The sequence below is a fragment of the Benincasa hispida genome, chromosome 4 (genome assembly GCF_009727055.1).
Source record: "Benincasa hispida cultivar B227 chromosome 4, ASM972705v1, whole genome shotgun sequence".
Classification (NCBI taxonomy): domain Eukaryota; kingdom Viridiplantae; phylum Streptophyta; class Magnoliopsida; order Cucurbitales; family Cucurbitaceae; genus Benincasa; species Benincasa hispida.
Genome location: NC_052352.1, coordinates 21627729 through 21699817, shown reverse-complemented (window position 1 = coordinate 21699817; position 72089 = coordinate 21627729). Strand labels below are relative to the sequence as shown.

The 72089-nt window shown below is 33.9% G+C and overlaps 6 protein-coding genes across 11 annotated transcripts; 4 read left to right on the top strand and 2 right to left on the bottom strand.

The window, feature by feature from the left end:
* The first annotated feature begins 1009 nt into the window (after positions 1-1009).
* LOC120076832 (monoacylglycerol lipase) lies at positions 1010-3874 on the top strand. Its single transcript, XM_039030774.1, has 7 exons — positions 1010-1491; positions 1710-1748; positions 1895-1965; positions 2479-2543; positions 2936-3025; positions 3109-3201; positions 3301-3874. Exons 1-7 carry the CDS (start codon positions 1115-1117, stop codon positions 3706-3708), a joined length of 1143 nt encoding a protein of 380 aa, XP_038886702.1. The 5' UTR covers positions 1010-1114; the 3' UTR covers positions 3709-3874.
* A 4603-nt stretch (positions 3875-8477) lies between these two features.
* On the bottom strand, positions 8478-10360 carry LOC120076329 (lachrymatory-factor synthase-like). Its single transcript, XM_039030124.1, has 2 exons — positions 9718-10360; positions 8478-8689 (listed from the first exon to the last, which is right to left on the bottom strand). The coding sequence occupies exon 1, from the start codon at positions 10257-10259 to the stop codon at positions 9759-9761; it is 501 nt and encodes a 166-aa protein (XP_038886052.1). The 5' UTR covers positions 10260-10360; the 3' UTR covers positions 8478-8689; positions 9718-9758.
* Positions 10361-14517: 4157 nt separating this feature from the next.
* Positions 14518-15203, bottom strand: LOC120076597 (lachrymatory-factor synthase). The gene has a single exon (XM_039030472.1). It carries the CDS (start codon positions 15186-15188, stop codon positions 14625-14627), a length of 564 nt encoding a protein of 187 aa, XP_038886400.1. The 5' UTR covers positions 15189-15203; the 3' UTR covers positions 14518-14624.
* A 23641-nt stretch (positions 15204-38844) lies between these two features.
* On the top strand, positions 38845-46181 carry LOC120075725 (casein kinase 1-like protein HD16). Of its 4 annotated transcripts, none has more exons than XR_005481413.1 (18): positions 38845-39507; positions 40311-40442; positions 40524-40597; positions 40704-40773; positions 41007-41062; positions 41279-41350; positions 41794-41888; positions 41983-42049; positions 42139-42268; positions 42355-42573; positions 42694-42824; positions 42895-43069; positions 43208-43298; positions 43397-43554; positions 43688-43876; positions 43962-44214; positions 44823-45209; positions 45742-46181. XR_005481413.1 is itself a non-coding variant. In XM_039029358.1 (16 exons), the coding sequence occupies exons 1-16, from the start codon at positions 39142-39144 to the stop codon at positions 44019-44021; spliced, it is 2097 nt and encodes a 698-aa protein (XP_038885286.1). In that variant the 5' UTR covers positions 38848-39141; the 3' UTR covers positions 44022-44555. The 4 variants fall into 4 exon arrangements, 1 of the variants encoding a protein (XP_038885286.1); XR_005481412.1 differs by having other exon boundaries at positions 38848-39507; positions 42682-42824; positions 44826-45209; XR_005481411.1 differs by having other exon boundaries at positions 38848-39507; positions 42682-42824.
* A 293-nt stretch (positions 46182-46474) lies between these two features.
* On the top strand, positions 46475-47504 carry LOC120075728. The gene has a single exon (XM_039029363.1). It carries the CDS (start codon positions 46678-46680, stop codon positions 47440-47442), a length of 765 nt encoding a protein of 254 aa, XP_038885291.1. The 5' UTR covers positions 46475-46677; the 3' UTR covers positions 47443-47504.
* Positions 47505-48215: 711 nt separating this feature from the next.
* On the top strand, positions 48216-51344 carry LOC120075727 (ultraviolet-B receptor UVR8). 3 transcript variants are annotated; one of them, XM_039029359.1, is made up of 5 exons: positions 48216-48588; positions 48712-48876; positions 49429-49464; positions 49600-49724; positions 49820-51344. In XM_039029359.1, exons 1-5 carry the CDS (start codon positions 48495-48497, stop codon positions 51113-51115), a joined length of 1716 nt encoding a protein of 571 aa, XP_038885287.1. In that variant the 5' UTR covers positions 48216-48494; the 3' UTR covers positions 51116-51344. The 3 variants fall into 3 exon arrangements, with proteins under 3 accessions (XP_038885287.1, XP_038885288.1, XP_038885289.1); XM_039029360.1 differs by having other exon boundaries at positions 48216-48607; XM_039029361.1 differs by lacking the exon at positions 48216-48588 and adding an exon at positions 49117-49224 and having other exon boundaries at positions 48760-48876; positions 49429-49724.
* The last annotated feature ends 20745 nt before the right edge of the window (positions 51345-72089 follow it).

Here is a 72089-nt window from a genome sequence, read left to right as displayed (position 1 = left end):
AAGAGTTCAACCATTGTACTTAAACAAAAATGCAAATCATAGTAAGAAATGAAGAGAAAATAGGCTTAATTTTTAAAAGATAAAACAAAAAATGAAATGGTTACCAAACGGGACCTACATTATTAGTTTTTAAGTTTTGAGTTTTATTTCATTTTAATTTTTTTTTCTTGCCGTTGGAGTTTTATTGTAGTTTTAACATCAATTTTTCACTAAATACTCACTCTTTGTCTCTAATGTAAATGTCTTTTGATTGAATGTAAACGAATTAAAAGAATTATTGTTTTCAAATTTTAAAAAAAATGATCAAATTATTTATTAATATAACAAAATTTCACTATCTATTAGTGATAAACCGCAATAGACTTCTATCACTATAATGACATTTTGTTATATTTGAAAATATTTTCAATAATTTTACCACTTAAAACAATTACCCATAAAATAATTATAATTAATTTAAATTTAATTATTTTAAATTATTTAAAAGATATCAAAGGCTAAATGTGAGTATCTAATTAAAAAAAAATAAATTAAAAATATAAATCTTGAAACTTACCCATTAAATTGAAACATGACTCAAATTTGAGATAAATTAAATTAAAATCAAATTCAAAATTAAAAATATTAAAAATATAACATTTTCAAATCTATAGCCAAATAAAAAATAGCCGAAAATCAAAAGAAAAAATGTATATATTTCCTAAATTTATTAAATTTCTAAAAGAATAATTTAATTAAAAAGAAAAAAACTGGAAAACATAGACAACACCGCCACAATTCTCTACGCTACGGTTGATGAACGCCTCGTAATCAACGTCAAATCCTCTACACGCGGTCCGTTATTCATATTATCCTCTGCAGTCGAGTACAGAGTTATAATATCAAGAATCAATCCCTACCATTAAAATATTTCCCTAAAACTAACGGTCTAGATTTTAGTCTTTGTATAAGCGTTGACTCTCTTTGAATAGATTATTTATACCCATCGGTGGAAGGCTCGTTTTCTTCTCCTCTCTCAATTTTCCGAAATTCTCATTCCGAGTCGATTGTCCGAAATTCATTTGATCGTCTCCATTCCTCCGATTTCCCGTCTGTAAAATTTTCCATCTCCGCCATGTCAAGGGCCGAGATGGACCAGCTAACCTCCGGAGCGAGCAATCGGATTATTCCAATTTTCAAAACTCTGTGGACTTCTCTCATTTTCATTCACACCTTCTTCCTCTCTCTGCTTCTCCTCCTATGGCCACGCCGCCGCCGCTCGCAGGCTACCTCTACGCCTCCGGTCCAGTCCTCCGTGAAGAAGAGGCGATTGGTGTGGAGAAAGGAGGAGGAAGATACCCAGCGGCGGAGGGCGTTGGCTGAGGTCATCGAAATGGGCGTTAACGTTGGGGACGGGGGAAGTCGTGGCCGTTGGAGTACCTCGTTGTTCTACGGGGTTAAGAGAAACGCCTTGTTTTGCCGCTCCTGGTTGCCGGAATCGGGTGAATTGAAGTAAGGGTTTTAGCTTTCTTTCGTATTCTAATTCGGTTGAAATTTGGTATATTGCAACTGTTTGATGAAATTTTACCTTAATGATATCTCATGGGAGATACAGAAGGAAAGGGCTTGATTAGATTTCAGGATTAATTTACTTTAATTCCTGATAATTTTGTAGTATGAACTGGAAGGTTCCCTGTTTCTCACGGCAAGTTTTGTTGATGTTCTTTTAGGGGTATTTTGATCATCATTCATGGGCTTAACGAGCACAGGTGATCTTGAAGTTGTTTCATATGAATATGGAGATTTATTTATTTATTTATTTATTTATTTATTTACTGTGGATGGATTTTTGCTGTCAGATTTTTTTATTTTTAAATTCCTATGGTTTTGTTTGGTGTTTGGTGTTTGTTTGCAGTGGAAGATATGCTCATTTTGCCACCCAGCTAACTTCTTGCAACTTTGGCGTTTATGCAATAGATTGGATTGGTATAACTAAGTTACACATTTCATCTCTCTCATGTGGTGTTTTCTGAACTGCTACAGTTTCTGTTTAGATTTCTTCAGTGTTTTCCTCCATTACATTTTAATTGCAATCTAATTTAAACCTCCATATTGAATACCAATAAACCCAAAAGATTACGGTAACTGAAGAGGAATGACATTATAGGAGTTCAAACACAAAACCTCATATCATGTTAAATCACCGGGAACCTAAAAGCTTAAACTGATGGGTTATAGTTATATGAGACATTAATTGCTTTTGTTTATATATTCATGAGTACATTGACAAATAGTTTGTGCATATCTCATTACCACGACATTGTTATTCAGTTATTCTTTGGTTTCTATGACATTTTAACGAAAATTTTCAATACCCTGTTCTTGTCCACCTGAACAACGGTGCTTTTTGTTTTAGCTTGGTTGATAATGGGAATTAGTCGTTTTGGTGAAAGATTTTAATTGTGTTGTTATGGCTATTCTCTTGTGTTCATGTTGTAGGCCATGGTGGAAGTGATGGATTACATGGATTTGTTCCCTCTCTTGACCATGTTGTTGCTGATACTGTAAGTTTGTCGACATCTATTTACTTCAGTTTTAGACTTTTTATTTTTTCGTGTTTGATCAACTTGATTTTCATTGATCTGCATGCAATATCGTCATCCAATGTGAAGATTTGTTTGATCTTCATTTCTCGAACCCCAATACATTCCTTTGATTTCTAATGCTAATTTGTCATCTTGTTATAGTGCAACCATGTTTCCATCTTTTGTTTTCCTGCACATTAGAATAGACATTTACTAACAGATGATGACAGTTTCTTGATGTGATTGAGTCATTTGTTTAAGGAAGTAGTTTAGATTATGCATTCTGTTTTGAGTTTCAGACTGCTGATCGTGTCGTTTGAATGTATTTTGAGATTTGGAAGGGGATATTTATTGTTGTTTCTGTTCTGCAGGGGTCTTTCTTAGAAAAAATTAAGTCTGAGAACCCTGAAACACCATGTTTCCTCTTCGGACACTCCACAGGAGGGGCCGTTGTTCTGAAGGTCAGTTAATTTAAAGAACACTTCCTTACCCATCTTGCAAAATGACGTCAGTTTTCAGTCTCCTTAACTAAAATTTTATACAGGCTGCATCAAACCCTCACATAGAGAATATGGTGAAGGGAATTATACTGACTTCACCGGCCCTGCGAGTTAAGCCCGCTCATCCTATTGTCGGTGTAAGTAATCACACATTCTGTCTTGATTGGCCGAGAAGAAATACAGTGCAATTCTTGCTTATAAACACACTGATGTTGAACTTACTTCCCATAATGTAGGCTCTAGCTCCAATCTTTTCCATGGTTATTCCAAAGTTTCAGTTCAAGGGTGCAAACAAGAGAGGCATTCCAGTTTCAAGGGACCCTGCAGCACTCTTGGCAAAATACTCTGATCCATTAGTCTACACTGGACCAATCAGAGTCCGAACAGGTCACGAGATCTTGCGGATTTCATCATACCTAATGCGAAACATCAAGACAATCACCGTCCCGTTCTTTGTCCTCCACGGGACAGCTGACAAGGTCACGGATCCGCTAGCATCCCAGGATCTGTACAATGAGGCAGCTTCTGAATTCAAAGACATAAAGCTGTATGAAGGGTTCTTACACGACCTGCTGTTCGAGCCTGAGCGAGAGGAGATTGCTCGGGACATAATCAATTGGTTGGAGAAAAGGTTGAAATTCTGAGGTTGAGAATGCCAATAAACCTCTTTAGAATGAGGAGCATCTTCAGGGGATTGAACAGAAAAAAAAAATATATATATAGTTTATTGTGTTTGTTCCAGTGGTTAATGGGAATGTATGTATGAAATTTGTATATCTAATAGATTAACTTTTCTTTTCTTGATCATTAGCCCATTTTTTAAAACATTCATTCATGATATTTTGAGAGTTATTTGGATGTGTTATTTGCAAGTTGTTTCAAAATGGTTTTGTTCGTCTGTTATTTGAATTCCAAAATTCTATTTTTCCACTATATGTTTTACTTATATATTTGTTATTTCTTTGCATGTATAATCTGAATATGTTGAAAGAGTATTTTTTTTTCTTTTTTCTTTTGCTATTTCAATAAATAGTTTGACACTATTTTACCTCCAGTTAAATGTTTCTTTAAATCAAATCCATTTAATTTCATATTTTTATAAAAACCATCATACCATTGAGATAAAAATAAATAAATGAATAGTCATATTATATGGAATTTATATATGTCACACGTATATAGATACATTTTAGTTTTATGATCTCTGATTATCATATAAAACATTTTGATGATCATAACTTGATGGGTATGAACAAAAGTTTGTAGATCATATTGCATGAACTAAAATTTGTACATATACTTAACTGAGTGGAATAATTAGTGAGAAGAACAACAATAAATACTTCACAAAATGAAATCAAAACAATCAATCAATTCTATCTTTTCAACCTCCCTTTTTTCAGGTAAGTTTGACTTGAAAACGACTTGCTCAAATGTCACTATAAATTATTTGAAAAGTAGCTCTCATCAATTGGGTATTTTCCAATTTTTTCTTTTATCTGTCATAATGTTTTGAATTTGAATATTAAATATCTTAAATTTTAAATGTTTAGAATAATTCATTTTCATATTTGGTACGCATGATAATAGATAAATATGGGTTTGATTTATCAATTTTATATATAAAAGTCAAAATTAAATAACTATGTAATATATTTAATGTTAATTAATTATTCAATCATTTAAAATAAAAATATATTTATATTAAATAATGATTGAAGTACTTGATTTAATTAATAAAAAATAATTAGATAAATATAAAGTACAATATTAATGCTAATAGTAAAATTTGATATTAAGCAGTTAAGATAGCGTAAAATAATAATCAACTAAAATTAATATAATGAATAATTTATATTAATTTTTTAATTAATTGTGTTGAACGGAAAATTTTGGACCAATCACAAATTGACAGTCATTTACCAAATTAATGACAAAATTACAAATAATTGAATTTTGGACTAATTAAAAGTTGATATGTATCCCAAATTGAAATTGAAATTGAAATTAAAGCATAAATTGACAAATTTCGATGACGCCACATGTTTTCATCATATCCATTGGATTGAATAAAACTAGTTTTGTCCAATTTGATATTATAATTTAGGCTAAAGTCTAATTGAGCCCAAAATAGGCTTAACTTGGCCTAGATTAGACTCAAATCCAACTAATTGGGTCTAGGAGTCTAGGTCCGTGGACCAACCGAGTCCAAGCCCACAAAGTTTACCTAAAAACTCTATAAATAGAGTTCTCTTCATGTGTGAGTCAATAATTTTGCATTCTAAAGAAGAATCCCTAACTTTTGAAGTTGAACACTTGACGCATTCAAAGAGAGAATCGGAGAATCAAGAACCCGATATCGAATCACATCCATATCAAATCTACATCAACACAAGTTTAACTCTACGAAATAAGTTTCTCCGAAAATCTCATGCGAACAAGTTAGATTATACTTTTACTATTCATCTATAAGTACAAAAATCACACTTGTATGGAGGATGTTATAAACTTCATGTTACATGGATTCTTTTAAGTTTCTTGGAAAAAATCATAGATTTTTAAAAGTGAAATGATGTGAAACAAATAACGATATTAAATATCTATTTAAAATATACAAAATCTATAAAACAAATAGACGATTTATAATTGACCAATATGATCAATATTTGTATTAAATAATTTAATTTAAATCATACTATAAATATATAATATAATATAATATAATATAAAAAATATAGGCACCAACAAAATCTTAAATGATTTTAAACCAATAACGATATTAAATATCTATTAAAAATATACAAAATCTATAAAACAAATAGATGATTTATAATTGACCAATATGATCAATATTTGTATCAAATAATTTAATTTAAATCATACTATATATATAATATAAAAAATATAATTCACATAGACATCAGACATAAAAACAAAATCTTAAATGATTTTTAAAAGTGAAATGATGTGAAATCAATAACGATATTAAATATCTATTTAAAATATACAAAATCTATAAAATCATGGACCAATATGATGTATATTTGTATTAAATAATTTAATTTAAATTATACTATATATATAAATATAAAAAAATATAGTTCAGGCACAAGACAGAGAAACAAAATCTTAAATTTGTGGTCTTCAATCTCACACCAGTCTTGTCTTCATCCTCGTTAACATCACGTCGACTAATTTTCTGAATATTCCTCCCAAATAATTGAGTTTTTTTAAAAAAATAATAATAATAATAAAGAACAATCCAAATTCGAAGATCAATTATCGGATGTATACCAATAGAAAAAGAAGGGAAAAAAGAAAAAGCATCTGACTTTTAAAAGTGCAAACGTGGAATTTTCTTCAACATTTTGGTTCTGACAATATTAATTATCCATTGGAAAAATATATTTTTCTCTAAATTGCACGTATCTTTTTATAGCTTATCTAATTATCTAATCATAATTTATTACACGACAAATTTTCTATATATTTTTTTAATCTAAACAAGTTTAATACTTCTCATTACACTACAAAAATTTAGGACTATGTCGTTGACAACCGACATTTAAGATAGTGTTATTAAAACCTTTAAAAGCAACCGACATTAAAGATAGGGTTTTAAATCGACATTAAAGGGCTTTAATAACACTGTCTTTTATGTCGATTGTCAACTAAAGTCCAGAATCTATTGAAGGCCTTTAAACCGACATTGAAGCTCATAATCTATGTCCGTTTTTTCAATTATTGTCCTTTTTTTTTAATTTCGTCGTCAAATCCATTTTTAATATCAGTAGAAAAGTTAAAAACGACATTATATGTCTCGTGTTGGGTCAGGAAATGTCCGACATTGTTTTTTATTAAAAAATATTAAACAATGCATGGCAAACCATCAATATTTGTCTTCCACCTATGAATTTATCCACAAACAAAAATTAATATTTCCAATCCATTACATATACTCATCAAATATGAAATAAACACACTAATCACCAATATTTGAATAACAATAACACACTATCATAGAATAATTACACCAAGCTATCATTTCTCTCATTTACAAATATCAATTAGTACTTCCATGAATACTTAACACCAAATAGGATAAACACAAAAATATTATACATAAATCTTCCAATAAACAGATCATGATTAGATAAATTTACATTCATTCTAAGCTAGCATTTACATTCTATTGAGACAAAAAACAAGAAGTACATCCTTACATAAATCGGCCAACAAAACTTGCCCATTGGGTTCAAATTACGTCAATCTCTACTTGGGTAATGATTGGCCAACATCAACTTTGTCTCTTTCACTAGTAGACACATTTTCATTGTTTCTCTTAATCGGTAATGGTTCACCGTGAAAAATCCATGTTTGATAACTTTGATCTATACCATTAAAAAATAAGTGATCTCTTATTTTGTTCACATTTAGAGTCTTTGCATTCACACACTTCAAACATGGACAACTCATGACATTCGGTATATTTGAATGTTGTAGACCATTTTTAATAAACATCTCACCCCTAAACATCAGCTGAAATTCTATTCATTTTCATCCATGACTTATCTATGATCGTAAAATATGCAACTTAATCTACAAAAAAGAAAAACAATAACAAGGAAAAATTAGTAACCGTAAGCTTGTAAATTTAACCATAATCAACAATAAGACCTAAAACATTAACAAATTGGTTCTGATATATACTTGAACCACACCAAGCAAGACTATCAACCAAGTACATGTTTTTTAACTAATTTTATTCAAACATTAACAAATTTCAAGAAGCTTAATTATTGAAACAAAACATAAAATTAATGAAATAACACTTGAACCACACCAATCAAACTTAATTATCCAAATAAGACCAAATTAGTTTATATATATTTGAAAGAAAAGGATTTTGATATATACTTGAACCACACCAAGCAAGATTATCAACCAAGTACATATTTTTCAACTAATTTCATTCCAACATCAATAAATTTAAAGAAGCTTAATCATTGGAACAAAACATAAAATTAATGAAATAACACTTGAACCACACCAATCAATAATCAATAAATTTCAAGACTACCAACCAAGTATATATTCTTCAGCTAATTTAATTCCAACATTTCAAAATTTCAATAAGCTTAATCATTAAAATAAATATAGAATGAATTAAATAACTTTAAATTACTAAATTGAAAATTCATATGAAAATAAAATTATACCTTTCCAAGCAAACAACTTAAACAACCCACAAACTTAAAGAGATCCGAACTGGAGCTCGAAGATTGGAACGCTGGCGAGCACGAACGGCGAGCTGACCACGATGCCAGCGACCCACCTCTATGACCGGAACCAATTGGACTGAAACCCCACTTAAAGAACACGCCAGNAGAACACCCACGACGATGACCCACCACCGGAAGAAGCCTACGATGACAGAGATCTAAGCAAAACTGGTGACAACAACTCACGGGAACACCTCAAGAACACCGACGCACCGACGAAAACCAACCGAAAATCAACCGAAAAACACCCACGACGGTGACCCACCAACGGAAGAAGCCCACGATGACAGAGATCCAACCAATACCGGTGACGACAACCCACGAACTGATGTGCACGACCAAGCTGAGAGAGGTGAGGGTTTGGTAAGAGAGAAGTGAAATGAGAGAGAAAATCCTTTAATTTGAAATGGGTTTTTAATAAAGTTGAAAAAAAATAAGAGGCCTTTAATGTCGGTTTTAAATCGACATTGTAGCCCATCTTCAATATCGGTTTAAAACCGACATTAAAGATCCGTTTAAAAAAAATCGAAGAGCACTTTTTTCAACCGACATTGAAGTCCAAAATTATTGTAGTGTTATATGATGGAGTGAGCCACAAAAAGGTAGGTGTACCTAAGGATGAAAGTTGATTTGATTCCTACAAATAATGAATCCAACCCAATGTCCAAAAAAAACAAAATTAACATATTAGTTTTTATTCAATTTGGTTTATATTGGTTCTAGGTCGTTTTTTGTCCTTTTTTTGTCATCCAAATTTTTATCTTTGTTTTCACTTTTATTTTAAATGGGTCATTTTTGTTGTTTTTAATTAAAATTGGGCATATTCTTTTATTATACATCGAAATTGAGATTTTTTTTATCTAAAAAAACATGTAATTTAAAAAAATAATGATAATAATAGAGTGAAAGTCAAACTATTTTTAAAAAATAGGATAGGTGAATCGTGGATCTGGTTCACGGTTTCCCTAAATCATGTACCATATCTACTAGTTAATAAATGAAGGTGCACCCATAACAATTTATAATTAAATCAAATTAGTGAATCGATTCGGGTTGATTTGCACTGTAGGTATAGTTTGTAACGTACTTAGTGTTGGTCAAAAAGTAAAAGTTTTTATATGAAATCAACCACTGAATCCACCTCCAAAGTGTTACTTTTTTAATTTAAAATTTTTAAAATTCAAATTAATTATCGTTCTTATAGAACTCTGTCAAAACTTCACTTTAGACATACATCTTGGTCTTATATACAATCATCAAACAAACACAAATGATCATTTTTAAAAATTAAAATTTTAGATACAAGCAAACAATCTTATTCAAATTTAAGGTCCAGATAGTTTTAATATAAATATGGATGATATTTCATACCAAATTATTTCACACACAATTGGATGAATTCCAGAAAGTTCTCAGGGACTTTTCTGCAAATACTCAGCCATTTTGTTCACCATGTGATGCAAAGAAAAATCGAGATACTTCACAAACTCCTCCAGCGGCCACCCTTCGATCGGATCCGCCACGAACGACCACACGATCTTGCACCCTCCGCCTCCGTCGCCGCCGCCGTCCGGCAGCAGCTTCATGGTGGCCACATACGACTTGAATCCGATGTTGTTCTCACGGATCTCGTAGGTGAGAGTATATTTGGTTGGATCAATCTGAGTCAGCCTCTCGTGGGCCCACTTGATCGACGGCTCCGGCGACGATATCATGTCGGTGGAGGCGCAGTACCGGATCAGGCCCGGCTGCCCCGGGACGCCTTCCACGTAGTGACATGTGTCGATGGGAAGCCATTTGTGGAGGCTGCAGAAGTCGTCGGCCAACAGCGGCCAGATTTCGTGGGGCTTTCCGGCGGTTGTCTCGGCGGAGACTTCTCCTTCCCATTTCGGCGGCGGCGATTGTCCTTCCATGAGAGAGAGAAAGAGACAGAGAAGTTTGTTCTGTGAAATGTAAGGCAAATTCTGTTATCTTCTGAACTTCAATAAATGGGAAATAAATGGAAAGGCGGAGGTTACAACATCTTTGACTTTCATTCAATAAAGTAACACAATCAAATATTTATGAGATTAAATTACAAGTTTAGTTACCGTTAATATCTTTATCTTGATTCTAAATTTTTAAAACATATTAAAAAAAATTATTTAGTCCTTAGAACTTATATAAAATTAACAACTTAATTCTTGAACTTTAGTCGATAATTATTTAGATTTAGTTTAATAACTATTTTTATTTTTATTTTTATTTTTAAAAATTAGTTCAATTCACACTACTTCCATCCCAAATTTCTTCTCCCTTTGTTATCTACTTTTTATCAAATTTAAAAACCGAATAAATTTTTTTAAACCAAAAAAAAATTCAAAAAGTTATTTTTGTTTTTAAAATTAGTTAGAATTCAACCATTGTATTTAAAAAAGATACAAATCATTATAAGAAATATAGATGAAACATGTTTCATTTTAAAAAAACAAAAACCAAAAACCAAATGATTACCAAACGGGGTCTTAGTTTTTGTACTTTTAAATTTGTAACGATTTGGTTTCTTAACTTTAATAAGTAATGATTTAGTCTCTATTTTAAAAATTTTCAAGTCAATTTTTTGATATGCAACGACCTATGATTTAGAAATAAATTTGATTTCCGGTCAATTTATCAATATACATGTGTGATAAATTTCATTAAATCATACTACACTATTACAAATTTGAAAGTGAAAGAATTACATTATTACTATCTAAAGTCTAAGAACTAAATTATTACTCTTGTGAAAGTTTAGACATCAAAAATATTTTTTAACAAAAAGAAAAAAGAAAAAACTAATATACCCATTTTATTTTAACCTTTAAAAAAATCTAATACACATTAAGTTTAATTTTAACCTTAAAAGAAAGTCTAACATACACATTATCATGATTACATAAAGTTTTAATTTTGAGTGATGAAATAGGTACTTAAACATTAGCAAAAAGTATAGGATTAATTTTTAAAAACTAAAAATTAAATGATTTCCAAATAACTGGATCTCAATTAGATGCTCTAATATTGGGGCATATAAAGAAAATTTAAATTTAAAATAATCTGAAGTAGTCTAGCTTCATTCATAATTGGGTGCTAATTAGCTAAACTAACCAAATGATATTAACCCATTTGAACATAACTTCATTCATAATTATAATAAATTAAGTTTCACTATTTCTCAACATTTTTAAAAGTTTAATTTAAAGTTTAATTTTACAATTATTTTAAATTAGTTAAGAGATATTGACGTTAATAGTTGAAAATTAGTATTTAATGAAAAATAAATATTAGAAATGTAAAATCTTGAAACCTATATATCAAATTGAAACAAAAATCAAATTTCATAGGTAAAATTGTAATATTTTAAAATTTATTAACTAAATTAAAATCGAACTCAAAACATGATGACTATATACGTAACATTTTGAAATTTATGAATTATACAGAAACTAATTCCAAAACCTACGATGAAAAGGTATTTTTCCTAATTATTTTTTAACCAATTTACTTTTACTTATATTTTCTTTTTTTTTTTTCACTCCTTTTAAGAATATGATTTTATTGTTGGACGAAAAAGAAAAGAAAAATAATCATAGAAATATTGGCCTTTGAAGTTTGAACCTTATCGAGTGGGAATCGATAAAGGAAGTATCGCATGCTTGACACGTACTGGGCGTGTGAATTAAGCTAAGTTTCTATTGTTACAAATTAAAATATTAATATTACCATGAAATCTGTCGTCCATTATGTTTTTATAATTATTTTAGTTCTAACAATTGCAAAGTTGGAAGAAACTCATTTTAAATATATGTGTATGTATGCTTTTTAACTAGTTATTTTTTAACATATGTCGTAAAAAAATTTACTATAAAAAAAAACCACACACAACTATCTTTTCGATCACAATTACGAAAATACTCTCTTAAATTTTTTTTACCATTTTTCTAACTCTCAAATTAGTAAAGGTGTTCAAATGATCCGACAACTCAACAATCCAAACTATTCAATCCAAATTGTAAAGGTTGAGTTGAATTAGTTTTGTTTTTTAGTTTGATTTTGTTGAATTTTTTCTATTTTGTGTTAGGTTGGATAGGGTCTCAGGTTGATATATATATATATTCCAAATTGATTCAACCCAATACGAATTCCATATATATTAATAAAAAATATATAAATACTATTAATTTTTAATTTTTACATTTTAGCATTAACTTAAATCTGTAACATTCTTCTTTTAGAATTGTTGCCATGTATGTTTTTATTTAAAATTTATAATAGATATCATGAATATTTTGTATTCTTCCCATTTGAGTTTTATGGGAATTTTAATTATTAATCATGTGTCGTAGATAAATTTAAGTATTTTAAATTAATAGTCAATTCGATCAATTCGAATCTTTCGATTGGTCTAAAAATTCCCAACCCAAACTATCCAATCCAATTCAACCAACTTCTATATGCCAACCTATAAACTAGATAATAATATAAAGAAATTTAACTAAAGTTAATACTCTCAAAGTGTAAAATATTTCTAACCAAGATAATTTAAAAATGATTTGGAACCCATCACTTCCTAATATTTCGTTAAAACCCACAGGAAAAAAAAGTGAGTATTTTATAATATTGACATCCAACATGTGTAATTAGGTATTGAATTTTATCGACATAGCGACATTTTCATTAATATTTTTCACATATTTTTAAGTTTATCGTCAAATATAAAGAGTAAATATATATTTTCATTATATCGTTAACAAATCCATAATTAAAAAAAAAAAAAAAACAAAACAAAATGTCACAATGTAAATACAATAAAAATAATAAATATATTAACTTGTTCAAAACCCATAGAAGATTTATTTATCATTTTAAAATATTATATTTATTTTTTAAATAATTTTTATCATATTCATTTTTAATAATTTTTTAAATATTTTATCAATATTTTCATCCACGTTTCCATAAAATTAAGACTTTAATACTATTATTGACGTCATAATCCTTCTTTTAAGGAAAAAAATTGAAGATACAACATAACATGAAAACAGCAGCATTCATCTATGAAGGGCACTTCAATCCAAACGCGTGAGCTGTGTTTTGTCCTCTAGAATGAAAAGCCAACAAGGAGCAACAGAGTTAATAATGCTCATTCATGGGACTCAAGGTAAAACCATGAACAATTGCCAACAAGAATGTAGCTCAACTGGCATAGTGTTTGTACTATCGACCTCGAGGTTCGAGATTCGATTCTCCCATCCCACACTTTAATTACAATACCTTAAAAAAAAAAAAAAAGAAAAAAGAAACCACGAACAAAATTCTCTTGACAAAAAAGCTCGATTCTTTATCAACAAATACTTGCACCTCGTACTTGTGATCTTGAACCAGATCTGTTGGAATTGATTTAAGAAAAAAAATGTTTTTTCTTTTTTTTTTAAAAAAAAAAAACTTTTCACTCAAATACTATTGATAAAAATGAATTAAAATACATTTGAAAAGTTATTTTGAGTGGTTGTTAAATACTCCAATTTCTTCTAAAATAATTTATTTTTTTAAAAAAAATTAAACACTTGAAAATGTATTTCTAACAATCTTTAACAAATACTTTTTTCACATTTACTTTTATTTTTTATTTTTTATTTTTTTTTAAGAAAAGATAAAATAAACCCAACGCGATCCTAAATTAAACCACCTCGAGGATTTAGGGAACAATGAACGCAGGAAAGACCTCTTTTCAAAACCTAAAAGACCAAAGACCTCTTTCCTTGCTTATGTTTTTTTTAAAGAAAAAAAATATAGTTTTTACCGTTCACAAGAAGCTAGAACAACATTATTATAATAAAATCTACTATGAATTGTGATTTGCCCCAATTCTTAAGATTCCGTTTTGGTAACTACAATCGTTTTTTTTTATTTATTTTTGAAAATTATGCCATTTTTATCTCCATTTGAATTGTTTTTTTTTTTTAAGTATATAAGTTGAATTCTTAACTTAAAATTTTAAAACAAAAGAAAATTTTCTAAATCTACTTTATTTACTTTTTAATATAGGTAGAGTAACAATTAAATATGCAATCATATTTCTAAAAAATTATAAATATAACAAAATTTATTCGGATGAATCATTATATCCAAAAATGCTATATTTGCCACTTCCACAAATGTGACTTTATTTTTAAAAATGTCACGCGTACCCAACAAAGCAGAACAAAGAAATTTAGAGGTTAATTTTCATTTAAAAAAAAAAAAAAAAACCGGCCTTAAATTTTATTTTGTACGGCAGCATCCATTCGCTTGGCCATGGAGCTCAATCCCACTTGGTACTTCTTCACCAAATCATCCACCGTCAAACCTTCCACCGCCTCAACCTCGAACCTCCATTCAATCACGCAACTGCTGCTGCCGCCTCCCTCAGCCACCTCGATCGTCGCCGCGTACGATTTGAATCCGATGTTGCTATCCACGATCTCGTAGCATATGCGGCGGCGCTCGTCGTCAATCTCCACCAGCCGTTCTTTGGACCAGCTAACTACGCGGTCGGAGCCGTCAGTGGAGGGAATCGAGAAGCCGGAGCAGAATCGAACGCAGCCGACCTCGCCGTTAATGCCTGAAAGTCCGTAGCAATTAGCTAGTGTTGGAAACCATTTGTGGAAATTGAAGAAATCCTTAATCATCGGCCATGTCTGGTCCGCTGCCGCCACGGTTAACGCCTCTGCAACTCTGCCTTCCCATTTCGCTGCAGAGTTTTGCGCCATTGGAGACTGGATCGGCTCTGCTGTGAGAATCCCTCCCAATTTTTTTTCTTTTAAATTCTTTTTTGGCATTTGATGTCATTCATAATTTAATATTATCATGGCATTGATGGCAAATGTTGGGTCCAAAATATTAATTTTTTTTCTCTCTTGCCGTAAAAATATGGGAGTTTGGTACCTTGGCTTTTGTGCCCTTTTGATGTGGAGGAATAAAATTTCGAGTAATGCGGTAGTATAAGAAAATTTTCAATACTAATTCCAATTATTGCTCGCCACAATAAGAATATGTTTTTTTGGTGGAATAAAATGAATTTGGAATGAAATATAATTAAAAACTCATATTTAGATTGATCATTCTGGGTTCGATTTGAAACACCAAATTTATTTTGTTTCTATAGTTTTCAATTTAACCCTCTTATCCTCTTTCTCACCATTTTCATACTTCACGATCTTATTTTCGTTCATTTTCTTAATTTGAGGTCGTTACTATGTTTAATGTGTTTATTTACTATTTTTACAGGTTTTGGACAGAGGTAGAATCAACTATTACGAGCTATTCGAGGTTAATTTAGAGTAATTATGAGCTAATTGGGTTAATTTGGAGTAATTATGAGCTAATTGAGCATTTGAAAGAAGAAAAATTACCAAAATACCCCTGCGAACATTGCAATGCTCCATCGAGCATAGCGTTATGCTTGAAGGTAGAATGCACGCATAGGCAGAAGTGTAGCTATGCTCCGGAGTTTTATGGACGAATGCTTGATGTGCACGTGCGAAAGCGTAAAGCTCAGCATAACTACGCTGAAGCCTTACGTTGCGGCAAAGTAAAAAGCATTGTTAGAAAAGTGTTGCGACATTGCACAAAGTAAAAGGCAGTGTTGGAAGAGTGTTGCGACGCTGCGCAACATATTTATATATTGTTCTTCGATTTTTAAGTCGAGAAATGACTCTGATTCGACCCCGACCGAATTTCTTCCCATTTTCTCTCTTCCACATGTATTTTTCTTCCTTTCCCCTCATGTCTCGATAAAGATGAAGTTGAATCTTGTCTTCTCCATTTCCATGGAAAGGTAAGGTTTATGGGTTTCTAATTTAGAGGATTTTGGGATGAACTCATTGTAATTTTGGGAGGTTTGTTGGAATGTAAATTTTTATATCTTTTCTATGAGGTTTTTTCTATTTGCTTTTGCTTTATGATTGTATTTTCTCTTGATTGTCTGACAATTTACTTGAAAATTTAAAATTGATTGCTTGAGATTAACTTGTAATATGTGAGTTTAATTATAAGTTAATTTATAAGAAGGCAAAAGATTAGATAGGCTTATAGTTGGTTGTCTATAACTAAGAGCATTGTTCCTATTGACCTAGGAGAAACTATATTGAATGTTTAATTAGACGATGGAAATTAAATATTCATCTTAGCATAAACCCTAGAATCTAATCCGTTAATACGATGGGTTAATCATGTTTAATATGGATTCATTTGAGCATGTTTAACTAACTAGGTAATTAGGAGCATTGGTTGGATTTCCAATCAATTGAGTTAGACATAGTGAAAAAAACTAAAATTACATTTGAATAATTCGATGAGCAAGGTTACATTGAATCATTTTGATCTTCATCCTCTAAGCTAGAATGTCTCTATTAATTATATTTCTATCCTTTATTTTCTATACTTTATTTTCTATGCATTTTCAATTATCCAATCCACATCAACCCTCCCTCTCCCCTCATTTACCGCTTTAACTAAAAAATGAGCTTCGAAGAGCTAATCTTTCGTACTTCCATGTGGTTCGACCCCGAACTTGCCACTTGTGTTACTAGTTAATATAAATAGTTAGTTCGGTGAGATTGTAAATTTTATTTGATTGGTGGAGAGAGGTTTATGATGCCCACCCTACCGGTTGACCAGTCAAGGCTGATTAGATGGATTTTGCTCTTGCAAGAATTCGACCTAGAAATTATGGACGAAAAAGGAACGAAAAATCAAGTAGTTGATCACTTATTGCGACTGGAAAGAAATGTGGAAGACTCGAATGAAGTTAGAGTGCTTTTATCGATAAGTAGTTGTTGGATATTGACTACGTTCCATGGTATGTTGATTTCACCAACTACTTAGCAACTCGAGTTATGTCACCAGATGCCAATAGTCAGAAATTGAAAAAGCTTTTCCATTATCTCAAACATTATTACTGGAATGACTCTTACTGTAACGACCCTAATTCTTGTATGTTTCTAGGACGCTATTATATGCATGCATAGGCTTGACAATACATTTCTCAAAGAATAATTAAATAAAATAGATAAAAAAATTTATTTCATTAAGATCAAATAAATAAGGAAGAGAATTCCTGGAGAAAAAAAAAACCGTTTGGGGTACCCCTGATCTAACTTTAAAATAAATAACAATTGAATCATTCAATAAATGAAATCAAGGAATATTCATAGGTTTTTAAAACGCCTAACTCCTAAACAAGATACTAGTGCATGAAACCTAAGTGTGGAAGCAATGACTCGTCCAAATGGCCAGGTCACGGATCTCTCTTGTCATTCACTAGTCTATCTCTACCTTTACCTAGAAAACATTAAAGGAAAAGGATGAGTATATAAGTATACTCAGTAAACGACCCACTACTGGGCCCACTCAGTGATCTGTTAGCCTTCCCATCGGGACACAAGTGCACAATGTCATCGTAAGCATAGACATAGGCATAAGCATAAGGGGTGAACCCGAAGACACGCTTTTATAAGTAGTGACTCCGGAGGACACAATCATAAATATAAGTAGTGTTTCCAAGGGAACACCGTACATAGGCATAAGGTGTGGGTCCAAAGGCTCACAATATGTGATGTGCATAACCCAATAGAAGTGCAAACAGTCACTACAATCTCAAATAATCATAAACATACAATCGAGGTCTTAAATCATGCTAAGATCACATAAAAGTTCACAATTTACCCATCCATCAAACGTAAGCTTCCAAAATTTTCAATAGACCAACAGGCATAGCAAGATATCTCATACTAACGTAGGAACCAGTACGTAACGCATGCTTGGGTTCGAGGACGAACCGGTAGTAAATCACCTACCTCAAACAAACCAACGTAAGTAATTTAACTTCTTCTTTTAGTTTTGAGAGACCCTAAATCATTTAACCACTACTACCTGAACCAAAAAAATCAATTAAACCCGTTAGGCTTAAATCCATACTTAAAATTATCTTAAATTTCCTAAAGCCACCTACCCAAAACCTAAAGTGGCCCCTAAAAACCACCAAATGCCAAAATAGACCTATCCTTAAGTGATATTAAATTCCAAGAATTAAAGACCCCAATTCCATCAACCAACACCGTTACCAAGGGGCTTCCAAGGATTACTACTCACCAAAACTCCTCTGAAGCAACCTCCAACCACTGGACAACAATTCGAATCTAACAACCCAACACCAAGAATTAGGCTGAGAATTTAATGAGCAACAACTAAACATCCAGGGACAGACCCAAAATGTTCCAAATCTTACCCTAAACAGCAGAATCTTAGAGATATCCACAGGGCGGGGCGGGGCCGGGGATGCCATTCCCCATCCCCGTCCCCACTCCCCATTTCATTCCTCATCCCATTGAAATTCCCACAGGGATCGGGGCGGGATACCCGCGGGGAATTTTTCCCCGTTATTCTTTTTTTTTTTTTTGTAAAAAGACAATTAATTTAAATCACTAATGTGAGAAAATTTTAATTAAATAATTAACTTTATCACTAAATTGTTTATTATGGTTAGTTTTATATGACAATTTGAATTTAAAAATAAATTACTCAAATTTTGGCCTAAAAAAGCTAACTAATTTTTTAGTAGAAAGAAATAAATATAAATCAAATTATTCACATATATAATCTAAATTTATACATTCAATTTAAACATATTCATTATCTTTCCCAATAAATAATCAAATTTGAGTTTAAATGTAATATAATAATAATAATAATAATAATAATAATAATAATAATAATAATAACATAACATTAGATAACTAGGTCAGGGGCGAGGACGGAGAACATCCCCGTCCTCATTTAGCTCACGAGGATTCCCCCCGCTCCCTCCCCCATTTTCAGTCTAATCGAAAAATCTCCGTCCCCGTACGAAAATTGGACATCTTTATAGAAACTGACGGAAAGTGGCCACAATCCAACGACAAACGGGGTTGTCTGCGTCAGATTGATGAACGGGCGCTTGAGCTAGGCTGGTGGCACGACGAAAATGCAGGGACGAAGGACGACGACGTGGCGACTGGCGAACTCAGAAAAGACGTGTGGCGATTGGACGAGCGAGTGGCTTCGGGTCAACGACACCAAGCACTGGGCGTCGAGCAGCTTTGGGTCAGCGTTGGCAAGGCTGACGCAGCGGTGCAGTTGGGCGCAACATGGACAGAAAAGAAGAAAACAAAGAAAAAAAAAAAACAAAGGGGGGAGTTTCAGGCGGTGCTTTACGAGGAAAAAAAAAGAGTTTTATTTCTTTCTCTTTTTTGCATGCTTATCGAGGTAACCCTATACATAAATAAACCCCTCTTAAAATCTTAACTCCTTCGTATGTATGTATATTTTATTTCTAAACCCCCTGCAAGGTAAAATTAAAAAATTAACTCAAACCCCCAAATCTTATTTTAATAAATCGTCTCCAACAATGACCAATTCAAAAGATAAAATAAATTTAACCAAACAAAACATTCAATTGCCTAAGCTTTAGCCTTAAATTAAAAAGAAAAATCCAATAATTTCATGAACTAATTTAAATTTACCTAGATCCCAAGATGTCACACCTACTTGTTCAAATTGGGATCATACCAAATCTAAAGACGCCACGTTGTAGAAAAAGAAGTAACCACTATTAAATAAGCAATAGAACAATTTAAATATCAATCAACTGATAAAAATTTATTTAATAATGAATACGATATCAAAGTTATATAAAATAATAGTTTTAATTAATTAACTGACATGAAATTATACTATCAACATCAAACTAAAAATTCAATTCTCCCATCCTACAAGTTGTGTAAAAAAAACGTTACATCAGATGAACTAAAATAACAAACATTTATTAATTAATATTAAATAATTAATTAAATTATCAATTATTTTATCCCCTTGGCTCTAAGCATCAAATAATTCATCCAGGAAAAAGAGGAAACAAATCACATCAACCCCACAAGGGGATAACAAAATACATGATTTATGGTGTCTATTTTTTTAAAAAAAAAAAACTATTTAATGAATTTGAAACAGATTCTAGAAAAATGAAACATGTGAGAAATTTAATATATTGTCACACAATACATAGACAACCTTTGAAATAAGTTGACTGTCATGGATTATTCATTCCAATCTCCAAATGCTCTATTGGTCTCTTTTATTGAATGCGTATTTGATAGGGAAATTTGGATCGAGACCTAATATTTCGGCCCATAATACCAAATGACCAAATTTTATAAAAAACTATCAGTTGACCTTCTGCTGACGTCATCACGATATGAGATTACAAAAATGTCCCTCCAATCTATACGATACTTGTGCGCTCAAACGCAATGGCCGTCTTAGTCGCTCAAAATTCTTGTGTAGTGTCGTTTAATCTCACTATGCAAAACCATCATCCATCTACTTTCGTAATCGAAGTTCTTGGGTAATTGAATTTAATTTTTGTCTTGCATGTAGTATTGTGCCTGTTTAGGTTGGTTTCGTTTGCGAAGTTCTTGGTTTCGTCAGTTTAGGATGGTTTTGTTTATTTAGGTGGGTTTCAGGATTTAATCGATCGTAACCGTTTTTTATTTTGGGTTTTAATGTGTTTTCGATGTGTTCAACATTAGTTGAGGACGAAAAAGGTATAGTTAAAGCCAAACAAGGAAGAGAGTGAATTTTGCGAGAGCGAGATGGGCGAAACGAGATTGGCGAGTGCGAAATGAGCGAGATTGGCGAGAGCGAGATGAACGAGACGGGCGAGAGCGAGTTAAGCAAGATTGGTGAGAGTGAGACTTTAACAGTATGTATTGTTAGTGATTTTTTAGTACGAACTTGTTAACTCATAAATTGAATGTTCATGCAATGCAGGAGTAATTCAAGATGTCAAAAGCTTTGAAAATATGTGAAACTGATAGGTTTCTCAGGCAAGTAACGAGCATGGCCCACGTTGCGAATGCCAACAAGAATGTGAAGGATAAGTTGACTAGAAGGCAGTTAAAGATGTTCACGAGAACAGTTTTTGGGCGATTTATAAACATTGCACTTGTATTCAACAACCCACATATCCACCATATGTTATTGAGGGAAGTGAAGAAGCAGGGAGCGAACTCGATTAGTTTCCTTGTCAGAGGAAAGGTCATCACATTTTTTAAGGATGATATTTTATTGACCATTGGTTTGTAGCGGTCCCCTATGCGAGTTGTACAGAGTGAGAAGTCCTCACAAGAATTTGCGACAGGTACTTTGGTAATCGGTTGACCTCAGACACATTCCACATGAATTTACTGGAAGAAAAATACAAGAATTTAGTATTTGAAAACAACGATGATGCTGTTAAAATCACCCTAGTATATTACACAGAGATTGTAGTGATGGGTAAGAACAAGCAAAAAAGTGTTGTCAATCATACTCTTTTTTAAAATGTTGATGACATAGACTATTACAATAGTCTGGATTGGGGTACAATTATTTGGCAGAGGACACTCAATGCCCTCAAGACTGTACTAAATGATAAGGTTGGTTTATACAAGGAAAAGGTGAGGGCAAATAAAAATTATGTTGTGAAGTACTCGCTTCGTGGATTTCCCCAAGCATTCTAGGTAGATGTTACTTAACTTAATTTTATCTTTGGTTTAACATTAACATAGTTATAAATACGAGTTGTTTCATATTTAGGTGTGGACGTACGAGATCCTATCGTCGATAGCAGGGAATGTTGCCACTCGAAAGAGTAAGGTAGTTGTGCCTCGTATATTTCGGTAGTCATGCTTCTACTCGGTGTCATTCAAAGTACTCAAGAGAGATGTTTTTTTAGTCTCAAAATGTAAGTGTAATCTAGCCACAATATGTTTATTTGGTTGTTAAATGTTTATTAACCATCTTACTGGGTTGGATCCTTAATGCAGACAAAAGTCAAAGAGGGTCTTATCACGTCCGATGTTGAGAAGGAGTTTTGGGACACCCCAATTGATAGACGGGCTGTAAGACAAGTACGCTCCAATACCGAGAGTTCAAGGAGCTTTAGTAGTTCAGACAATAGTTCTGAAGGTGGGAAAGGCGATGAGCGGGATAATTTAGAAGCTGAAATGAGAGATGACGAATATGATGAGGTATTGAACATCCACCAGTCTGCTTACACCTCCAGTGATGATATGTTTCATGATGTGCTAGTGGATGACGTATGTCCTGAGCCTGAGGAGGAGCATTCCGTCCTTGAGGAGGATCGTTCTGAGCCTGAGGTTTTGGGTCGCAGGGAGGGAGCCAATTTTGATCCTCTTGTATATTCGTACCTGTGGAGTGTTGATAGCTCAATATCGAGCTTGGATGATTGTGTAGCTGGAAACAGACACGAGGGACATCAAAGCACAATTGTTAACCATTTTGTCTCTATTACAGTCTATGAAAGGTTCCACGATGTTTGAGGTGATGAGGTCCCCACTCTACAGACAGGCCACGATGCCACGATGCCACCCATCTCGCCTCTATCTAGGTTACCCACCCAGCCTGTACCTAGGTCACCTATTTAGACTTTACCTAGGTCACCTACTCCACCTCTACCTACCTCACTTGTACAGCCTGACACTATACATCTCGATTCATCTGTACAGCCTGAGGAGTATGAGGTTCCACCTTCTGAGAAACACTCTAACACCATATATCTCGATTCATAGGTATTATCGTTACGTGATTCGAAAATCTCTTTTTTAATATTTGTTATTTGACATGTTCACCATTTTGTTATATTTCTGTAGGTTATGGTCGAGAGTCGAAAAACGACACGTAAGAGAAAGGTTACTGATAAATACACACCTTCAGTCAAACCAAATAAGAAAATAACAAAACAGAAGGAAATTGAGATTCAACTTCCTTTGAATTTTCCAGATATTAAGTACTCTCTCCCTAGCGTACCTACGACACGATTTAAAGCGACGATCTAGTACTCCTTGGAGCATGAAGTTCCACGTGTTGTATTCACGAAAATGATGAACTTGATTGTCGATAAGAATATGGACAACGAGGTTCGAGAAAATGCATTTTGGCTATTATCCAAGTCATTTTTCCAGGAGTTGATCGAACCAAGTTCATGGGTTGAGTGTGACGTAAGTTTACGATCCTTGTCCTTTTTACCAAGTACATACAGTGAACTCTGCTCTCCTAACGTATATCTTGTTCTAGATGCAGACCCTAAATACCCTTCTTCAGTTCGTAAAAGATAATTTTATAGGCAACCGGAAATGTGTATGAACAAATTCACCATCCTGCTTATTGGAATAATGGTAACCATTTACTGCACTTCTAAATATGACTATGTTGGTTGATGCTCGAGATCGGGTCTATAAACATATTAAGAACAAGTCGACTTTTCATGCTACCATAAAATGGGGGGAAGAGACGTATCAGGATTATGTCATAGGTAAATTCAACGTCAAGTGGTCAGATGTGAACTTCGTGTATACGACAACAAACATCAATCAACATTGGATGTTGATTGTATTCGATCTAAATAGAGGTCGGTTGTTCATATTCGATTCACTACCATCCATGTCATCGAAGAAGAAGCTGGAGTCTTGCCTTGAACCATTGACATACACCCTACCATCGCTTTTTCACTACTGTAACTTCAAACGTTGAAAGTCGAAGATAGAAATGTCTCGTTGGAAAATATCCCAACCTACTGCTACGAACACACAACACGGATCGCTAGATTGAAGAATATTTGTAGCAAAATTCTTAGAGCATTTGGTGACGGGTAATTCTCCTTCTGTATTCACCCAAGAGAAGATAAGTGACTATAGGATGCATTTGGCATGTCAGCTATGGATGAACACTCCATACTATTGATGTACGTGTACATTATGTATATTATTGATGTAATTTTACTAACATATGATTTGAATTGTCAGTGTAAAACTAACATGAATAGATAAATATTTGAGTAACATGAATAGACAAACTTGATTAAATTCTAGAAAGGTAGACAACCAATTAATTAAATTTAGGGAGATTAGTGAAACATTTCCAGAGAGAGCAAGACATTTTCAGAGATTCATGAATAGACAAACTTGAGTAGAGTTATGAAAGTGATAACGAGATTAACAAGAATGAGATCTAGAGAGAGCGAGACATTTCCAGAGGTAGTTAGAAGACAAACTTGAGTGAAGTTGTGTAAGTGAGAGCGAGATCCAGAGAGAGCGAGACATTTTCAGAGATTCATGAATAGACAAACTTGAGTAAAGTTGTGTAAGTGATAGCGAGATTAGCGAGACATTTCCAACGATTTATGAATAGACAAACTTGAGTAAAGTTGTGTAAGTGATAGCGAGATTAGCGAGACATTTCCAAAGAGAGCGAGACATTTCCAGAGATTTTCGAATAAACAAACTTGAGTAAAGTTGTGTGAGTGATAGCGAAATTAACAAGAGCGAGATTTAGAGAGAGCCAAAAATTTCTAGAAAGATTTGTAAATGTCTAAAGAGAAAAAGATATACATTTGAAATTGACAAGTCTGACTATGCACATTGAGGATTACGAGTGGCACATAGAAAATCACACTCGATCGACATTTGAATCATTTGGATTTAATTTAGTAGGTCGCTCAGACATGAGCGGTGCATTGCAATTTTGTCAATTATGCCCATAGTTCCCACACATACCACATTTTATTTGTCTGCGGTGTTCTCCTCTTGATGGTATTCTCCGTACTCTTCGTTGCCCGTCCTGTATCACTCTTCTGGGAGGTGCAATATGCTTTTCCACATATTTTGAAGGTCTCTTCCATTTAGACATGTGACTGAATGAATTTACGGGCTTTACATAAGCAGCCATGACGGAGTCGACGCTATAAAATAAACTGCACAGACCTCGGATGGGGATGTTTCGTTCTCGCGTAGCCACAATTGTATGCGAACATAGGATACCGAGTGAGTCAAATTCCTTGCACGTGCACTCCTTCGTAATAGAGGTTCATAATACCGTCCAATCAATTGTCTCACACATGGATCCTATAACAATCAATTGGCTCAACTCGATATCGTCTACTCTTATCACACTCACTTGCTAATCGATTTTCATAGTAGTTCGAGTGTTACGTCGTTCAAGATGTCCAATAATTTCTCCATTCATAAAACCACGACTGAATGAGGCCTTGAACATGTTCCAATAAGCACATTATGGGTAACTGTCGATATTCTTTGGTCAATGAATTGAAACACTCTACACTATTATACGTCATGTTATCATATCTTCATTTTGTTTGGTAAACACGCGCCCACCTTTCAAGACCAATATCCTCCAAATATTTCGATATAGCACAATTTCGAAAAATACATAATTAGTCCCAGTGTAATTGGAACTCTGACATGCGAAATGTCCTAGTTGCATCCTTGAACATCCCAATAATCATACTGTCTTAAAGTTTGAAAGAATATTATTTTCTATGTGGTATGTGCACAATCCATGAAATGTCGTAAGAAAGATTGCACGAATGACATTGCTAATAGATACAGCTCGATCGGATATAAACACCAAGTTAGGGGGTTCTCCAATGGCACACTTCAAATTCGACATAAACCACTTCCAAGCTCGGTTAGTTTCATTGTCCACTATGACATATGCTAGTGGATATACTTGGTTGTTACTGTCCATGGAAATGCCATCCAACATGGTCCCTTTGTATTTTCCTTTCAAATGCGATCCATCAACAATTATTACAGACCGACAACTTGCAAAACCTCTAATAAAGGCCTTAATGTCATAACATGTACTTGAAATGCACATCATTTTCAAGTTTGATTTCAAACCATGTACCTATATTCTCCATTTTTAATGCTTCATCATATGCATATAAAATAGCGTACAATTCTTCTGAAGTATCCCTAGCGAGAGCATAATCGGTATTCCTTGCACACCACGCCTTATCGTAACTTATGTTTACGTCGTACTCTTTCCTCATATCCTCAACGATGTGATAAGGTTTATAAACATGTCCTATACTTGTAAACGTGTCTTTGATTAGTTCACCAACTACCGCAACCGTTGCTTGTCTATGGTCATTAATTACAATTCTAATAGAACATGTGTGCGACCGCATATATTTTGTGATCTTAAATATGCCACACCCCGGGATTTTCACTACACAAAGGCTCCACTTACGATTATCCTCGATACATTTAACGGTAAACAAAGACTTAGTTGATTTCCTTATTTTATATTCAAAATTATTATTTATGGACAGAGTAGACAATCTCATTTTTAAGTCACTCTTACTCAAAAAAAAAAAAAAAAAAAAAGTTGACCAACTCCAACATCTGTCTTAGATAAAGAGATACCAGGCATAATCAATTCCCTCTACGACATAAGACATGGAATTCAATCGTGTTGATCTCTTATTAACAGCAACTGCAAGTCTATACACCTCTGAAGGACCACAGTCCCTAGAATTCAATCATGTTGATCTCTCATTATTAACCATAAAAGGATTACGCTCTTCCAAAGGACCACAATCCATAAATTCAATCCTGTTGATTTCTTATTACCAACCACGAAAGGATCACGCTCTTTTGAAAGAACACAATCCACTGAAGTAAGTCCTCATGATCTCTCATTACCAAGATTAGATCCGTTACATTGAGTTTTTCTTTCCAAGTCCCATGCATGAATGTTGTCATTGTTTATTGATAGTGTTGATGATTGAGTATTTATAGACAATGGAATATCACCCTCTTCTCGATTAAGCTCATATGATACCTCATATTATCTGTTTACCCTTGTACCATCATAAACTCATATTCACATTTCCGTCATGGTTCGATTTTAACGTTACATATAGCTTAACTCTACAAAGATCTTCCTAGAAAAGAAGGAAGCGAACATCACCATCATTCTGTATGTACTGTGGAGGGGCTTCATAGTCGAGCTTATATTTAACTCTCATGACAACATCAAACTCTGAGCAACTTACATTTGCAATCCTATAAATGTGAACCTTAAGTTCTTCATACTTCAATGTAATAGGCACAATCATTCCTTTAGCTCGCTTCCAACATAAAAATTTTGGTTCTCATCCCAATTATCTCCGTATCGAATTAGTAGACACTATTTTGTCATCCTACAAAGCAAGAGAACATTTTTTATTAAGCAGATGAATATCATCTAATACAAATAGATCTCTCTTGTTGTCGCTCTCGTGACTCTCATTATCGTCTCTTGCTGTCTCTCTCTCACTCTAACTAAATTGTTATTTATAAAATAAATAACATTATGTGAAAAATTAAAAATATAATATGGTTCAAATAAAATCAAACTAGATTCTAAATCTATTTTTTCTCCATGAATGCTAAATTAGACCTCTTAAAAAAAATAAATGATTTGCATTTGTCTTTTTTAAATATATATGTGTATGTGCGCGTGTGTGTTTTGAAATAAATTCTAGAAAATGAAATATGCCAAAAAATTTCGAGTATTTAATACATTTTCCTGAAACATTTGAAATAAATTGGTTGCCATTGATTATTGATTCCAATCTCTTAATGCAATGTTTAAATCACTTCTTACCAAATCTACATAAACCCTTCATTTCTAAACCCTAATAGTTTGAAAATTTGAATTGAAAAAAAAATAGCCGTTAACTTTCAACTCAATCAAAATCACACACGTTCCATTTTCATCGAAAAAATGTACGAAAGAAATATATGAGATATGCTCATGTTAGCCTAGTCATAGACTTTCGAATTTATGATAACTAAGTCGTTGGTGATGGACTTTCTATAATAATATTTCTTCTAGTTTTATTTTACTTTATTAAATCGAAAAAGTGAGATAAATGTACACATTCGTAAAATTATAATGCATATTCAATATATTTTTACTCTAAACAAGATAAAGAAAAAGATGAAAGGACTTCTTATTATAGGTAATTGGTCAATTACAATGTGATGAATTAGAAATGAAACCAATGGGATGGAATGGAAAGCCCAATATTATTTGGGCCTATGATGGGCTCAAATGCAAAATCATTGGGTTGGGCTTCTTGAACATTGGAAGTCAACAAAGCAATCTCAGCTTGAGTTTTCGCCAACTGGGTTTCTGCCACGTGTAATTCATATTGTAATTGATAAATAATTCCAACACATCCATAAATTGGATCTTCAATTCTACATTTTGCCTCAAAATATAAAGTTTCTGCTGCTTCACCTCGTAGATGCATAGGAAGTTGCTGATTAATTTAGCCAAAAAAGAATGAGAGAATTATCGAGGAAATAATGGTAGATGATATAATATACTTACTTGGAGAAATTTAGCAACATTGCTAGCACCATAAATTCGATGAACAATGGCGAATCTTTGAGGATTATTAGAAGGAAAGAAAGGGGAAAAAATGCAGTCGGGAGAGCATTTTCTTCTTAAATATTTACAAGCCGCACAACGACCAGAAATCATAGTAGAATCTTTTGATCTCTCACTCATATGGAGATAAAAGATTTGAAAAGATTCGAAAGGAATAAGTTTGGAAGAAAATAGGAGAAAGAAGATTATGGAGATTTTGCAAATCTTTTGTGTGTGTATATATTTCAGGGTGAATATGAGATGTTCTAATTTTATTGAGTTGAAAGAGCCCAACGGCTAGTTTATTTGAAAGGAATTTATTGGGTGGTGATTATATGGTAATAATAAACCATTTAAGAATTTGAGAATTTAAAATTCTTCCTTCCTAAATTAATTCCTCCTCTCCCATCTTAACACTTGTAATATGAGATTTATGAGCTCACATCTGTTCTCTATGTATTATTCATATAGTAGACCTTTGTGCGATGAAACTTGATAAATTTAGTTTTTATATTCATAAGTAGATTGTGTATTCAAAGTGTTAATGGAAGCTTATTTGCACGATTAAAATGTGATTTTAGTACCATAAAAATTATGAATATCGTCTAATACAAATGGATCTCTCTTGCCATCGCTCTCTATTGTTCTCGCGACTCTCGTTGTCGCCTCTCACTCTCACTCACGTGTCCTATCGCTGTCGTTCTATCTTGCTTTTTCACTGTCGCTCTCTCTCTCTCCACCTTTCTTGTTGTCGTTCTTTCCCACACTCCTTTCGTTAGTATATATATATACCTTTTTTGAGACCACGTTCCTACAAACATTAATTAAATTGTTATTCGAGTCTAAATTTTTATTTTTTGCATTTAATAGATAGATTTTAAAAATTCAAAACGGTATAGATTAAGGCTTTGGGATTGCTAAGAAGCAAACATTAGTAAATTTCAGCTTTTCAGTTGGTTGCAGTGCTTGGTATATAAATATTAGATTCTTGTGTTTTAGATACAATATCTAAATAAACCTATTATTAAAACTATTTTTTAAAATAATTGATAATATAAAAGTATATCTACTTTTAAAATTTGTAATTTTTTTAGTATTTTAAATCTAAATTGATTGTTAAGTATTATAGGAAAAAAGATCTTTTTCTTTTCTTTTTAAAAACCAGTTTGGATTGATTTAAAAATAATAGTTATGTTTGAACCATGATGATGTGAAAAAGATATTAGATATATAATATAAATCTTAATTTTGGATGATAAAATTAAAAATTAAAAATTTAGTAAAAAAAAAATAAAATCTAATGTTACAAAAATCTAAAGCTTCCTGATTTTAAAGGTGGCATGAAATGAATGATGGTTGTAAAATTGATTAATTAATTTAATCTTAATTTGTTTTATCAAACACAAAATACGGCTAAGATTCTTTTTAAATCATTGTTAACCGTCTAAAATCAACCTCAAACACAATCTAAGTTTATAATTTAAAAAGTTTAGAAATGAAATATACATAAATCTTTTGAAATAAATTTGTAATTAAATAAAAAGAGAAATTAAAGAAGAAAAAAAAGAAGAAAATAATGAGTAGAGCATGCTGAATTGTTGACTAAGTTTTTTAATACTCAGTTATGACTAAGTTTCAAAAAGCATATTGGCTCAAGTGTTGTGTTGAAATTATGATTGAATAAAATTAAATGAAAAAGAAAATGAAGTAGCAAATAGGACACTTTGTAAAATTATACTATTAAAATAAGCCTGGGGACATAAATTTTTTATTTCTCTTTCCTCATTTGATTATTAGGAGGATATATTATGAAACTTGATTAATAAATATTAAAATATTTATTTAAAATCACATAGAGATTTAAAATCTAAATACTTTATCTTTAATTTTCTAACTAAATTGTGATTTATAAAATAAATAACGTTACGTGAAAAATTAAAAATATAATATGGTTCAAGTAAAATCAAACTCGATTCTAAATCTATTTTTTCTCTATAAATGCTAAATTAGACCTCTTAAAAAAACAAATGATTTACATTTGTCTTTTTTAAAAAATATATATGTTTCGAAATAAATTCTATAAAATGAAACATGCCAAAAAGCTTCGAGTATTTAATACATTGTCACAAAACATTTGAAATAAATTGATTGCCATTGATTATTGATTCCAATCTCCTAATGCAATGTTTAAATCACTTCTTACCAAATCTACATAAACCCTTCATTTCTAAACCCTAATAATTTGAAATTTTGAATTGAAAAAAAAATAGCCGTTAACTTTCAACTCAATCAAAATCACACACGCTCCATTTTTACCGGAAAAATGTATAAAGAAATATATGAGATATGCTCATGTTAGTCTAGACTTTCGAATTTATAATAGTTAAGTCGTTGGTGATGGACTTTCTATAATAATATTTCTTATAATTTTATTTTACTTTATTAAATCAAAAAAGTGAGATAAATGTATACATTCGTAAAACTATAATGCATATTCAATATATTTTTACTCTAAACGAGATAAAGAAAAAGATGAAAGGACTTCTTATTATAGGTAATAGGTCAATTACAATGTGTGATGAATTAGAAATGAAACCAATGGGATGGGATGGAAAGCCCAATATTATTTGGGCCTATGATGGGCTCAAATGCAAAATCATTGGGTTGGGCTTCTTGAACATTGGAAGTCAACAAAGCAATCTCAGCTTGAGTTTTCGCCAACTGGGTTTCTGCCACGTGTAATTCATATTGTAATTGATAAATAATTCCAACACATCCATAAATTGGATCTTCAATTCTACACTTTGCCTCAAAATATAAAGTTTCTGCTGCTTCACCTCGTAGATGCATAGGAAGTTGCTGATTAAATTAACCAAAAAAGAATGATAGAATTATCGAGGAAATAGTGGTAGATGATATAATATATTTTGAGAAATTTAGCAACATTGCTAGCACCATAAATTCGATAAAAAATGGCGAATCTTTGAGGATTATTAGAAAGAAGGGAAAGGGGAAAAGATGCAGTTGGGAGAGTATCTTCTTCTTAAATATTTAGAAGCTGCACAACTACCAGAAATCATATTAGAATCTTTTGATCTCTCACTCGTATGGAGATAAAAGATTTGAAAAGATTTGGAAGGAATAAATTTGGAAGAAAATAGGAGAAAGAGGATTATGGAGATTTTGTAAATCTTTTGTGTGTATATATATTTTAGGGTGAATATGAAATGTTCTATTTTTATTGAGTTGAAAGAGGCCAACGACTAGTTTATTGATTTATTTGAAAGGAATTTCTTAGGTGGTGATTATATGGTAATAATAAACCATTTAAGAATTTGAAAATTTAATATTCTTCCTTCCTAAATTAATTCATCATCTCCCATCTTTTCTTTTAACACTTGTAATACGAGATTTATGAGCTCACATCCATTCTCTATGTATTATTCATATAGTAGACCTTTGTCTGATGAAACTTGATAAATTTAGTTTTTATATTCACAAGTAGATTGTGTATTCAAAGTGTCAATGGAAGCTTGTTTGTACAATTAAAGTATGATGTCAATACCACTTATTTGATTTAAAGTTTGACTCTAGGATTTTTTTTTTTTTTGTGTAGTTGAAATATAGTCATTTTACGTAAGTGAGTTGTTACTCCCATTGATTATGTGATTAAAGTTTGATTTTCATGATCTAGTTGCCATGTTCATGAGATTAAATCTATTTAAGTTCGTTTTTGATGTTATGTTCATGTTTTGATTAATTTAGTCATTATTTATTTTAATTTGGTGAGTTTGGTTGTTAGTGTACGATAAATTTTGTTGTTTATCGGAATATCTATATGAATTGAGTGATGAATAAGTTATGAAATGATCACGAGCTTGAATTTCAATTTGTATATTTCGGGTGCAAAAATGATGTCTTATTTAATTCATATGACCTATAAAATTGAGGTTCATATTTGCCTAACAAATATCGAAGATCCCCTTTCTCTCTCTTTTTAATGACTTCGATGAATATATTTTACTTGATATTCTAAAAATACATTTGTAACGGAAATTGATAAATAATCTTATATTCTAAATCTAATGAACGTTTGAAAAGGTAATGTTGTAATCTGAATTAAATGAGTGTAAAATAAATAAAGTATAGTTGAAATTTTGAAGAGTAATTACTTTGCATTGTATAATGCGTATTTATACATGTGATAGTACCATATGGGCAATTTATAGAATAATGGACAATTATTATCAACTATTATTGATGTTAGTAATATACCAATTGTTTCTCCCACATGCCTACAAGGCTACAATTGATGAGATTTTTTTCCCCTACTTTTTAACAATTTGTCTTTTTTAAGGCCAATACGATAGTGAGCAAGAACAGAAAAAAAACGAAATAAAGATAAACTAGTTTTTTTAATTTATGAAATCTAGGTCTGATTTTGGAATTTTTTTTTTTTTTTAATTTTGGAAACGTGAAAGAAATAAATTATCAAATAAGTACGTTTCTCAAAAAATGATAATGAGAACCAGAAACAAAAAACAAAAACGTTATCAATATTTAAAAAGTTAAAAATACAAAAAGCTATATCGATATTATTGTGAGAAATAATGGACAATTATATATGCCAACATTTTCATATTTCCATGAGTTCGACATAAACATAAGGGATAAATTGATAAAAATATATAATATAGTATTAAAATCTCAACAATGAAAAAACATAATATAAATAATAAACATGTTAACTTGTTTAACAATTATAAAATATAATTTTTTTTAAAAATATCTATCGATAATTTTTATTGGACTTCCCTATTTTAAACCTTGTGGAACTGAAAGATAAAATTTAAGGATTAGAAAAGTTTTAACAAGAATTTTGGATATTTTGATTCTAAAGATTTTTATTGGATAATGATGTTATTAAAAATTTTACCCCCACAATTCAATACTTTTTGACGGTTGATTATATACTATTATTCTTTCCTTTTAAATAATATATGATATTTATAAAAGAATTGACATAATTACAAACAAATAGAGGTAATGAATTTACCCAAATGAATCTAACTTAACTAGAATAATGTTTGTAATGTCAATCTCGAAATTAAGAGTTTGATTCATCCATCCAACACGTGGTAAAAAAAAAAAAAAAAGAATTAATAAAATTAAGAGAAAACATGTGCTCTACGGTTCAACCAACTCGTGATGCATCTATGTAAAGGTCAAAAGGGCACCAAGTACTTTATACTTGGGATTTTGCCCATAGTTGAAATCTTGTAGGTGGCACAAACCCTATAACCTATTAAAAACCTTAAACTGCAGTAACTAATTAGACATCAAATATAAATCTACAAGTTTATAGATTAAACTCTTAATTTAAGCTAACATGAACAAGCTTCCTAATATAAAGTTCTAAATTTGTCATTGCTGCTATACATAGCCAAAACGAACTAAGTTCGATGGTAATTGACTTAGAATCTCTCTCTTTAAATTAAAAGGTTCAATACTTGATTTTGTTGCGATTGTTATTCTATAATTCAAATCGTTATAGAAAATGAAATGTATCTAATAACTCTCTTTTCTATAATAAAATGTATTATAAGTATGATGACAAACCTGTTTTCGATATTGAACTATGTATTCTTTAATCGATATCTTGAATTTGACATGACTTAACATTTTTTTTTTTTGGAAATGAGCTTGAATTGTTGGAAAAAAAAATTCTACCAATACGGTATGAATAAATACAAAATTATAATAGTAATTGATAATTTTAAAAATATATAATAAATACATGAATCGTGGCAAACTCGAACCTGAAAAAATCACAACCATAAAGTATAAATCCATTACGTGAGAAACTATTACAATCACAATAAATAGTTATTCTCTCAAAACTTTTGACAACTCACACCCTATTTTTGCATTATCAAACTAGATAATGCAAAAAGTAAATTAACATAAGTTTCAAGTGTTTTTAATGGGTGGATTTGAATTTAAAGCCATAAAATCTTTTTATATTGCTTTGACCCAATCACTTTCTTAAACGTGGGATTACTACTATTATAATATTTTGTCAAAAGTTCTAAGAGTATTTGTACTTTTGGAACTTTCTACTATAAAGTGTAAATAGTTTTATTTTTTTTATTTATTTATAAGAACACTTTTATAACTTTTTGCTATAAAGTGTAAATATTTTTAAATATATTTTTTATATTTAAAAACACCTCAATAAAATAATAGTTTTAATTAATTAAGACCGAACAATATATTGATGTATTATAAGACAAAATAAATATAGTTCAATTGATATAAAATTCGTACTATCAACATCGAACTCAAACGTTCAATTCTCCTATCCTACCATCGACGTAAAATAATGAATACAAAAAATGAACTAAAATAACAAACATGGGTTAACTAATATTAAATAAACAATTAAATTATTAATTGTTTTATCCCCTTGGCTCTAAGCATCAAATAATTCATCCAGGAAAAAAAGGAAACAAAAAACATCAACCCCACCAGGGGATAACAAAAATACATGATTTATGGTGGTTTTTTTTTATAAAAAAATATTTAATAAATTTAGAAATAGATTATAGAAAAATGAAACATGTGAGAAATTTAATATATTGTCACAAAATACATAGACAAACTTTTGAAATAAGTTGGCTGTCATGGATTATTGATTCCAGTCTCCAAATGCAATGTTATGTTGAATGTTCTTTCACAAAATAAATAAATAAATAAATAATAAAATAAAATAAAATTTAATCCTAGAAATTTTAATGTCTGTGTCTATTTAATTTCAAAGTTTTAGATCTCTTTTTTTAATTGATATTCAATAGACCTCTCAATTTGTGACTGTGTCTAATTAATCTATGACAATTTCAGAATTTTAAAATTGGATTGATGTATTAGATAAAAAATTTTTTAATTTTATTCTAGTAAAATCTTGACACTTATTCGATACTCATTTGATTTTTTTAAATTAAGTCTATGAATATTATTATATTTATTGGCTTCCGTGCATTGTTATATATATTTTAGTTTTTTAAAAGAAAAAAAAAATCAAAACCAATTTTTGAAAACTAAAAAGGTAGAATCTTTTAGGTAACAATTGTAGACACACACATATTTTAATTATTCTTAGCCAATTTTCAAAAAATGAAAACAAATTTTTTAATGTTATTTGTTTTAGTATTTAAAATTTAACTTTGATTTTGAAAACGATAACAAAACATAGGAAACAATATATAGAGGTAACGCTTACGTGTTTAATTTTAAAAAAACAAAAATCTAAAACACGAGACCCCGATTGATAATTTTTTTGTTTTTTGTTTTTATTTTTGAAAACAAACAACCAGTCAAATTCTTAGCATTATCTACATACCTGTCAAATAAATAAAATTGAATTCTTAGTCAAATTCTAAAGACAAAAACAAGTTTATAAAAACTACATTTTTTGTTTAGTATTAGAAAAACTAGTTTGATTTTTAAAAATATTGGTAAAAAGTATCTAACAAAAAAAAATTAGAGGTGAAAAAAGTGTTTATGGACTTAATTTTCAGATATCAAATAATCTTCGAATGAGACCTAATAGTTATCAAATTGACTTTTGATTTTCAAAGATTTTCTTTTTTTTAAAAAAAAAATAGTTGAAAAATCAAATATTTACGCAACAAACACGAAAGCCATGAGAATTAAGCACAATTTTTTTTTTTAAAAAAAGCAAAAATTAAATTGTTATCGAAGTCTTAAGTTTTCAATTTTTCCATTTAATAGATCCCTAAAATTTTAAATTCAAAAGTGTATAGATTTAAGGGTTAGTTCGGGATTGCTAATAACTAAATTAATGTTTTGTAAATTTTAGCTTTAAATCTGAAAAAGTTGGTTAGTTGGTTAGTGTTTGGTATAAATAATATATTATTTTGTTTTAGATATAATAACTAAATAAACATACTAATAAAATTAATTGTTTTTAATAATTAATATCTAAATAAACCTACTATCACAATTTGTAGTTTTTTTTATTATTTTAAATTATTTAAATAAGTATTTAAAATGCCAGGCTTTATCTATATTAATTGTTAAGTATTATGGGAAAAAAAACTTTAGTCTTCTTTTTGAAAAATCAATATGGAATGATGTAAAATTATAGTTGTGTTTTATGAAAAGTGATGGTTACGTGAGAAAGATGGTATATATATAATATAAATCTTGATTTTGATGGATAAAATTAAAAATTAAAAATTTAGTAAAAAGTTAAGATCTGATTTTATGATAGTGGTTTGGAACTTCATAATTTCGATGGATTTCAATGAATTTCATTATTGGATACTAACGGAAATAGAATGATTTTAAAATCTTAAATGATTTCAAATCCTGTTTTCACTTTTAAAAAATCCCGACTAGAATGCTCAAGTTTTGCAGGATTTTATAGGATTTGAAAATAAATTATTTAATCAATCTGGTTAATTTTTAATTTTCAATGAATACGTCATATCTAAAAGCCCATGTTAGTACATTCTTAAGTTTATTTTCTTTTTCAGTTACAATCTATAACACAATTTTAAATTTTTTGTTCCAAATAAAAGCTATTAATTTGATTTAGATTTCATTGATTGCAATATTTTACATATTTTTTTATACTGTGGTAACTAAAACACTCTAAACCTTCCTACTTTATATCATTTTTGTTTCCGTTCTTCTTCTTCGAGTCTCTCTACATTATTTCACCACATAGTTTCTAGTTTTTTCATTTTTTCATATTTAATTTTTTACTTCATTAATTGTCATTCTCTTTACATTATTTTATTTTCATCATGATTATAACATTTGTAATTTTTTATTCAATAAATTAATTTATTTTAATTAAATAATATGTTCTTCAAATTGTATGCCATTAATATTGTTATTTGATATAGGAGTACTTATAATTAATAATATAATTCCCTGCAACATACGAGGGGGAAATGTAAAATGTGAAAAATGTAAAATGTCATAACTTTTTTTCATTTTCTGTGATATCCAAACAAGAAATTTTAATTTAAATGATTTCAAACACATACTAATTTGAAATCATTTACTGTATTTAAAATCTTGTTGTGCATAGGATTGATTTTAAAAGTTGATTAGGTTGTAAAAATGATTTGAATGGATATAACCTTAATTCGATTTACCAAACACAAAATACAGTTAATATTTTTTTAAATATCACTCCTTACCTTATAAAATCAACCTCAAATGCATCAGAAATTTGTAATTTAAAAAGTTTAGGCCTAGTTTGTAACCATTTTGTTTTTGGTTTTTACTTTTGAAAACTAAACCTATAGACACTACTACCACTCTAATTTTTTATCCTTACCAACTCTTCACCAATTTTGAGAATTATAAAAATAAATTTAAAAAGTAAGTAATTTTTAAATTGTTGTTTTTGTTTTTGAAATTTAGTTAAGAATTCAACGATTGTATTTAAAAAAGTTACAAAACATCATAAAAATGTTGATAAAATAGGTTTAAATTTAAAAAAAAACAAAAACAAAAAGCGAAATGATTGTGAAACTAGTTCAAGGTCCCGCCTCGAATGGTGTGGAGATTCCCGATTAGGCGGGGAATGGGGGAGGGAATGGAGCAAAAACATTCCCAGTGAGCTAAACGGGGACGGAGAATGCAATTCCCATCCCCGGCCTCAGCCCCGTCCACCCCGATTAACTTTTACATATTTATTTAGTATAATTATCTAATGTTATGTTATTATTATTATTATATAAATATTATATTTAAATTCTATTATTTATTGAGAAAAATAATGAATATGTTTAAATTATATATGTGAATAATTTGATTTATATTTATTTATTTCTATTAAAAATTAATTAGTTTTTTTAAGACAAAATTTGAGCAATTTATCTTTAAATTTAAATTGTTATATAAAACTAATAATAATAAATAATTTAGTGATGAAGTTAAATATTTAATAAAAATTTTGATTTAAATTAAATAGAGAGCAAAGATTGAGATGGAGAATAGCATATCTAACCTCGCCCTGTGTGTGGACATCTCTCGGTGAAACAGACCATTAGAGGTCGAATTTGCATAATTTTGAAAATTTTGGAAATAAAATTGTAATTTGATAAAAAAAGAAATTAAAGAGAAAAAAAGAAGAAGAAAAGGAGGAGTAGAGTATGCTTTGCATAAACAAAGGCTAAGCTCTCCATATCTCTCTATTTCCATCGTTTTGCTCTTCTTCCTGCTCCTCTGTACTTCAAAATCAACTCACCCTTCTCTCTTCTTCTTTGTTTATCGTTCCATAGATCTCCCCCTTCCCTATCGCTGTGCCCTAGTGATTTTCCCACATTTTCTCCTCTCAATTTGAAATTTGGGGTTCCGATGACCCTAAATGCTTCCTGATTCTTCTTCTCCGGCGAAGTCTTTCGCCCTTCATGGACCACCATCTGTACCATGCCTGAGCTCCGTCGCAAACCAGGTAGGAGCCGGGTATCTGAAGACCCAGTACCGATTGCACACCAGACACCCATTAAGTTAACTGTAACAACACGCCACCGAGGGCAACCCGCTAAACGCAGTGGTGGGAAGAAGGGGAAAGACGCGATCGATGCCGATGGTGACAGGGATATTGTGAACCCTGGAATCGGTCTTGAAACGAGGCTACTGTGTGAGAATAAAGACGAAGTTGGGAAGGATAAAGACCTACTGCAGGTTGGTGTTAGAGTATTAGCTATGGACGAGTTCGATAGCGGTGGACGGAACGGCGATAAGGCTCCTGTAGCTGAAGATGAAGGCACGGCTACTCCTCTTCCGGAGAAGGTGAAGAAGCTTTTTCATTCTTGGATTTGTGTTTGTTTTCTGACGTTTCTTGAATCGACGAGTTTGTGTTGATGGTGGAGGAAAGACGGGGAAGAATTAGTGAAGGAAAGTTGGGGCTTTGAATCTATGTCCCTGTTTTCACATGCTGATTTCTTGGATTTCTTGGGTTATTAATGGGCAACCCCAAGTTTTTTCGGCTGGTCTTGTTACTTATGAGCTGATGCAACTTTTAGAAATGGTTTTGTTTGAGATTGGAGAATAATTTTGCTCTGACTTCTGAGAGGGTTTCATATATTTGGAGTTAAAACAATCGTTGCTAATAAAGAAATGGGAATTTGCTATTCCGTTTGATTTCAGTAGTTTCTCTATACTTGTTTCTGATTTTAGATACCGTTCTGGTTTTTACCTCAAATTTGTGGAGCTCCTAGGATCCGACTGTGAACGGCAAATACTTTGTTTGGAAATTATTGTTGCTCTACCTTTATCTTTTCTTTTGTGATTTTATTCATTACCATATCTTTCAGCATTTCTTTCTTTATCCTTGAGAGAATTATTTCTTGTAATTTTATTCACTTTATTAGCTCTTATTTGTCTCCATCTTATTGATGAATCTTTTTATACTGTATTTAGCACACGATTGTCTTCATTTAAATTTGTTTTCCTGCAATGATATGGAAGTGACATGATGCCTATTGAAATAACACTTTATTATCAGTATTATTTTAGTTTTTTGGGACAGTTATAGAAAGATATTATTATATCTGGGAGTATCACTTCATGGACTTTTTCCCTTCATTTTACAGGTTCAGGTTGGTGGCTCTCCATTATATAAAGTAGAAAGAAAACTGGGTAAAGGGGGTTTTGGTCAGGTGTATGTGGGTAGACGGATGGGTCCTATGAGTTTGAATGAAAGATCTGGCCCTGGAGCTGTGGAGGTATGGTATCCCTATCTGTAATGTTTACGGAACTATTTGTTTCATGTTACTAACATTTCAAATGCTCTGTCTAAATTTCAGGTAGCCTTAAAATTTGAGCATAGAAGTAGTAAAGGGTGCAACTATGGACCTCCTTACGAGTGGCAGGTTTACAAGTAATCCTCTTCTCAGTTATTGTATATTGCATTTTAATGTCAAAAGGTTCTTATATTATTATTACATATATGTATACCTGTTCTAATCACCTCTCTTGGTTTTCAGTGCACTAGGTGGTAGCCATGGTGTGCCACGAGTTCATTACAAGGGTCGGCAAGGTGACTATTATGTCATGGTAAGTTTTAGTTCCTTTAAGTTATTTACATTTTAAGACTGTTAAAGCCTAAAGTGCATCGGGGATTTACATTATTATTATTATTATTTTGAGTTCAACAACGGCAAGGTAGGAAATTATACCATCAACCTTTGAATGGAAATTAGACCCTTTGTACACTGAGATTGGCCAGAGATTTACCTTGTTAATTTATTATTTTTATTATGTTGCGAATAACTATACTTTGGACGTAGGTGATGGACATGCTTGGACCTAGCCTCTGGGATGTCTGGAATAACAATGCTCACACGTAAGTTTAAATTAAAAACTCATCATTCGTTTTTTAATCAATTTGTAGTTTTTCTACTAGTTGGAATTTAGTCTGGAATAACAATGCTCACACGTAAGTTTAAATTTAAAACTCATCATTCGTTTTTTAATCAATTTGTAGTTTTTCTACTAGTTGGAATTTATACTTCCAGATTTACTGCATCGTAATATGTCTACTTTATTCTTTGAATCTCAGGATGTCAATTGAAATGGTAGCATGTATTGCCATCGAGGCAATCTCCATATTAGAGAAGATGCATTCTAGAGGGTGAGGCCTTTCTTCTGTATTCTCCTTATAGTGATTATTTTCTGGTTCAACATTGTGTGATTGGATTGGCATGGGAATCAAATGGGAAAAAACTCAATGTAATCACTTTTGGATTAACATTTTAGGCCTCCCTCTTTTAGTTCATTTCACATCCATAGAAGCTTCTGATACTTTGCTGCTAGGCCTCCCTTGTAATTTGGAGGGAGAGTAGAGTTACATGGGGTCATAGGATGCTGTAGCTGTAAAGGAACATGTTACGTCTGTCAGATCTCGGTATCTTTGTACAAAACATCGTGCCACTTATGATGAATGATTCTTGCATCTACTAGGGCTAAGCCGGACTATTTTTACATATTTGGCTCTCTCACTGGCTTATGAATGATTTAGTTGTATTCTTGTAATTATTTTCTGCTCTTGAATATCTCTGTCAATGTCTCTGACAGGTACGTGCATGGTGATGTGAAGCCTGAAAATTTTCTGCTCGGCCCTCCAGGAACCCCAGAAGAGAAAAAGTTGTTTCTTGTAGATCTTGGTTTAGGTATCTCATTTTTTATTTACTGTTTCCATCTCATGGAAGGTTATTTTTACTACTTATGAAACACAGCTTACCATTTTATTGGTTCACCATGTAGCAACGAAGTGGCGAGATAGTTCGACTGGTCAACATGTTGAGTATGATCAACGACCAGACGTTTTCCGGTAAGAAAGCTGTATATATGTTATGATATTTGTATGCATATAGTTAACATTTAGGATCTTAAACAACTCCATCTTACATCTACATTCAGGGGAACAGTTCGGTATGCTAGTGTGCATGCACATCTTGGCAGAACTGCTAGTCGGAGAGATGACTTGGAATCGCTTGCTTACACTCTTGTTTTTCTTCTTCGCGGTCGGCTGCCTTGGCAAGGATATCAGGTTTATGTTTTTTCAGGGCTGATGGATGTTAACTCTTAGTGCAACTATATGATACATTTGTTCTGAACTTGATTATATTTCTCCAGGGAGAAAATAAAGGATTCCTTGTGTCCAAGAAGAAGATGGCTACTTCCTCTGAGACATTGTGCTGTTTTTGCCCTCAGCCTTTTAGACAGTTTGTTGAGTATGTTGTGAATTTGAAATTTGATGAAGAGCCAAACTACGCAAGATATATCTCCCTCTTTGATGGTATTGTCGGTCCGAATCCAGATATCCGTCCAATAAACACAGATGGTGCACAGAAAGTACTCCCTGTTTCCTTGATTTTTACTTATCTGTTGGCTACCTATTGCACTTTTTGGTTGTGAAATTTGCACTCGATTATCATCTAAAACATCATTTGTTATGTGAAGCTTATATTTCAGGTTGGGCATAAGAGAGGAAGGCTATCCATGGAGGATGAAGATGATGAACAACCAAAAAAGAAGGTTCGAATGGGGATGCCTGCAACTCAATGGATTAGCGTTTATAATGCCCGTAGACCAATGAAACAAAGGTTCACACTCGAATCTAAAGATGAAGCTCAATTATAACAACAGGTTATTGACTAATTTGTCCCGATGTAGATACCACTATAACGTTGCTGATATGAGGCTCTCTCAGCATATTGAGAAGGGGAATGAAGATGGTTTATTTATTAGTTGTGTTGCTTCATGTTCGAACCTTTGGGCCCTTATTATGGATGCTGGAACTGGATTTACCGCTCAAGTTTATGAACTCTCACCATTCTTTCTTCACAAGGTCGGTCCCCCTCCCCCGTCCCCCCAACACACACACACAATTTTGGTCTATGGATTGTGAATGCTACTTTATTGCTTATCAACAGAGTTAGGCTCTCGTTAGTCAAATAGGCAATAACGTTCATGTTTGTTTATTTAGGAGTGGATCATGGAACAGTGGGAAAAAAACTATTACATCAGTGCAATAGCAGGAGCTAATAATGGGAGCTCATTGGTGGTAATGTCGAAAGGTCAGTTTTAATACAACATATTTGAAATGTCTAGAACATGCTGTCCTATTGTGTGTCTGTGTTTGTTGCTTCGGATACTTCAATATAATTTAATGCAGGGACTCAGTATCTCCAGCAATCCTATAAAGTCAGCGATTCATTTCCCTTCAAGTGGATAAATAAGAAATGGAGGGAGGGGTTTTACGTTACTGCCATGGCCACTGCCGGCAGTAGATGGGCAATTGTCATGTCACGTGGTGCGGGATTTTCTGACCAGGTATTAGACTAATAGTTTTTACTAAACTTGTTCTATTGGAAGGTATTGCATGACATTCTTTCCAAAAAGAAAAAGAAAAAAGCTATTGCATGGGGGGTTTTTCCATCAGTTTTGACTTTTGACCACTTCACAGGTTGTGGAACTAGATTTCCTGTATCCCAGTGAAGGCATTCATCGCAGGTGGGATAGTGGTTACCGAATCACATCAACTGCAGCAACTTTGGACCAGGCTGCTTTTGTTTTGAGTGTGCCAAGGAGAAAGCCTGCTGATGAAACTCAAGAAACACTCCGTACATCTGCCTTTCCTAGCACACATGTCAAGGTTAGCCTTGGAGACGTACATTACTTTATATCTTTGCTTTATATTGTTAAATTTCTTAAAGGCTTGGTTTCTGTTGTTTATATAGGAGAAATGGGCAAAGAATCTTTATATTGCATCTATTTGCTACGGCCGAACTGTTTCATGAAACACCCCCAAGTTGTTGCCACTTAGAGCCTGGACTTTTAACAGATGGTGCTCTTCTTTGGGCGGATATGAATTTTTAAGACACAATTGACTGGGGTTAATGGAGTTGACGTAACCAAACTGTTCAGTGACATCGCCAACGTATTGCATCAATTTTTGACACCTGTGCTCTGGCTTTCATTCATGTTATTCAAGTATGAGCTAATTTTAGATCTTTCATGTCCCTGGGGTTTGGGTATTTTTACCAATTTGTTAAAGGTTTTGTATAGTCTTGAGCACTAGTTCTTGGTTGAAGGCATGTGCACAGCATAGGTCATCTTTTCTGGGTGCTGGGGAATATGCTGTTATGGTTATCAAGCATCAGTGGGCTCTGGATATTCATACCCATTTTGCTTGTACTTAGATCTTTATCTCTCACCTTTTTGGAATTAAGGATATTCTAAACGTCTGAACCTGGAAGATATCAATTTTACACTTTTAAGCGACACTTCTAGTGGATTTTCTATCAATATAATCATTAGTTAACTGACGACTTTATGACTTGTGCCTACCCCCTTATTTTTGTGGATATGTACTAGGGTAGCAGATATTGTCAAACACTGTAATTGCTGTTATATTTGCTCCCCCCATTCTTGTTTTAGAATATTACATTAGTTCCTATTTACAAGGTTGATATGACCTATGTATTTATTTATTTTTTACCCTTAAATTCTCATTTCCATTTTGGACCCAGATGGTCTATAATTTTTCTTCCCTGGCACCTGCCACTATGTAAGATTATAAAGTTTCCTTCCCCCTGCAGTAGATTACAAGATTTCTCACGATACCAGAGATTCCATAGCTGGATATAGTCAAGGCACAAATTGCACCTACACTTGGCTGTACCAGAGGCTGAATGTGGCATTTTGCTAATGGACTTGTTGGTTGCAGCAAATTATGTCAGATTCAGCCATCAGATAGTTGGCCACTTAGATCTTGTCCATTTGGTAATGACAGTCCACTATTACCATTGTTTTCATGTCTTTGGCCTAGATTTTGGAATCGGAAAATTGTGGGGCTCCATCATCTATCAAGAATGAAGATGGCTGCCATCTGGTTTTCGAGTGCCTCAAACAGCTTCATGCAGTTCTTCAAGCAATTCTACCTTGCTGTCACATTTTTCTTAGAGCAAGTTCATCGGTGTAGTGTGGTAAGGGAAAACTATCCATTTTTAATGTTTGTTTATATGGACTCTGTGGTTATTAATTTTGGAGGTAGCAAAGTTAATATTGAAAGAGAATGCGTTTAAATGTAATATAAGTAGTGGATATATGAAGAAAAAGGAAGAATGTTCAATTAGGATTTTGTATCTCATGCCCCTGCATTGATTTTTGATAGAGAGGAGTTTTTTTTTCTGCCACTACCCAACTGCCCCTTGGAAATTCGTAACTAGAAAAGTACCATGGGCTGAAAAGTTTTTGAACTTTTCATTTAGGAGATTTTACACTTGGAACTGGCAGTAGCTTCGTTATTTGTTGCGTTTCGTTTACTACTATAGTATGATTTATGAATTGTGTGATTGGATGATGTGCTGTATGAGATTTGAGGTCATTAGAGAATGGTTTCTTGAACTGAACATGGAGACAATTCGTTTCTCGATTTTTGTGATTGTAGAGAGACTGCTCAGAGTTAAAGAATTGAATAATCTTTGTTACTTATTCTGGTTCCATTATTAACTGCAGGTGTCTGAATTTTGAATTGGCACCTTCATATTCTATATACATAATCTCTGGAGCCTCCCAGCTCGATACTGGATTCAAGAAAAACTGAACTGTGGACTGATCACATATGCCATGGACGTCACAATTTTAAATTTTAAGCATGAAGGTACATTAACGTGTTTTGCTGGGGATGTTTGTTGCTTCATTTTCCTGCTTGGTTTGTCATCTGGGTAAAGGGCTCCTGACATTTTGGATTATTGGTTTCTTTGACAGCTGCTATACATTATTAACATCTCGCCTTATTACTCAACATCTTATAACTCACCTTACTCTCTTCATTTATCCTGGGGTTTGGTTTTTCTTTGATGAAAATTCTAGGTGAATAATAGTTGCGTGTTTGTGGTGTTCGCTATCATGGCATTTTCTGATAAGAATACAACAATGAATATGATAACCGATAAGAATACCTCTGAAAATTTAGATCTTTCAAATTTCAAATCTGGGCTGATCATAAACATATAATGAATATGAATACAATCTTGATCGTTAAGATTCATTTGCCTTGATATGTAAGAGATCTTGATCCCCCCCCCCAAGTTTCCTGTTTTGATCCTTACATTGTTTATATTATAGAACTTCGTTGATCATTATAAACTGTTTTCAGGTCTGATCTGAACTGCATGGAACATGATCTTTAATGGGTAGACTTGAATGAAAAGAAAAAGGATTTATATAATAATATATATTACTATATATATATTATATATATATATTAATTATATTTTGGGCCATGACGTGCCTTGTGGCCTACCACCATTACAAAACCGAGCAATTTAAGCCTATGAATTCTCCCCCTTGCACTTTGCCTCTTCTCCATTACCTACCAAAACTATCCCCTCAAACTACACAAAGAATCATGTGGCCACGTTCCTTAACCCATCTTCCTTCCTGAAATGTATGTTTGTGTGTATATATATATGTGTGTGGATATATCTAAGAACTGTTTACCCCCATCTTCATTGTTTTTCCTTCCAAATTCTAATGGAGTCCGTTGCCTCTACTTCGTCCCTGCAACACGTTCCTCGGTTCAAGCCCTCCCCAGCTGTGGCCGACAGGATTGTTAGAGCTCTCCACCATCACCTCCGTCTTCTTCACCGCTCTGGTTCTAATTTCTTTGTGTTGGGAGCCACAGGCAATGTTTACATTGTGTCCCTATCCTCCACCCCTTCGTGCACTTGCCCGGATCGTATTACCCCATGCAAACACATACTATTTATCTATCTTCAAGCCCTGGGTTTGTCGCTTGATGACACATGTCTTCGGCGAAGGACACTTCGACCTTGCCAATTGAATCGTTTGCTTGCTGCACCCATAATGTTAAAATCACTTGCAGAAGTTGGTTTACGTGATGTATTTCATCAACAATTCTTTCAGGTAAAAGAAAGAGCTTCTGTAACTGTTGTAGATATGGAAGATGGGACTACATGTCCAGTTTGTTTGGATGATATGAAGAAGAAGGATCGGGTTGTTGCTTGTTCGACATGTCGGAATCTTGTTCATGAAGATTGTTTCTCGAGGTGGAAACGAAGCAAGGGAAGGAGAAGTGTTAGTTGTGTAGTTTGTAGGGCACGGTGGAAAGATAGGAAAGACCAACAAAAGTACTTGAATTTGTCTGCCTATATCAACGAACACGATGCAATTGACGACAATCTCTATAGTTGAATGAACTTCATAAGATCTCAAAATAAAATGATTGCGTAAGATCATCCTCGAGTATTTCAAAACGTCTAGCTTAATGTTAAGTTAAAGCGTCCTGTTTAGTTGTAGCACTATTAAATAATTATTAAAAAGAAATGATAGGGAAATGTATATGAAGTTTAGAGGAATATAGGTTGTACCAATAAAGAAAAAAAAAGGTTGATCATACATTATTTCAATTTCCTTTTTTGGGTTTAAAATTAAAATTAGTTTTTATCCTAGAATTGACATTTATTTGGGTTAAAAAGTTAAAATTTAAAAAAAGAAAAAGAGGATTTTTTTTTTTTTTTTGTGCAGATTTTAAAATTTTAGGGATTAAATTCTAAATCAAACTTGTAAATTAACTATAATTTTCCTTGAGTATAATAGGAGTGAAAGATTCGACCTTTAATATTGTTAGCTGAGTGAAGTTTATTTTGGCAATTAAATTTATTAAATGTTAGTCGAACTAAGATCATTTTGACAATTAAATAAATAATTTAACAAGTTGTACAAAATCTTTGTAATTTGATTATATGTGTCAAGAATTTTTTAACATATAAATAGGATTTAAAATCGTTTGAGAATTCAAATCATTCTCATGAATTCATAATAAATGTGTTAATGGAATAAAATAAATTTTCAGTACAAGAAGTAAGAATAAGAATAAAATGAAACGATATGAACGTATCTGAAACTTAACCTAAATATAAGACTCATGTGACGTGGACTCGTATGAGTTTCAAAATTGAGGTGAAAAAAGTGATATTTTCCCAAATGATTGCATAGTATAATACGTATGGGATAGGCTTCTTCTTTGTAGATAGATATCCAGGCATTCTCGAGTTCATTGATGAACTGGATCAAGCAATTGTAGAAGTGAATTCATAGACAAATCAACCGATCCGATCTTCGTTTCTTTCGCGAGCTCAGCTTCTGATAGCAGCAAAGACGCCCCACCTCGGTGCCTTCCTTTGATCCGTTTCGCATTCTAAAGTCTGAATTCTCACCGTTACGCTGCTTTCGTTGCCAAGGCGATGGAGGAGTCCGGAACTCGACCTTCTGCCGCTAAGTTGTCTGGAAAAGTCGTTGCTATTGCGGCCGGTGAAGCTCACACTCTCGTTCTCACAGGTAAGAGCTGACGATGGAGGTAGGGAGATTTTCTGATTTGTGCATTTGTGCATTTTCTGTTGTTTCTCGGTTAACGGAGAATCTATCGGAGCTGGTGACGGAGCTTTCTGGTGTGGATTTCAGGAGATGGGAGTGTGTATTCATGGGGAAGAGGAATGTTTGGGCGGCTTGGGACTGGGGCGGAAGCGGACGAGCTTTTCCCTGTTCGACTTAAGCTTGGTTCGGAGGATAAGAATCTCAGAGCTGTGGCAATTGCTGCTGGTTCTTATCATAGCCTCGCTCTTGCTGGTTAGTGTGCTTGTATGTCTTTTTGGACATCAAATGTTGAATTCTATAGAGAGCTTTCTTTGCATTAACAGTTACGAAATTGTTTGGGTAAATGGAGACAACAACCATTTATTCTTTGCGCTATTAGTGGATTCATACTCTTGCAATATCTGATAACTTTTGTGTTCTTCGACGAAGAAGCTGGAAAAGTTTGATTCGCATTCATTTCAGTGGCTTAGAGATATTTGTTTCAAATGGCAGAGAGAGGAAAAACTTTACCTCATAAAGCTGTAGAAGTAAGAACGTTCTCCAAATGGTCGAGAAAATGGGCAACGTTATTTTAAGAAGAAACTGAGATAAAAATTTAAGGTAGATCTTTTATGAGTGGAGTGCTGTATGTGATAGCTCAATGTACCATACAAGAAACTAATGGCATATACCTGAATGAATCTTACAAGTATGACCAAAGTAAAACTAAAACTAATATATTTATAGCCATGAAGACAGGACACTGAAAATTATGTGGTGCTACTTTATTGGTTTGTAAATTGCTCACCCTTGATTTATTTGCAGATGATGGGTCAGTTTGGTGCTGGGGTTACAACATTTGTATCCTATGAAATGTGTTCACATGGATGGTTGTGCATTCAATGAATAAATTATTAAGAATGCTTACACGATCAGTTAGCATTCATTGTAACTCTTACTGTATACGCCCTCTTTTCATCCTTGACTATTGTAAAGATGGCCAACTTGGATTTGATGGAGGGAATTCCGCCACCCCCTGCTTGCTGAAGCAGTTCCTTGAGTTGGAATCTCCTGAATCTTTGACAGAAGAGTCAGGCTCAAAGAGCAAGGAGTCACTAAAGGTCTGTTGGGGTTCTCTCCGGGTTTTGATGGATAGAATCTGAATCGTGCTTCTTCGTTCTTATTATTATTTGATTTTCCGTTGCATTTATATCAGATTTGTGACATCAAAGCCGGGGGGTTGATTTCTTTTGCAATTGACGATCTTGGAGCTTTATGGATGTGGGGTAATTGTCCAAAACCAGACAGTGAGGATGAAGTTGGCCTATCTTATGTTAGCAGCTTCACACCCTCTCCGGTGTGGGAGTTCCATGGCCATACTGTTGTTAAGGTTGCTTGTGGAAATGCGCATATTGTGGCCCTGGTTAGTGTTGGGGAAACCTACAATAAAGGTGGAGACTTAGTTTGCTACTCCTGGGGAGATAATTCTCATGGTCAATTAGGCCTGGGAGATGGAGATGGGAGGCCACGCCCCCAAATTATCGAGACGTTTAACGAGGCATCCCCTTGGGCAGTGTACGAAGTAGCGTGCGGGGCATTCCATACTGCTTTGCTTACCCGCAGAAAGAGATCATGTGATGACTTAGAAAGTGTGTGTTGGACATTTGGTCTTGGGGAAAATGGACAGCTTGGGCATGGAACCACCCAAAATGAATTGCTTCCTAAGCCTGTAAAAGAATTGCCACAATCTGTATCTCTGATCTCAGTTGATTGTGGCCTATTTCATACGAGTGTTGTTTCATCAGATGGAGATCTGTGGTCTTGGGGAATGGAAAGGGGACTTGGCCTTTGTCCAGATGCTAGTTTTACTGGAACGGACACCGGGGATGCTATATCTCCCCTATCCATCTTCTGTAATGGGTCTGCATCACCAAAATTTTTGGATCCTGTTCAAGTTGCTTGTGGGGCTGCTCATACTGTTATAGTTGCACATAATGGATATAAATTGTGGTCGTGGGGACGAGGAAGAAGCGGGGTTCTGGGAAATGGTAAGACAGTCGATTGTTTTACTCCCACGATCGTCTTGTGGCCTCCACTTGATGAGGATTTCAATCAAGAGGGAACTGAAACCAAAAGCGAGGAAGAAAAAGTTGAAGAAAATAAAACCGAGGAAGTAACCGAAGAAAATAAAAAGCTATTAATAGCAATGGAGGAGATAAAACTTCTTCAAGACAAGTTATCCATCATGGAACGGTATGCAAGCTTTCTTCATGGCTCGATATTTGGAAAACCTTTCCAAGAGGGAGATATCCCACTCTCATTGCGAAATTCTGGTTATTTCGACATTGCTAAGGAATGGGAAAACATGTTAGAGTCAACAGATCGCCCAAATCTTTTGAGGTTGGAGGTGGTCTATCAAAATATGCTGGTAAGTATCAAAGACAAGATAATGAAGAAAAGGGTTCAGGAGCTTGTGAAGGAGTTTCTTCAATCATCGACGTCCTCAAATTAGTGCTGTAATCTGAGAGGCACTGAAGCTATCATTAATCAGGTATCAAAAAGTCGAACATCTTTTAAGTTATTCTGCTTTTCAAGTTTGCCATCAAAGATTATCAGTAATATTGTACAACAGATTGTAGGTTATGTAACTTCTAAATAGCCTGCCCTTTTTGGGCCTGATGTTTAAGTTCTGTAAAAGTGCATCAATATGATTTCCAAAGCCATAGTTGATATTTTTAATATCGGGTTATGGAGTAATAGGAATATGCTCAGCTTAAATGACTTCCTTATTTGAGTTGATTAATTAGTCCTGGGGTTTCGAAAGTTGTGGTTTATGTGCGTAGCTAGCTTGGTGGTTAAGGCATCCATTCGTTGTGAGGTAAGAAGTGAAGGAACCATTGAAAGTCTTTGAGTGGAAAACGGGAGCGGACCAAAAACTCAAAATTTACAGAACATTCAATTTATAGAATACAAAAGAAAACTACGCATTTAAGATGATGAATACAGCATACTCTTAAAAATAAAAGAGAAATCAGAGTAGGGAGAAAAGAACTAACCTCTGAAGAACGTTTCCTTCACATATCATTACCAAAATGGTTTCCTTTTATTTTATGGACGAGATTTCAGGAGGGTGTGGACTCTAGCTTTTTGGTGAAGGAAAAATTAATTGAGATTTGAGAGAGTGGGAAGAAGAGAAATTTTTTTTTGCATAACCTTTTCTGTAACCTAACAGAAGGATGAAGAAGATGATGAACGGATTCAACTGTGGTTCCCACTAATGTAGTAGAGAGAAGAAGGAGAAATTCCCTCCCTAAAAATATTTTTAAATAATTAAAATTAATTTTAATAAAAACTTTGATATATATTTATATAATAACCACTTTATCATATAATATATATTAAACTACATGTTATATCAAATATAACATATAACTTATAGTTTAGTATTGTATCTCATTCAAATTTTAATTATATGAATCAATTCATATAATTAATATTTGAATCATATTGAAATATTTATTTCCTCTTAAATACACTTTATATTATAATATGTCAAATAGAATAATTATATTATATATAATTAAATTAAAAAAATTATATCACATATAATTAATTCTCTCAATTAATTTAAACAATTCAAATTAATCCAAATTTGATTCTCATAAATACTCCGTTGAACTACAAAGTAATTATATTATAATATGTTAAATATATTAATATAATTAATTCTCTCAATTAATTTAAACAATTCAAATTAATCTAAAATTGATTCTCATAATACTTCGTTGAGCTACAGATGGGACCTCTTGAACCTTGACCTTGAAGCTAAAACGGTATTTGAATAATTAATTAAATTCTTTAGTTAAATTACTCACTATCCATTAATTGTCGAGCAATCCACTAAAAATCAACAACTGCACTACATATATATTTCTGTGTCTATTGGATATAACCAATCAACAATGCGATGATCCTTAACAAATTGTTCGTAAGTACAACTAGGTCAAAGTTACCGTTTTGCCCTTGTAATTACATCTAACTTCTTAAGTACCACTAATCCCTCTAATGAACAATAAATCATAATCCAATTATGACTAGACTCATCTCGAGCCAAAAGAGGGTGTGGCATCACATTGTTCAAGCCCTAGAGTCGGCCTTTAAGGGAACAATTTATCTACTTTCTCTTGCCTCATGAATTCACCTTTCTTCTTCTTTTCGGAGTGTCACCAGGATAAGGTATCCAACCGATATCTTATCCATCTACTACAAACCATTTAGGTTATCACTTAAACATGATCCACATGTATGTCTCTACATGCATGTTCCAAAAATAACCTTGGATGTTAATTTATTGGTTGTGGGTTTAATGCTACTAAATGTCAAATAAAACATCTCATATTTTATTAAATAAATAAAATATTTGTACAATATAATTACAAATTACAGGGCCATACGAGATTTAAGGCACCAACTCCAACAATCTCACACTTGTCCTAAAGCTAGTGGACTGTACAATGAAAAAAACTAATATACAAGTAAACAAAACAATAAACTACGACGTATAACACGCGTCCAATACAAAATCTCCCACTTTCCCTAGACTATATATGGCCTGTCCCGTAGACCCATACTCTGCAGGTGACCCTCAAACACCTAAGCTGCGAGAGCCTTTGTAAATGGATCAACAACGTTGTGCTCCGAAGCTATCTGCGTGATGATCACGTCCCTTCGATGCACAATCTCTCGGATGAGATGATACATCCACTCTATGTGCTTCCCGCATTTGTGACCCTGAGGCTTTCAGGAATTAGCCACAACACCACTATTATCACAATAAAAGGTGATAGGTTTTGACATATCTGGAACCACTTTCAAATCAGTTAGGTATTTCCTGAGTCATACAACTTTCTTAGCAGCTTCACAAGCTACTACGTACTCAGTCTGCATGGTGGAGTTAGCAATGTACCCCTGCTTCCTCCAGACAAACTGTCCCACAGGATCCTAATGTGGATTTCCTAGAATCCTTATCTATCTAGAAATCAAAGTCTGTGTATCCTGTAAGGATCAAATCCTTAAAACCATGCACGAGCATGTAGTCCCTTGTTCTCCATAGGTACTTGAGGATGTTCTTAACAGCAGTTCAGTGATCAAATCCTAGATTACACTGATCTCTATTGATTATCCCCACTGCATAGTAGATGTCAGGTCTAATACATAACATCACATATATCAAGCTGCTTGCAGTTGATGCATAGGGGATCCGTCTCATTTTCTCAACCTCTTGAGGTGTCTTAAAACACAGTTCATTTGACAATATAACTCTATGGCTGAAAGGTAGTAAACCTTTCTTAGAACTTTGCTCGAATACTTGACAAACATTTGTCAATCTACGATACTTGAGACAGAGTTAGCGTTTTGTTCTTTTGATCTCCAAAGATTTGAATTCCAGAAAAAATCGAGCCTCTCCCAAATATTTCATTTGGAATTGGGTCGCTAGCCAGTTCTTAACTTCAGTCAGTAGATCTATATCATTCCCAATGAATAGAATATCGTTTACATACAACACTAGAAAAGTTACTGAACTGTTGATGATCCTCTTGTATACACAAGGTTCATCAACATAATGATCAAAGCCATAAGATTTGATCGCAATATCAAATCTTATATTCGAAAATCGAGAAGCTTGTTTTAATCCATAGATGGACCGATTAAGCTATAAACCTTTGCTCTTGACCTTGAGTTATGAATCTTTCAGGTTGTTGCATATAAATGGTCTCCTTAAGATTGCCATTCAAAAAGGCAGTCTTGATGTCTATTTGCCAAATTTCATAATCATAATATGAGACAATGGACAGGAGGATGCAAATAGACTTTAACATGACAACGAGTGAGACAGTCTCCTTATAGTCAACTTCTTCAAATTGGGTATAACCCTTTGCCACAAGTCTAGTCTTGAAGGTTTGCACTTTCCCATCAGTATCCCGTTTTCTTTTGTAGATCCATTTGCAACCTATAGGTTTAACCCCATCAGATTGATCTACAAGATCCCAAATCGATTTAAAGTACATTGACTCCATTTCAAGATCCATAGCTTGATCTAATCATCTCTGTCAACATCCTTCATTGCCTTCTTATAAGACAATAGATCATCAACATCTCCGTCAGCTACCATAGCTAAGATTTATGTTAAACCCATATAACGAACAGGTGGATTTGCAATCCTCCCACTACGTCGAGGCTTCCTCAATACTTGAGGTGGATTTGACCTATTTGTTGATCAAACTTCAACAAATCTTGTTGAGGTGTTGGGTTCTTCAACAACTTTTGTTAAAGTTTCAGTAGTTTCTTTGGAAATTTCGTTCAACACCATTTTACTACAGGGCTTGTGTTCCCTTATGTGGTCTACTTCTAGAAAAGTAGCATTTTTCGACACAAATACTTTAATTTTCCTTAGGGTCGAAGAAGTAACCACCTATTGTTCCTTTGAGATAGCATACAAATAGACACAATTTTGAACGAGGTTCCAGTTTCTTAGGATTTGCCTTAAGCACGTGTGTTGGGCAACCCAAATTCCGAAATGACGTAAACTAGCTTTACAACCATTCCATAACTCCAAAGGTGTTATCTTAACACTATAGGATGAAACACATTTCAAAATATAAGTTGCAGTTTGTACTACAAAACCCAAAAATGAATAAGGTAAGGAAGCTTAACTCATCATAGATCGAACAATGTCCAACAGGATTCGATTTCTCATTTTTGATACACTATTTTGTTGAGGTGTACCAAGTGCTGATAGTTAGGATACACTTTCATGCTCTATCAAATAGTTCTGGAATGTAAAATAAAAAAACTCTTTACCTTGATCAGATCGAAATGTCTTAATTATTCTATTCAATGCGTTTTCAACTTCGGTCTTAAACTCTTTGAACTTTTCAAAGGATTCAGACTTATGTTGTATCAAATAAACATATCCATACCTTGAATAATCATTAGTAAAGGTGATGAAATATTTAAACACTCTTCTTGCTTTTACATTTATCGGACCACAAAGGTTTGAATGTACAAGCTCTAAGGGTTCTTTGGCCTTATGACATTTTCTAGTAAAAGATCTTTTAGTCATTTTGCCTTCAAGTCATGACTCACACACGGGTAAAAAGTTTCTTCTAACTCGTTTAGAAGACTATTATTTATCAATCTCTCAATCCTATTGAGATTGATGTGACATAAGGTGCCAAAGTTGAGCATTTTTTTAGGAGAAATTTTAATTATTTTATTTTGAGTTACCGCAATTTTAAACATTTCAGTGTTAAGGAGGGTTTTAGTTGCTAACGGTCTTGGCACATAAATATTGTTTTCCAGCTTAACAGAACAAATATTAACACCATTCTTTGAAATAAAAATTTTATTTACAGAGAATTGAATACAATAATTTTGTTCTAACAAACACTTTATAGAACTTAAGTTATGTTTCAGAAAAGGAACAACATATACATTTCCGAGTAAAACATATTTATTCTATAAAGTCAGCTAGAATCTTCCCACTGTCACAAATGAGACGATGTGCCCAGTTCTAACAAGCATCGTCATCTCCCTAGCTTCTAGTTGCTGTCATGAACTAATTCCCTAAAATGAAAAACAAATATAGTTAGTGACTCCTGAATCAATTATCTAGGCAGAATCATCATTCTCCACTAAATAGGTGTCCAATACAAGTAAATCATATTTACCTTGCTTGGCCTTCTTTTTTTCTGTCAAGTATTTGAGACAGTTCCTCTTCCAATATCCCTCATGGTTGTAATGGAAATAGATTCTCTTTGCAGTCTTGGCCTTCTTTTCTTTTGAGCAGCAACTGGTGAGTTAACTTTCCTCTTTTTACCTTTCTTCTTCTTCCATTCTTCTTCCACTTTTTGGTGCCGAAGGACAAAGGCATAGACTTTGTCTCAAAGGTAGAACCTCTGAGATACTTCTTTGAGGATGAAACAACATTTGCCTTACCTTTATATTCTTTAGTTTTCATCAAGGACTGGAAGGTTTGTAGCTTGTTGAGCAAGGTGGTCAGATTGTAGTCAATTTTGTTCATAACAACATTACTACTGAATTGAAGGAAACTTTCAGGTAAAGATTCCAAAACGAAGCTAACATAACTGGTTTCATCAATGACAGACCCATTCATCTCCGACACGTTGAAATGGACCATCATGTTGAAAATATATTCTCTAACAGATGCCAGATGCCCCTTTTTGCATATGGACATTGAAGATGTGTTTAAAAGCGTCGTGCCTGAGTTGTATGGACGGTTGTCTGAACATCTCCGTAGGGATTCCATGATCTCTCGGGCAGTATCATGGGTTCATGCTTCTTGGTCAAGACTTCTGAAAGGCTTGCCAAGATATACGTCTGGGCCTTTTCGTTTCCCCGTGTCCAATACTTGTATGTCTCTCGAAAATTTCGAATGGCATTTGAAGCATGAATAAGAGGACACTCTTCCATTAGGACAAAATGGAAGTCATCAATTGATCAGTATAGTGTTGATTGTATTTTTCCAAGATGTATAATTATCACCCGTTAGTTTATTGGCAATGAGCAGATTTAAAGTCGCAGAAGTCATAATTAAATTGTTGAAACCATACAAATTATTTATATTAGTATATCTTGCATTATCTCATTTAGAAAAACCAATCAATTTTAGCAAAAATAATCTAATGCACACTAAATGATATCTATTTTGCAATGATACTTCAGTGAGACAGGACAAAAGCCACCATAAGGTGATCAGGTGCCCCTTCACTGAAATAAGATTATCTCAACCAATAGACAGAACAACTCATTGTTACTGTAACTATCAGTCACTATTGTTCAATCTAGAAATAGTTAAACTCGCTTAACATTTCTTGTAAGTATAACCCCTCATTTTAGATTTTAGAGTTTTGCCCTAATGGGTCAGCCGTAGGAAAAAACCGATTGGGGCAAAAACTAAAGTAACCCTTATCCATTTCTGGAGTTTGAATAAAACGTCATGCAAAATGCTATCCATAGGGGGACACTCAAGGTGACACAATGTCGAACATGAAACTTTACTTCAAACTAATGAGAGAGACCGAGGGATGAGTTGACACTTGTTCTGCTCCCACTTATTATAAACACTCCCTCCTCACCTTGGTATTGATCTATACGAAAACCATCTGTAGGGGACATTCAAGATGCCTCGAGGCCGAGTATAAATCTCATGGTGTGAATATTTAAGGAGAAACGTGAAGAGGAGAAATGAAGTATCAGATACCCCATTTTCCTCCCATTGAGCGTTTTACCTAGGGTTAATTAACTTAGGAAAATCCGACTATTGATTTTAACTAAATGTTTGTTTAATTTTCCCAAAAGTAACATTTACTTTAGATAGTTAAACAACTTTGATTAATGTTTATTAAAAAACCTTAATCAAATATTGCATGCTTGTAACAAATCTATCTAATTTACTTTTCTAAGTAAGTTCCCAGGTAGAGGTATTACATTTTCGTCAACTTAAATACCCGAACCTAGACAGAACTAATCCTACACAAAATGTCCCTTATAGATACATTTATTACAAATTTAATCTTTTAAAAAAGAATCAATTTAATTGTATTAAACCGATTAAAAGATTAAACTTAAATTTCTAATCTCGTTTTAAAAGTGATCTTAGATCTATATGAATCATATTTTAAAACAATTTTAAAAGATGATTTTAACCTAAGGTTTGCATGCACTTTTGAATTATTGATTTTAATTCTAATTTCATTTAATTATAACTTTTATAGAAAAAAATATGAAATTAATTAAAACCATACATTACATATGAAAGCATACTTAAGTAATAATATAGCAATTATAAATTATCCTAAAGTGGTGACATGCTTCATGCAATTTTATTTCATTACTAACATACATAACATTTATATATTAAAATAATGAGATAAATAACAACATACATTTAAACATACATCCACACACTATATTATAACTCTTATAATATAATTGATGCATGTATATGTTATTAATGCATACATGCATATATTATAACATTTATATTATATGATGCATGAGCATGCTATATTAATTAAATCATGCAATTATATATATATGTTATAATACTTATAAATGATGCATGAATTTAAATGCATAACCTATTGTGGGATTTAATACAATATGACATATATTTAAGAAATCATACATTAAATGTATAATTAATAAAAAAAATTATTAGACCAGGATTGGATACTTAAACAATTAATTAAATTAATATAACACTTATATTAATTTAATTAATCAAAATAACTATCTGTTACATAAATAAATAATCAACCGGTTTAAAACAAGCAAATTGGGACTTGAACCGCTCGAACTGAACCATCCAGCCTTCAAACCGGACTTGAATCGCTCGAATTGATTGAACTACAATCAAACCAAACGAGCCATGAACTAAATCGGACAAAAACTAGTTTGTTCTTTCCATCTCGGAGCGTTGCAAAGTTGGGCACTAGCGCACAGCGTTGCAACGGTGCAGTACAGTCTCTACTGTACAACCGCGTTCTCCATTGTTTCTTCGTCGAATTTGGTCTCGTTTTCTCCATATCGGCACCAGAAAATGCGCGAACGACTCAAGGACTTAAAATTACAGTCTCGATAGCAATTAATTGTCCCAAAACATGAGCCCTTACAAACGAATTGTAAATACAAAACAATTAAACAAAGTGCCAATCCTAAAATTATCCAACAAATTTAAACATCCATAAAAGACAATCTTGACATGAATAGATTGAAAAAATGTAAAATCTCATCAGTAAACGTAAAAATAATTCCAAAAATTTGGACAAAAAACCCTGCTCTGATACCAATTGAAGGAACCATTGAAGGTTCTTGAGTGGAAGACGGGACTAGACCCAAAACCCAAAATTTACAGTACATTCAATTTATAGAATACAAACATAAAACTATGCATTTAAAATGAAAAATGCAGCATGCTCTTAAAAATAAAAGAGAAATAGAGTATGGAGAAAAGAACTAACCCTTGAAGAACGTTTTCTTCATGTATCATCTTCTCTGTAAAATCACGAACTTGAAATCCTTAAATTTCCTAAATGGCTACTACCAAAATGGTTTTCTCTGTATTCTTTGGATGAGAATCCAGGATTTGTAGGCTCTAGCTTTTTGGTGAGGGAAAAATTAATTGAGATTTGAGAGAGTGGGAAGAAGAGATTTTTTTTTTTTTTTTTTTTACAGAACCTTTTCTGTAACCTAACATAAGGATGAAGATGATGATGAATTGATTTAACCCTGTTTCCACTAATGTAGTAGAGAGAAAAAGGGGAGGGAGTTACAACTCCCTCCCTAAAAATATTTTCAAAAAATGAAAATTAATAAATCAAATTAATTTTAATAAAAACTTTAATATATATTTATATGATAACCACTTTAATCATATCATATAATATATATTCTATATATTATATCAAATATAATATATAACTTATAATTTAATATTGTATCTAATACAATATAATATATAGTTTAATTCTCTCAATGTTCAAGTCTCTTACGATGTCCTTTAATTCCCGAAAAGGACTACGAAACAAAAGAAGATTTATAAAAACCGTACTACTTCTATTACTGCTGAAACATAGCAACAGTAGTAAGTACGGGGTCGAACCACAGAGAAGTGTTGAATTAATTTCGTTGCTAAATTTGACTGAGGAAAACAGTAAAAACGAGGTTTTGGTTTTTGATTGATTTGAAAACATGTAGAAAAATAAATTGCAAGGGATAAATGTAAGTCATGATTGGTTCATCTAGTTCTCGGATCAAGTAAACATTCAATATAATTTCAATCATTGTTTTCTGCCAATTGACTATGTCACCGAATTATGCGTGCATAACTACCAAATTGGTACGATTAATTAATCTCTACAATAGCTGACAATCAATTAAATCGATATCAATCAAGCGTCCTAATTAATAACTAAGGTTGGAAAGACCGTGTCCTAACTAATCTACATGCTCTTAGATCAATTGGGTTCTTAGCGGCTATAAAGAGCTAGAAACACATGCATTAAGATTTAGGATTTAACTATGTCGATTAACTATCAGGAAAAGCCATGTTCAGTTAACCAATTTATTCTTTAAATCTAAATTAAACATGCAATACAAAAATTCAAGGTCAGCCTGTAAACTGAAACATACATGCTCAATTGTTGCTACCAGGGTAAATTCAAGCATAGACGCACTACGAGGAAACGTGCGAACTTGAAATTAACTAGCAGAGAATTGCAATCATGATAGGGGGCGTCAATCCAACACATAAATGCAGGTCTAATTCAATTGAGATTTAAAGAAAACATAATTATGAATTATAACATCAAATTGGGCAGAAAACTAAAGAGTTACACCGAATCCTTAATCCAAGAAATAGATAGAAAATTACCTCATCGACTCATAGATAAACCTATGAGATACAATCCAATCCATACTCACAATCCAAAATTAAACTAAAAACTAACCTAATAATTTGAAAAACATAAAAGGGGGACGAAGAAAACTCGACTTCTCCTCAGCCATTGAAATTCAGTATGTCCCCATTAATTTTCGACATAAAATTGACCTAAAACAAAAAAATTATATTTATAGAAAATATGATAGCGTTGCAACGCTGATGCGGCTAGATCCGAGTGTCAGGGACAGAAACGCAATGCTGGGGTCGACGCTCACTTGCGTGTGTGCGAGGGTTTCTCCATCTTCAACATCATAGCATCGCGACGCTCAAGGTGAGCGTTGCAACGTTATCCATTATGTCCTTCAACATTGGGTAAGAGTCAGGCCAAGGAAAATCATGAGCGTTGTGATGCTCTAACAAGGCCATTTTTGTAATTTCTACTCCTTTAAAGCCTGGATGCTCAAATCACCTCCAAATATCTTCAAATTAACCCCGTTCAGCTCCAAATTGCCAATTCTACCTCATGGTTGCTCAGTATCTACAATAACGAGCCTGAATTAAGCTAAGAATAATAGCTCTTTTTGAGAGCTGTCAAATACCCCCAACTTAATTCTTGCTCGTCCTGAGTAAGGTAGGGACACACAATCAAATAGAATATAAAACGATTAAAGACATGCTAGCTTAATTTGCAAGGTTGTTACTCCAGTCTCAATAGTCAGTTAGAACGAAATTTGTAGTTAAGAACGAAAATCAATTATGATCAACCCAATGAAACACAAAGTTAAGAATAGTTCTTAATTAATTCATGCATGAGTGAGCCTAGAGTTTTGCTAGTTAAGCTTACACAGCCCAAAAAAATTTTAAAAGGTCCTTATCCTGTTTTCCCCTACTCTGGTTCGATTATCAACCTCGATCATACCACAGTTGCAAAAAAGAGGGCAACACTAGGACAAGGGTGCCTAAGCACACACATAAAACATAGAGGACACTTATTTTACTTGGAGAGCTAGCTTTCACACCCAACAGTCGGAAACCTATTTACTTTTTTCTCGTGGGGTCTTAACTAGACACGGTGGAGGTAGCTCTTTTCACCTCTATACATGCACACACACACACACTATTTATTTATTTTTATTTTTTTTTTGCAGGCATGCTAGCTTATGCCTCATTTATTTTTTTTTTATTTTTTTTAAGAATTGCAACTAATTTGCTTTTCTTTCTTTTTTTCTTCTCCTTTTTTTTTTTTTAGTTCACAGTAGGTCATATTTTATCCACTTTGTCTAGATTTGCTCTAAAACAAGTGTTTTTACTCCTAAGTCAAAGGTGGACCTTTTAGGGTGACAACAGAAGTATAAACCAGATAACCCAATTCTAAGCATGCGAGACTTTAATTTCGTAAAAAAAGAAAAAAAAAGACTTAAAAATGCATGAAAGACAAGAAATTTTATTAAATTAGGGCTAAAATCATGATCATGCTTTCCTAACGTTCTTTCATGAAAATTTTATTATAGGAAGAGTGTGTCATAAACTATCATGATAACAACAGAGCAAACGAGCTAGCAAGACAATTAAAGCACACAAGCATAGTCCGAGCACAACACTCAAGGACTCCAAGCTAAAATAAAAACTACCCAACATGCACCCTACCCCCAACTTGAAATAATACGTTGTCCCTAATGTATCTCAAATATAGCTCAATAAAAATGAAAACAAGGAAATGAAAAACCTCCCCTGATAACATAGTCGCACTCGGGATGGTGGTGTCGGGCATCTCCTCTTTGCTCGATGAGGCTCTGGAGAGACCTATAAAAGAAAGAAAAATAAAAGGAAAAACAAAAATAAAGGAAACTGGGGGCACCAATAGGAAATGAATGCTAGCCTTAGTTGGAGTCAGTCTGAATCCCTCTGAAGACCACTCTGGAAACCGATGCTAGCATAGTAAAGACGGTTCTCTATAACAATGAAGTTCAACATCCCCTCATTACGCCTCTTTCAATGCGCAGCCTCTCGACTCACTCGCAGTGACTCAGTGGCCACCCTAAGCTCCTCAGTGGATATCCTTAGGGTTTACTCCCCATAAGACTCCCATGCCACCAAAATCTCGTACTAATCCTAGGGATCAACACATGGAAGCTGCTTAGCTGTGGGAACATCTTCATCATCCCTGTTATCATTCAGAATTATGCTCCTCTGTACCTCGCCCATGGAAGGTGACAATCGATGACCTACAGATGGAGGCTCGACGCCCCATCCTCTCTTTGTCGTCAGGAATTTCCACCTCAGACCTACGACACAACTCGGTATTCAAGCTAGGGTGCCCTAAACTACATGTAGTGGAACACCATCTACAACGACAGATCGAAGTCCTAATTGTTGGGGTTGATGCCCTAAAGTCTCGTGTCCTATAGTTTGTAAATAGTACATACGAACACCTGTGATTGTCAATATATGATATTTACTTCACCTCTTGTTATTTTACTCATTTACTTGTTTTATTTGCTTTACCACAAACCGATAAACATAAAATCCCTAGTTATCTGTATGTGACTCAAGCATGTATATGGTGACATATAAGTGGATCATGTCTTGAGTGATAACCAAAATGGTCTGTAGTATATGGATATAGGAGGGAAACCTTATCCTGGTAATACTACGGATGTGGCCCGCTTTGTGGAATGGTCACAAGTGTTGTGACTTGCCACAGATGATCTGATCCTGATCATTCGTGTTAGGGACATGCGAGCGGGGGCATCCTATACAAAGAGTTTGTATAAGACCTGACCACGAAGTGCTAATGTCTTGTTATATAACACCGTTCATGACAGAGACTTCACTTCACTAGGTTGACCATAGGTAACATAACCTCAATCTCAAGTGAGTTGGGAACTCTTGCCATTGAGGGCGGTCTTTTGATTTATATGGATGCGAGTGGCCATGTTGCTGATTCAAACCTACCATTTTGGGGATACGTTTGATTTGGAAGCTGGGAACTCAACTACACAAGATGGAATTCACTCTTTCCTTGAGGCAAAGGTAAGTAGATAGATGGCTCCCTTAAGAGCTGATTCTGGGCTTGAACGATGTGGTGCCACACACCTTCTCTTAGCTTGAGAGGTGTTCACACATAGTTGGATTATGTTGTATTGTTCATTAGAGGAATCAGTGGTACTTAAGGAGTGAGATGTAACTACAGGGGAAAAACGGTAAATTGGCCCAACTGTACTTACGAGCATCTGTGAAGAGTCATCGTACTCATGATTGGTTATATCCAATGGACACAGAAATATATTTGTGGTAAGAAGAGTTCAACTATTGGTCTTTAGTAGAATCATTGACAGTTAACGGATGGTGGATCTCGTGGCTAAAGAGTTTAGTCAGCCATTCACGTACTATTGGATCTTTGAGCCACAGGTCCATTAGGTCACCTGGGTAGCTTGGATAAAATCGAGATCCAGTGTTTGGGTTAATTTGAAATGTTCAAATTGACAAGAGGAAGTACAATTATATATGATATAATTAGCTAAATGTATGAGATACATTATTTTGGAGGAAATTAGATATAAATATGATTTATATCAAGTAGAGAAAAAAATACTATAGTAGATATATGATATCAAACTATAGGATATAAATATAATATGATTATATTTATTAAATAAATTAATTGATTAATTATTTAATAATTAACCAATTCTATTACGTATAAACGTTGGGAACGTGGGGGTTGTGAAGGTTAAGGTAACCGGTGGGTTAAAGATTGAAAATCGTTTTCATTTTTTATCATTCATTCAGTCGTGCTTTGATATCCCACGCCCTAAAAGAAACCGTGAAAGATCGATCATCGAGAGCCTATACGATAGATTGTCTTTCGTCTAAATGATCGTCTGGTTCACGCGTTCCCTAAACGATCTTATACCACTTTCCTAAACGATCGTCCAGTTTTTCCTAAATGATCGTGTAGTTTACTATATGATAAGCGTCCCCGCTATATGATAGTAGAGTTCTTCTTGTACGCGCTTGTCGTCTACACGATACCCTTTCCTCCGTCCTTTACCAAACTCACCAGAGCCCACACATTTGGTTTTTTGATGCTGAGGATACCTGGGTTTCCCTGGTGGTGATGTTGTCCCTGAATCCTTGTTCATGTACGTTGGATCATGCAGTAACAGTCGAGAGACTCGCTGGGTGCTGGTAGATTGGTGGAGTTTTCCACTGCTGTGGGTTCACACAAAAGAAGATCGTCTTCCTCTAGTATGAACCCCTTTCTCTATATTTTACCGTATTCTGAGCATGTTGTTGATGAGTTTAATATGCATAACTGTTAGTATAGAATGTATATCGTTTATATTCCAGTCACTGTGACATCGGAGCGATCTAAGCCTGCTCATGGAACTCTCGAATTGAGATCCTTCAATTGGTATCAGAGCCAGGTTTTTAATACTCCGATTTCATTTGTTGCAACGAAATAACGTTTACATTCATGGTGGTGCATTTCTACGTTGTTTTAAATGTTAATATTGTTGTGGTTATGCCGGATTAATGGATGTTATCGGGATGATTTACCTCGGTCTGTTTAAATTCCTTTTACATTTGCGGTTGTATGTAAAGGCCCCTGCGTTTTTGGGCATATATAATCGTCATTGAGTCTGTATTCAAAGTGTTTGAAGTCTTGAGTCGTTCGTCGAAGTTTTGGGCAAAGGTTGCGGCACTTCAAGGAAGGAGATGATCTACGGTTGATCGCATTATGCAGACAAGTTTCTATGCGATCGTTGTCCATCGCATCGTGAAGATGAAGAACTAAGCAATCATGGTTGAAAGCATCGGTTGAACGATGGGGTATGCGATCAAGCATTGGTCGTGTCGGGAAGACGATTGGGCACGAAATTTTTGAGTATCGTTTAATGCGTGCGCGAGCTAGACGATCGTTTAGGTCAGCAAGCTTCATCGCTTAGTAACTGACTAAACGATTGCTTAGCATCGCAAGGTAAATCGTTTACTAAGTTGCACGCATCGGTTAAACGATCAGACGCTCATGTATCGTTTAAAGCGCGTTAGACGATTGTTTAGGTTAGCAAGCTTCATCGCTTAGTAACTGACTAAACGATCGCTTAGTAACTCAAGGTAAACCGTTTATCTATCGTCCTGCTACACGATTGCATGGACGATTAAGCTTCGCAGCCTCGTTGTCTTCTACGCGATCGTTTGTTAAAGTTCCTGTCGTCTAGTGCACGCCGAACGATCGTCTACCTGCTAAAGATTGCTACACGATGGAGACCTCCTCGTGGTTCAAGATCCGGTTCTCCTGTGAACCGGTTTGCTCGATAACAAATGTAATAGATAGAGTTTTTCATTCCGGTTCTTTTTGGTTTAAAGGCTCATCCCGATCCGTTAATTTATCTGTTTAATACATGCGATGTATGTCTAATATGTCATATAGTATGCACATATAGTAAATCCCACCTTAGGTTATGCATTGAGCATGCATCATCTCTTTATTGTAATTATTATAATTTAGAGAAACATGATTTTATTATGTAAGAGCATGTTCATGCATCATTAATATAAGAGTTATATTTATGCATGCATAAAAAACATTGACATGTATCATCTTTATATTATAATTGTTATAGTATAAGGATGAAGAATAGCATGTTTACTTGGTTATTATGCTTTATATAAAAGTTATATAGTAATGACTGGACATTGCATGAAGTATGACACATAGGTTACGTTATAATTGTTATAAATACCTCGTTATGTGCAATGATTTTTAATTGTTTCTTTTTAAGAGTTAAAGAGAAATTAGAACTAAAAGCAATAACAAAGACATGCATGCTAACTTAGGTTTAATTCGTGTTTTAAAATGTTTAAAACTTGGATCACATAAACCTAAGATCACGGTTCTAATATGATTAGCAACCCTAAGGCTTTAATCTTTTAATCAGTTTAATAGGATTAAATTGGTTAATAAAAGGTTAAAGTGTAGCAAATCTATCTATAAGGGACCTTTTGTCTAAGGTGGGTTCTATCTAGGCTGGGTATTTAAGTTGATGGAAACGTAACACCCCTACCTGGGAACTTACCTGGAAAAGTGAATTAGATAGTATTTGATGCATGCATGCAAGTTAAGGACAGTCCATTAAAGTGTTTAAATGTGACTACTTGAACTGTTTATATTTCATAAACAAGCGTTGTTTATGAGCAAACTTTTAAAAAGACCACTTAGACAAATCAGTAAGCCAGATTGTCTAGGTTAATGAATCCATAGGTAGAACATCAGTGGGAGGTACTTGGGGCATAAGATGCTTCACTTAAACCTTTCACTTTTCTCCTAAAGTCTACACTGTGAGATCTATCCTCGGCCTCGCGGCACCTTTGGCGTATCCCCAACGGACGGTGTTTGGGTAGGTCAATAAGAAAGTGGATGGAGAGAAATTTCATAGTAAGTGGGAGCGAGAATGCGGCAACATATCCTCGGTCTCCCTCGTAGGTTAAATAAAGTTACTGTGCATCGCTTCGAGCTACCTGAGAGTTTCCCCTTAAAGGATGGCAGTTTTGCGCATTTCTTTATTTGATTCTCCTGTAAGAGGATAAGGTAACTTAGTCTCTTGTTTCTAATCTGTCTTTTCCCTACGGTAAGCGCATTAGGGCGGGCTCTTGCACCGAAAATGAGGGGTTACACTTACACGGAATAGTTAAATGTTAATGATTCTGGACCAAAAATGGTGACTGTTAGGTTCAGTTCCAAGAGTTGGTTTCTGCCTAATGGTTAAGAATGTCTCATCCCAGTGAAGGGGCAACTGATCACCCCACGTGGCGTTTGTCCTGGACTATCATTGGGGACAATCATTGCAAATAGAAGCTCTTAGGGTACTTGAAAACTGTTATTGCAAAACTAATGTTTAAAAGTGGTTAGCAAAATAATCAAGATTTGTCGTATTTTCGCAGCTTTTTCAAAAGGGCTACAAACTACCTATATCATTTGTTAAGCCACCGAAAAATTGACTGGCGACAATTTTTCAAACATGGAACATATGATTCACGACGATCCTAATCATCGAGGATCTTCATGTTCGCTCTCACGGAGGCTTTGTCTTCCTATTCCAACTCCAATTGTCGCTCGAAATGTTCAGGGAAGGCATACAAGCGATAGACAATTGGTGAATGAAGGAAGACCTAAGCCTATATCTTGGCAAGTCTTTCTGACGTCTTGGCCAAGAAGCATGAGCCTATGGTCTCAGCTCGTAAGATCATGGAGTCTCTGCGGGGATGTTTGGACAACCGTCTGAACAGCTTATGCATGACACTCTAAAATATATATTCAACTCCAAAATGTAAGATGGCACCTCTGTTCGTGAACATGTGTTAAAAATGATGGTCCACTTCAATGTGGCGGAGTTGAATAGGTCTACCATCGATGAGGGCAGCCAGGTTAGCATAATCTTGCATTCTTTGCCGGAGAGCTTTCTGCACTTTGTTAGTAATGTGATTCTTAACAAAGTGAAATATAACCTTACAACTCTCCTCAACGAGTTGCATACATACCAATCTTTATTGAAAAGTAAGGAAAGGCAGAAGGGTGAGGCAAATGTTGCTTCATCCTCAAGGACGTTCCATAGAGATTCGACCTCAGGAACGAAGTCTGCACTTTATACTTCTAACTCTGCAAAGGGGAAGAAGAAGAAGGGTGGTAAGGGAAAAGGGAAGGCACCTGCTAACCCATCGTTTGTCGCCCTGAGAAGGCATCAACCAGTTGTTAAAGGAAAATATTTCCATTGCAATCAGGATGGACATTGGAAGAGGAACTGTCCTCGGTATCTGAAAGAGAAGAAAGCAGCCAGGCTGAGGTCAAGGCAGATAAAGGTAAATATGATTTATTTGTACTCAAAACTTGTTTAGCAGAAAATGATGATTCTGCCTGGATAATTGATTCAGGCGTCACTAACCATGTTTGTTCTTTTTTTTTTTTTCAGGGGATTAGATCCTTGCGACAGCTAGAGGCTAGTGAGATGACAATGCGAGTAGACACCGGGCACGTCATCTCAACTATGGCAATGGGAGGGATCCAGTTGACTTTACAGAATAGGTTTCTAAATTTAAATGATGTATATATTGTTCCTGACTTAAAAAGGAACCTTATTTCTGTAAAGTGCTTATTGCAATGTAAATACACTATTTCTTTTAATTTGAGTAAAATGTTTATTCATAAAGACGGTGTCTTTATTTTCACAGCAAATCTGGAATCAAATTTATATGTGCTAAGGCCGTTAGCCATTAATTCCCTTCATAATACTAAAATGTTCAGAACTGTCGTAACTCAATCAAAACGTCAACGAATTTCTCCAAAAGAAAATGCCCAACTTTGGCATCTACGTTTAGGGAACATCAATCTCAATAGGATTGAGAGATTGGTGAATAATGGATTTCTAAGTGAGTTAGAAGAAAATTCTTTACCTGTGTACGAATCTTGCCTTGAGGGTAAGATGACTAAACATCCTTTTCCTGGAAAAGGTTTTAGAGCCAAAGAGCCTCTTGAGTTAGTACATTTTGACCTTTGTGGTCTTATGAATGTGCGAGCCCGAGGTGGCTATGAGTATTTTATTAGTTTTACTAATGATTACTCTAGGTACAGATATGTTTATCTTTTGCAACGAAAGTCTGAATCCTTTGAAAAGTTCAAAGAGTTCAAGGCTGAAGTTGAAAACGCATTGGATAGACAAATTAAAACGCTTCGATCAGATCGAGGTGGAGAGTTTTTGGACTCTGAATTCCAGGACTATTTGATAGAACATGGAATCGTTTCCCAATCTCAGCGTCGGGTACACCTCAACAAAATGGTGTAGCGGAGAGGAGAAATAGAACCTTGTTAGACATGGTTCGTTCGATGATGAGTTACGCTTCCTTACCGGACTCGTTTTGGGGTTTCGTAGTGGAGACTGCGGTGTACATACTCAACTGTGTTCCCTCCAAGAGTGTTATAAGAACACCTCTGGAGTTGTAGAATGGGCGTAAAGCTAGTTTACGTCATTTCCACATTTGGGGTTGCCCTGCACATGTGCTTGAGGGTAATCCTAAGAAGTTGGAACCACGATCAAAGTTATGCCTCTTTGTAGGCTACCAGATACATGAAGGGGTTATTTTTATGATCCGACGGAAAATAGAGTGTTTGTTTCAATAAACGCTACTTTTTTGGAGGAGGATCATATAAGAGAGTACAGTCCATGAAGCAAAGTCGTGTTACGTGAGCTTTCCAATGAAACTACTGAAACTTCAACAAGATTTATTGAAAAGCCTGCTACATCAACAAGAGTTGTTGATGGGAGTTTATCCAGTAGGTCGGTTCCACCTCAAGAGTTGAGGGAACCTCGACGTAGTGAGAGGGTTGCGAACCCACCCGTTCGCTATCTGGGTTTCACGGAAATCCTTACTATGGTAGCAGATGGCGACGTTGAGGATCATTTGTCTTATAAGAAGGCAATGGAGGATGTTGACCAGGATGAATGGGTCAAGACCATGGATCTCGAGATGGAGTCGATGTACTTCAACTTAGTATGGGATCTTATGGATCAACCTGATGGGGTTAGCCCTATAGGTTGTAAATGGTTCTACAAGCGCAAACAAGGTGCTGATGGAAAGGTACAGACCTTCAAAGCTCGCCTTGTGGCAAAGGGTTATACCTAGGTAGAGGGAGTCGACTATGAGGAGACTTTCTCGTCTGTTGCCATGTTAAAGTTGGTCCGCATCCTTCTGTCCATTGCAGCTTATTAAAATTATGAGATCTGGCAAATGGACGTCGAGACAACCTTTCTGAATGGCAATTTTGAGGAGACCATTTATATGGTGCAGCCCAAGGGATTCATAGCCCAAGGTCAAGAGCAAAAGGTTTGCAAACTGAATCGATCCATTTATGAACTGAAACAGGCGTCTCGATCTTGGAACATATGATTTGATATTGCGATCAAGTCGTATGGCTTTGACCAAAACGTTGATGAACCTTGTGTCTACAAGAAGATCATCAATGCTTCAGTAGTCTTCTTAGTGTTGTATATAGACGATATCCTACGCATTGGAAATGATGTAGGTCTACTGACTACAGTTAAGAACTGGCTAGCGACCCAATTCCAAATGAAAGATTTGGGAAAGGCTCAGTTTGTTTTAGAGATCTAGATTTTTCAGGATCGTAAGAACAAAGTGCTAGCACTATCTCAGGCATCGTACATTGACAAGATATTGCTCAAGTACTCGATGCAGGACTCCAAGAGACGCTTACTGTTGTTCAGGCATGGAGTCATTTTGTCTAAGGAAATGTGTCCTAAGACACCTCAAGAGGTTGAGGAAATGATACGGGTCCCATATGCGTCTACCGTTGGCAATTTGATGTACGCGATGCTCTGTACTCGTCCAGACATCTGCTACACTGTGGGCATAGTCAGTAGGTATCAATTTAACCCAGGCTCGGGTCACTGGACCGCAATGAAGAATATCCTCAAGTATCTTTGGAGAACGAGGAATTACATGCTCGTGTATGGTTCTAAGGATTTGATCCTTGCAAGATACATGGATTTTGACTTTCAGACTGATAAGGACTCTCGCAAATCCACATCAGGGTCAGTCTTCACTCTTAATGGAGGAGCTGTAGTGTGGCGAACCACTAAGCAGGGGTGCATCACCGACTCCACTATGGAGGCGAAGTACGTAGTGGCTTTCAAAGCTGCTAAGGAAGCCGTGTGGCTCAGGAAGTTGTTTCAGATGTGTCTAGGCCCATTACCCTCTATTGTGATAATAGTGGGGCAGTGGCGAACTTCAAAGAACCAAGGAGTCACCGGCGCGGTAAACACATAGAGCGGAAGTATCATTTGATCCGCGAGATAGTGCATCGAGGAGACGTGATTGTCACGCAGATCGCTTCAGAGCATAAGGCTTCTGACCTATTTAAGAAGGCTCTCATGGCTACAGTGTTTGAGGGTATCCTACGGAGCATGGGTCTACAGGATCGCCCGCGGCTGAACTAGGGTAAGTG

Excerpts from the sequence above, each read along its gene's own strand:
- LOC120076832 (XM_039030774.1), top strand. The coding sequence starts at position 1,115 with ATGTCAAGGGCCGAGATGGACCAGCTAACCTCCGGAGCGAGCAATCGG. Across the intron at positions 1,966-2,478 it reads TTATGCAATAGATTGGATTG|GCCATGGTGGAAGTGATGGA; the intron begins GTATAACTAAGT and ends TTCATGTTGTAG. Across the intron at positions 3,202-3,300 it reads CCGCTCATCCTATTGTCGGT|GCTCTAGCTCCAATCTTTTC; the intron begins GTAAGTAATCAC and ends CCCATAATGTAG.
- LOC120076329 (XM_039030124.1), bottom strand. The coding sequence starts at position 10,259 with ATGGAAGGACAATCGCCGCCGCCGAAATGGGAAGGAGAAGTCTCCGCC.
- LOC120075728 (XM_039029363.1), top strand. The coding sequence starts at position 46,678 with ATGTTTGTGTGTATATATATATGTGTGTGGATATATCTAAGAACTGTT.
- LOC120075725 (XM_039029358.1), top strand. The coding sequence starts at position 39,142 with ATGCCTGAGCTCCGTCGCAAACCAGGTAGGAGCCGGGTATCTGAAGAC. Across the intron at positions 41,351-41,793 it reads GAGAAGATGCATTCTAGAGG|GTACGTGCATGGTGATGTGA; the intron begins GTGAGGCCTTTC and ends TGTCTCTGACAG. Across the intron at positions 43,877-43,961 it reads TTCCTAGCACACATGTCAAG|GAGAAATGGGCAAAGAATCT; the intron begins GTTAGCCTTGGA and ends TTGTTTATATAG.
- LOC120075727 (XM_039029359.1), top strand. The coding sequence starts at position 48,495 with ATGGAGGAGTCCGGAACTCGACCTTCTGCCGCTAAGTTGTCTGGAAAA. Across the intron at positions 48,877-49,428 it reads TCATAGCCTCGCTCTTGCTG|ATGATGGGTCAGTTTGGTGC; the intron begins GTTAGTGTGCTT and ends ATTTATTTGCAG. Across the intron at positions 49,725-49,819 it reads AGAGCAAGGAGTCACTAAAG|ATTTGTGACATCAAAGCCGG; the intron begins GTCTGTTGGGGT and ends CATTTATATCAG.
- LOC120076597 (XM_039030472.1), bottom strand. The coding sequence starts at position 15,188 with ATGCCAAAAAAGAATTTAAAAGAAAAAAAATTGGGAGGGATTCTCACA.